We start from the raw sequence: 71512 nt of genomic DNA on the forward strand, positions 1-71512 counted from the left end.
AATGTTTCAGTATTTCATGTTATTTTAAAATATCTAGATGTTTCATAACTTTTATTATTTAACCCAGCAATGCTCCAAAGCTTTTAAGTTACCAAAGACTTTGGAAAATTAAGAAAAGGCAGGAGGAGGAGCAGACAGGCCTGGCAGGCAGCTTGTCCCCAGAGCTGCAGCTCCCAGGCCTCCTGCACTTTGGATTTAAAGCTGACACTTCTCTCCTTTACCAGGGGAGGGCGGCACTCCTCCCTCTTTGCAGCTTCTGCAGCTTGTGCAACTCCGGTCTTCTGGGAGAGTTTGGAGCATTTCAGAGACTTATTTTTATAAGATTTTCTTTAATGATATTATCTGGAGGCTTAGAAAGACATGACTAAAAGTGAGATTCTTGAGGCTGCAGTTGGGGGGTTGAGTAGCCTTGAGGATCCCCATCCCCCAGGGACCAAACAGGTTTCGGAAGAAAGGGGTCCTGGCGAGTGGGTGAGAGCAGAGCAAGCAGTCTAATAAAATAAAAGTGTAATGGGTTTACCTGTCACATCAAGGGTCACCTATGGCTCTGTCCCTTCATAGATGATGTTCTTAGTGGGGGGACAACTGGAGTGTTGGGCCCCATCAGTCAAGGCCATTGTGTGGTTAGGTTCTGGTCCAGGGGACCTCCAGCCCTTTAGACAGTCCCCCTTCCAGTGACCAGACTTGTGACAGGGGGCATGGCCCTTGAGGTGACATATGGCTTAAAGCTGAGCTGCTTGTTGCTATAGGATTGCTTTCTTGCTCTTTCTCTGCCCTGTTTCAGTTGTTAAAAACTGGAAGTTATTTCTACCAGTTGGTCAGCGGGAGCCTGGGGTCCTAAGGCTAGTTTATATAATTTTCTTTTGATATCTGGGGCTGTCTGCTGGATAAAATGCATCCCCAAAGTGCTCAGCTCTCATAACAGACGCAAAGGGCTCCTCTAACAGGCTTTCTACTTACTACACCCTTAGGGAGAACATGCTAAGGTTTGGGTGGTAATGAGTCAGCTTCTGATAGTAGCAGGACTGCTAAGTAAGTGTCTCACTCCAGGTGCCTGTGGTTTTGAAGTAAAGAAAGGGTTAAACCCAGGTGGCTGCTCTGTGGAGGGAGGTGGTGAGCTCAGAAGAAGGCAGATCAGGGATTTCTGGAGGCTCTAGGGGCCTGGATGTGGAGGCACAAAGGATGTGGCAGGAGGAGCGGAGTTCAGAATAGTGGTGGAGCTCCAGAAAAGGGCTGAACATAGGGAACCTCAGGCCATTTCCGTAGGCGGCATTATTAGCTGTGTCCTCAGTTCACAGCTAACGATTTAACTACATTTATAAATTTGTTTCCCATTTGCATCACACTTTGTGTTACATTATTTTAAATCTCATCATGCTTCCCGAAAATGAAGACTGTGACATTTAGGTGATAGGTTTTACAAAAGGAATTGATTTAAGTGGTTATGAAAAAAATAACACCTTAAGGTGGGATTTTTTTCATTTTTGTTCTTTGACTTTAAGTAATTTTATAGTATTTATTGGAGCTGGATATTTAATAAAAATGTTAATCAGTACTTTTTTCACCTCTTTCATAAGTTCAACTATTTCATTTACTTAATAATTTCAAATTTAAATTAAAAAATAATTTAATTAATCAAAGTAAAACCATTACTGGTTTAGAAAATGATTAAAACACTTTTAGCTCATTGATTGATGGCCTAAGTGCTTAAATTCTGTTCTGAGGTACCAGCATATTTGTTCTCTAAATGTCTTTCTTGCATGTGCTAATTTAATACTCTTTGTAGGGAAAGCTATGTACGAAATCTTTGTTAAAAAATATTTTCCAGCCTGGCCGGGCGTGGCTCAGCGGTTGAGCATCGACCTAGGATCCAGGTGATCGGGGTTCGATTCCCGGTCAGGGCACATGCCTAGGTTGTGGGCTCGATCAATGACTCTCTCATCATTGATGTCTCTCTCTCTCTCTCTCTCTCTCCTTTCCTTTCTCTGAAATCAATAAAGATATATTTAAAAAAAAAAAAAAAAAAGAGTCCCAGCTTTAAAAAAAATATTTTCCAACCCTAGCCAGTTTGGCTCAGTGGTTAGAGTGTCAACTCTTGGACTGAGGGGTCCTGCGTTCGATTCTGGCCAGGGGCAAGTGCCCTGGTTGCAGGCTCGATCCCCTGCCCAGGTCTGGGTGCCTTGTGGGACGCAAGCAATTGCTGTGTCTCTCTCACAACAATGTCTCTCTCTCTCTCTCTGTGTCTCCTTTTCACTCTCTGAAAAGCAATGGAAAAAATACATATTCCAAATATACAGCTTTATTTTGTTCATTTTTCTTTCCTATAAATTAGATATTAGTTACTATTCTATCACATTGTTCTGCAGGCAGTTGACTGGTGGAGTTTAGCTGTCCTGACGGATGAACTGCTAACCGGAGCATCCCCTTTCCCTGCCGATGGGGAGAATTCCCAAGCTGAGATACTGGGCAAGACTTAGCAAAATAAAGTGAGTGTGTTGTTGCCTCAAAGGAACTGATCACATTTCTGTAATTCAGCTGATGGAAAAAAATAATTTTAAAAAATAGGGATAGACAAAATTAGGTTTCTGTGGTTAATTTCCATTGATAATCATGTAGAAAGTAGATATGGAACCTTTATATTTTATGTGTCCAGACAGACCTTAAGTTTCATAGGGAGAGTGTCATAATTTTTGTGTGTTCCAAAGCACTTGGCATTGGGCCCAAACCGCTGTACATATGGAATGTGGGGTGAAGGGCAGTTTAGAATGCGGGGCGAAGAGCGGTTTAGAATGTGGGGTGAAAAGCCGTTTAGAATTTGGGGCGCAGAGCTGTTTAGAGTTCGAGGCGCAGAGCCGGTGGGCACAGAGGTGTGCACAGAGCCGGTGGGCGCAGCGACTGGACGCAGCCTCGGGATGGATGTGACCGTCTCAGAGCTCATGGAGCTCTTCCTGCAGAGCCCGCTGGTGACCTGGGTGAGTGCCCCTGGCTCCCAGCCCCAGTGTTGGTGCCCGGGCTCCTCTCCCACCCCCCTCGGGTCACTGCAGACCTGACCCACCGGGGTGGGGGCTGCGGGTGGCAGGCAGTCCGGGGACTCAGGGGTCTTAGCAGGTGTTCCCAGCTGGGGTCCGGACAGTGGCCTGGGGTCCGGAGGTGTTTCCAACTCTGGAGCCAGTGCTCCCTGTGCTGGACCCCTCAGTGCCCCAGCCCTGGCCTGTGGGTACACCTGTCCCTACCGGGGTGCTGGGCTGCCAGTCCAGGAGTGGACAGGGTCGATGTGGTCGCCGTGGCCCCTGTGGATTGACCACTCAGGAATAGGACTCACTCTCCCCAAATATCCTGGTGTAGTTAGTTTTTGAACCCAAGACCAGCCCTTGAATGGCCGTGATGGGTGGGATTGGGGGTCTCAGAGTGGGAATGTGTACAGTCTGGGGTGGGCACAGTGACTTCCAATAGATCAGAGACATGAGAAATTTGTTGAAAAGCTCCCTTTACTTTTGTTTTTCCCCTTCTGGGTGCTGGAGAAAAGTGGGGGGAAGGTGTTCCTCCTGCTGCCTCCTGTCTGTTGCCTGGAGAAGGAAGTGAGGGGCCCTGGGGAAAGGGGGCCTTGCGCCTACGGAAGCATGGGTGGGCGTTGGGGACCCCTTCAGCCCGCAGGCCTGTGGTTGTCTGCAGAGCTTTAGGATGTGCTCAGGGTGACTTGTGCTGCCTTCTCCCCAACCCCTCCTCGCAGGTTCAAACTTTGGACCCATTCCGAAGCGGCAACTGCGACAACTTGAGTTTCTACATGAAACTGGTGGATGGCATCTTTCTGAACCAGGTCATGCTACAAATGTAAGTTGTCTACGAAAGTGTTGCCTTAAGGGTGTAGAAATGGGACCTGCGGTTGCTATGGGAGGGTCTTTCCCCTGGCCCAGGGGCGTCTCAGTCCGAGTGCCTTTGCTGCCACTCCTTGGGGCGAGAAGAGCTCCAGGACAGCGGGCTGGCAGCTTGTTTGGTGACGGGAATTTGGAATTGAAGGACTGTCAAGCACTTGGTGCAGGTGGAGCAATTAACTTCCAGCTCGGGTACTGAATGTGGTTTAAGCAATGAAATTAAAACAAAAACCTTTTTGGGATCCAGGAAGAGTAACAGACAGTGTCTGGTTACAGAGGAGTCGGTGGGTCAGGAGCATCTGTGAGTGACTAAGGTCTCGCTCTCGGTTAGGAGCCTGTGTTTCTGGGCCCTTTCGCTTCCTCTCCCATTGTCAGTTGCCCCATAGCAAGTGCAGTTGGTTAAGTCTCTTCTGAACTGGATGTGAAGTAGCTGTTAGGAGAGGCCCAGGGAGTCAGAATGCAGTGGGGCCGATTTGGCGCATGCATCTTGAAGGCTCTGGTGGAAGGTTCCCCTGTTAGCGTGTATGTGCGACCACATCCTTGCTGTGGCTGACCTCTGCAGAGCCTGATGGACAGCCAGCCGCACCAGGTGCTGGCTCCCACTGCGCTGTTTGACGCAGAAACTGCAGGGGATATATTGGACTTAGTGTCAGTATGATCCTTAGGCACTTGAAGGGAAAGGGAGCATCCTAACGTTCTCAGTGGATCACCCCTTATGCTCACCTACTCCCCACAGCTTAGTTATCTTTCTTGAGCATAAACCCTTCAGCCAATGAGAATCCGCTTCAGAGACACTTCCGTTCTAATGGTTTTTCCCAAGAGCACTACCAGTCTTATCAATCTTACCAATCCTGTGTTTGATTAGGTTCTAAACGATGAGTTTTCCTGGGGTTGTCCCCTGGATAGTCCAGTTCTGGCTACTCTCCCCCCCCCCCCCCCCATTCTGTTAGACCCTGAAAATTACTGGATTCCATTGGTGCAGTGATGAGTGAAACTTCAACCTGCCCTTACCCAAGCCCAGGACTGTTTAATTAAAGAACGCTAGCAGTGTCCCCAGACTTTCCATTCAGCTTTTACACCCAGGCAGAGGCACAACAAAGGCCGGGCAGAGTTTCTTTCTTCCCTGACTTTGGAATTCCTGAAGCTTTTACCACTTGCCTGTAAATCAGGAAAGCCTCCTGGCCGTTCCTTTGAGAAATGCCAGTTCATTGCCAGTTCACACTTGGCCTGAGGCTAAATTCAGTGAAGGGCCTCTCGCACAGTAAATGTTGGGGTTCTTTTGCAGTGTTGTTGCAGTTAGCTGCTGCCTTCAGAACTGATGGGGGAAGCAGAGGTGGTCAGAGCCAGGCCCTACCCTGGGTGAGTGTAGTGTCTTTTAGGTGCAGCCAGCATCCCGGTGTGTGCTGAGGCCCTTTGGCTCCTGGCACAGTTGGGGTGGTCCCGTCTGACCTAAAGGAAAGCTGAGGTGACAGTAACAACGAAACAGAAAAGCCCTGCATGTTCTCTAAGTTCTGCTATGTTAAGAAGCACATGTGTCACTTTATGAAATTTCTCAGCACCATTATCACAGGGCTGGAGACGGATGGAACCGTGAACACAGCCCTCATTTGAATTAGACATCCTTGCCTGTGTCCTGGGACAGTCACGTGGGGGGATGGCTTTGTCATGAAAAGCAGGAGATGTGGCAGCTAAATGGTCCTATTGAGCACTTTCTCTTGAGATAGGAAACCTTCTTTTCAAACTGAGAATTTTGAGAAATATCCTGCACATATACAGATGAGTGGAATTATAAGTCACTTGATTCAGATTTCTAGTCTCATCACAACCAGACCAGACTTTTGCCTGAGAATGGAAAGTAAAAGGCACTTTTGGGGCTTCCCACATGAACTACTTGTGTCTCTACTGTTAGCATTTCTCGTAGGCTGCTCTGGGCACCATGTAGTGCCACAGACTGCTGATGCCAGTTCTTCCAGGTGACTTGTGTCCCTGGGATATAAAATCACAGGCAGGACCTGCCCGAGACCCATGCTGGTGACAGAGGAGAGGACTCATGTGAAGTGGAACATTAATGATTTTTACTGATGTAAATCAGAAAATGTTCCTTTTTCCCCCTTTTCTTTCTTGATCATACATTTGGTGTGCTCAGTTTTTAATCCTCTTAATCCTGAAGTATTTTGGGGGGTAGGTTAATGATTTTTACAAGGTGTGACTTTTGGGGTCTGCACTGGTGGTGGTTTGTGGGTGCTGTTAACAGTGGGAATGGCAGTGACTTTGATTAAGGGCCTGAGGAGGGTGAGGGCCTTGTTGTGGGGCGGGAGTGATGGGACTCGTCCAAGTCCAGGGCTCAGCAGTGGCAGAATTAGGTTTACTGGAGCCACACTCGTTACAGCCTCACACCCACCTAGACTTGGAGAAGACTATCCGCCGCCGGGCAGGGAGGTGCGGCAAAGCTGGGAGATGCCATTTCCATTCTCCTGTTTCTTCCCCCAGTGATCCCAGGCCTGGAAAGAGGCCCATCCACCAGAACGTCAACAACAATGCGAACCTTCGGATTGAGAACTTGAGCATCCTGGTCAGAAATATCAAGACCTTCTACAAGGTGAGGGCAGCTCTCAGTTCCCCAGGAGTTCTGTGCCCCTGGCAGTGTTGTCACTCACATGATTTCCCCACAGAAAGCCAGGAGGACATGGTGTTCATGGCCAGACACCTACTTGTTGACACTTCAGGTGTTTTTTTCACTTGCATCTTTTTTTTCTTCCCATTGTGAGAAGGGTCAGGTGTTGGATTGCTTTACTTTGTCCAGTGAATTCTCATTGAGCAATGTGCAGAGCATTGGTGTCTGATGCTGACAAAGCCCCAGAGATGAGCCCCAGGCCTCCACTGTGACCCCAAGCACCAGTTGCATGGGGAGTGGCTGGGATGGGCTCCCGGATGGGCACCCTGACATGGTTCTTGTCCACTGCTCGGCAAGTCTTTGTACAGCAGCAATTCAAGGGGTTGAAGGAGATATGGGAGCACAGAAGGGTTATGTTGGGTTTGGGACTGTAATTGATGAGCCCTGAGCTTGCACACAGGAGCTCTGGAGTTCACCGTGTGGAGTGTCCACTTGTCCAGTGCTCACCATACCTCATTAGCAGATAGTCAGTGGGTAGGAGGGCCTGATGGGGAAGGGCCTTGGGAAGGCTGGGTGAAATCTTTGATGTTTATGGTCTTTATATGGCCAACTGAAGCAATATCGACCTAAACTGCCCCACAGGGCCCTGGTTTTCTTGGCACTGAAATCTTTTCACCCATATGAGTTTTTTAAGATCTTAGGTGAAGCCCAGTGACTCTGGTTGATGTGGAGGTTGGGAGACCCTAGTGCCTTCTGCTCAGCCCTGTCCTCTCTCTTCAGGGCATCTCTATGGGTTCTTAGGACCCCAGGAAACATTGTTCAGGAACCACTGAGTACTCGACAACAAGTCCCAGGTTCATGCCGGGGTTTCACTGAGATCTTGGGCCAGACTCTGCCTGAGACTTGTTCTTAGCGCTCAGCTGTGTTCATTCCATGGCCTGTTGGCAGCACAGCACCGTGATTCCCTGGGCAGCCTCTGGGGGGCTTACAACCGGCCCCATCCTTTTAGTTAGAAATGCCAGCTGCACTGAGGAGGCACTGGGGGTCGAGGTGGGTCCTGGGAGAGCTGGGACTGTGGGGCTGAAGTGGCTTCATTTCTTTGGCCAAGGGGAGCCACACTCAGGGCCGGGCATGTTATAGGCTGCTGGGTTTCAGCTAGTGCTGCCCTTGTGAGGGCCACGGGCAGGAGCAGCTGGGCAAAGGGGGAGGTATTGCCACTCAACTTGGGCCTGGGCATGGAAGGCGCCTGATTCCTGGCTGCAGGCACCATTCATGGTGAGTGAGTGCTTTTGATGCTCTGTGCTAAGGGCCAGGAGACGCAAACTGTGCTGACAGGGCCAGAGACAAGACTCCTAACTCCAGCTGCACGGGGGCAGTTGAGGAAGGCTTCTTGGAGGAAATGACACCTGAGTGGAGTTATGGTGGGCAACTGAGTTTGCAGGTTTGGAGGCTTATGGGAAGGAGACGAGGGGAAAGGGTGTTGAGGTGGAGGCAGTCCTGTAGGCACAGACAGTTTTGCCCCCCGTCTGCCAGTCAGCATTTGCCACAGTGGCTTGGATGAGGGCTGTTTACCAAGTTTCAGATGAATCAAAGCCAGGGAGATGTCAACGTGGGACTCCCGACAGGTAGGCTTCTGCCTCAGGTGTAGCTGGGAGGTAATAACCTCTCCCTTAGGGCAGCAGTGAAGGCCTCAGACGGAGTGAGGTTTCTGAGGCTCCCATGAGCATCACAGAGCAGCCAGGCTCTGGTGCAGGCTGTCTGGCCATGCACATGCCGTCTTCTGGTCTCACTGGTCACATAAGGTGCATGCCCGATGGTGATCAGCAGTGCTGATGGTCAGGTCTGGGCTGGCCAAGGCGGCCTCACACAGCTGGGACCGTGTCAAATTGCAGGTTGCTTGGGGAACTGTATAGAGCTCCAGAGCACGGGGACTGTCACAGGAGAGAAAAGACGGACAGTGCACCCTCATGGCCCAGAAAGAAGTGCAGGTAAAAGGAAGGACCCTGCCTCCTCGCTCGGACTCTGCACTGTTAGCTCTTTGAGGGCAGGGCTGGTGTGTGTGGCTGCCTGGCAGCAGCAGCCCCGCAGCCCAGAGTCAGTGTTTGCGAAGCACTTGCTAAAGGCCGCAGGGCGCCCCTGCCCCTTGGTCCTGCTCCCATGGGAAAGCCGCAGGACACTTGCCTCTTGGGCTGACACAGGTAGATGTGGGCAGGGTTGTGCTTTGTGTTTTTTCCTTCCAATTTATTTTAAAATGGTAAAGTTCTGGTCATATAAGTAATATGTGCTTTTTATAAACAGCTTGGAAAACAAATAACAAGAAAAAAGAACCACCCACATCCCACCACGGAAAGACAACCGGGATGGGCGATTTTAGGGTTTCCTCCCAGTGCTTGCATGAATGGCTTGTTTCACGACATCCTGTGGGTGTCGTGCCTTATGTACAATTGCGTATCCTGACTTCTTTCCCTCCCACCTGCCCTTAGAGCATAAACATAATTGGTGATTATTATAAAGTGACATTCAAGAAAGTTTTCCCAAAGAAACCTTGCCCAGCACCCCCTTGTTGTGAGGCTTTGGATGAAGTGAGACAGATGTCATTCCTACTCTGACCAGAGAGGGCCAGAGGTCACCCCCAAGTAGACTGGGACTCGCTCTTGTCCATGGCTTTTCATTCGGACATGTCAAGGTCATAGAACCCAGCCCTGGGTCTTGTTTGCCGAGTGGCAGTTCTGCCACCCTGGCTGTCCTTTCCCGAGGCATCATGGGGCAGGGACAGTTGGGAAGGCCAGGGCCTCTCTTGAGCAGCGTGGGCTTGTTCCACAAGCAGCTCAGGTTTTGCCTCTGAAAACCTGAGGGGACTCTGTCCTTGACCTTTTTCAGAGGACAGAGGTGGGTAGGAGCAGATGGCCAGGTTCAGTGTGACAGCTGTGTCTCAGCCAGGGTCTCAGGCCTCCTCCCCACCTGCTGCTTGGACTCTTCTGAGTTGGGGCCAGGGATCTGTATTTTCAGAAGTTCCCCAGCTGTTTGAGTTTTGCCATCCTTCCTACCACACTGGGAATCAGTGGGCTAGGGTGGTGGTTCTCGAAGGGGGGTTTCCAGGCCAGCAGTAGCAGCATCACCTGGGAACTTGTTAGAAACACATCTGACAGTCTGCGTTTCTAACAAGCCCCTCCCAAGGCCTGCCGGGAGGTCCCGCCATCTGTCTTAACAAGCCCTGCAAGGGATGACGCTGCCCCACCACATGGAGCCACAGGTTACAGACGACCCCTGGTGGTGCCTGGAAGAGACACTCAGCCAAATCTCCTGGGGCACAGAGAGCTCAGTCCCCACCAGGTGACTCCTCTCCACCACATACAGGGGACACAGGTCTCGTCTGCCCTGGAACAGGAAGGCTCGTCCTGGCAGCCCTCTGAGGATGAGCCACAGTGATGAGGTGGCCAGAGGGGTCACTGAGGGAGCTGGCAGGAAGGGGCAGAGGAAGCCAGAGTTGGGCAGACCTTGGGGAGAAGGACCCCTTCATTCAGTCCATGCATTTTACAAAAGAAGGCCTGGGGGTCGGGGTCACCAGCAACAGGACAGGCACCCCCAAATGGTGAGAGGCCTGGAGGAAAGATGAGCCTGGAGCTGCCTGCTGGTCAGCTTTGCTCTCAGTGCCACACAGCGCTTGTTTGACTCGCTCAACAGCCAAGCACTTTTTCATCTGAGTCTCCTTTTTAGATTAAATTTTGAAGTTCTACAGTGGCTCATTTTTTACATCAGAGTCTAGAGTCTTTACAAGAAACACAGGCTCTTTTGATAGCAGAGCCAGTGGGAAAATAAGGCAGCATAGCAGAAATCCTACTGCAGGAAACAGCAGGCACATGTATTCTCTGGGGGTTGTGCATTGTGCCCATGGCCCCTACCTGCCTGGCACCTGCAGGCTGGCCCTTTCTCTTAACAGTTTCGGCCTGATTGTCAAGGGAAGTTGTTGGGTTTCTCCGGCTTCATGGTGGTGGGAGACACTTCAGGCAGAGGCCTGGGTAACCCCGTGTTTGTTGATGGAGATGTCCATCTTTATTTCAAGTCCACATAGGGATTCGACACTGAACTCAGGACCCTTAGAAGGAGATAGGGACCTACCTGCAGGACTGACTCTGAAATGGGGAATTTGCCGAGTTTCTTCGAGCTCCTCCTCTCACAGATCGTGCCCAGGGACAGGTGCATTCCTCCTCTGGGCCTCTGAGTTCTCATCTGTCACAAAGAGGATGGCCCTGGGGCCCGATGTCCCCCAGTCCCACGATGGCCAGAGAAGACCAGGATTTAGGGCTATGATCACCTGGAGGAAGTTTTGCTCTATGAGTTCCTTGAACTTGTCTCTTCTGGCTTCTGGTCTCTCATGGTGGTAAGAAGGTTCAGCACATCCAAAATATTGTTCTTCATTTCAGAAAAAACAGCAGGAGAAATAGTCTGGGGTTGTTTTATCTTCTGTAATCTCTTTTTCCCTTCGTTGCTTTGAAAAAATAAAAATAAAACAGCCCCAGTGTTTATAATGAACACCCGTGTATCTGTTTTTCAAAGGAATATGAACATATGTGAATATTTTTCCTCAAGGACTGATGGCCACCAGGTCCCCTCGACACAGGTATGGGGCCACATGACAGCCACTAGCCACGTGTGGTCGTCCAGATCCTCTGATGCCGCCAGTGTGACTGAGGAATTTTTAATTTACATTTAAAAAGTGATGCTCGATTCGGTTAATGGAAAACTTTTCTGTGTGTCTGGAAGAACTTGGGTATGCGAAGCTACTTTTTCAGATCAAGTGTCTCCAGGGAAAAGTAGCATCCACGTCGAGATGAGCTGCGAGTATAAACTGCGCCCTGGATTCCAAAGACTCGGGGTGAAGAAAGAGTGTGAGGCATTCACGGCTTCCTGTCGATTAGGTGGTGACATGATAATACTTTGGGTATGCTGGCTTCATTAAAGAATATTAGAATATTTTCACCTGTTTCATTTTACTTTTTTTTTTTAATATATCTTTGTTGATTTCAGAGACAAGAAAGGAGAGGGAGAGAGAGATAGAAACATCAATGATGAGAGTCGTTGATCGAGCCCACAACCCGGGCATGTGCCCTGACCGGGAATCGAACCCCGATCGCCTGGATCCCAGGTCGACGCTCAAGAGCTGAGCCACGCCTGGCTGGGCTCATTTTGCTTTCTGAGGGTAGCTGCTGGAGCATTAGAAATTAATGTGTGTCGTCTCCCACTATATGTCTATTGCCCTCGACACTCACACCGCTGAGCCTGCTTTTGCTGGAGATGTGCTTGGTGGCCCTTTAGGGGGACACTTAATCGCTCTGGAGTGATTCTGGCCACAGGACTGGGTCTTAGGAGACCCATGGGGTTTTGAAAGGAGCAAATAAAACAAAAGCATCATCTGTTCATAAAACAAGCTTTTTTAACAATTTACTTTCAGTTTTACCTTGTGCATTGTAAACATACTCCTTAATCGCACAAGTGGCACGTATTTCTTGGGGAAAACTAGCAGGTACTGGTTAGAGGAAGTTAAACATACATGGGTTTTCCAGCAGTGTTTCCAGCCGCCTTTTGCGTAGATAATCGTTCGCATGAAGGTGCCCCTGCGCCCGACTGCAGAGACCGTCAGGGGCTCGCCCACGCTGTGCCTTCCTTAGAAACCCGCATGCTTCCTCGAGGACTTGAGCAGGGGGCTGCTCCACACGCGTGGACAACGGCAGAGAGAAAGCAGCCGAGACCAGACGGGGCTCTGGGTGGTCAAGCATCGGTAACACGTGGACCTTCTGGAAGCTGCGCTGAGCGCTTGAGTTGTGTATGAAGGCAAGAGGGGGGCAGAGCCTCCAGGACTCAGGGCTCATGTGGCAGGAGTCCTTCCTCGTGCTGACTGAGCAGCTGGAAAGTGGATTTTGCTCGTGGTGCGTGTTTTGCCCTGGGTGGGACTGTGGAACACTTTCATGAGCCATTCACTTGAGAGACAGTTTTCTCATGTTGAATTTTCCCAAGGCCTGAAGGAGGGCTGAGGCTGTTACACACCTCAGACTTCTGTCCAAGCCAGGTATTCACCAGTGAGACATGTTTAGGAAAACACCAGCCTCTCGGATGTGGCGACATGCGACCCCAGACAATAAAGTTAAACTGCCTCCAACACCAAGTGGAGAGGGGCCCGTTGTGTTGGGGTGAGGTGCACCTCATGGTAGCATCCCTCCCCCCAAGTTCTGGTGCAGACAGGAGCCACAGAAAGACAGTAAGAGGGGAGATAGAGTCCATGCACAAGCTGTTTGGAGGCTCTGGCACCCCCGGCCTGCGTGTCCCAGGCCGCCATTCTCATCGGATGATCCAGAGAGAGTTCTGGGCTGCTCCACGGGGCCGGCTGTGTAATCGGCCCTTTCTTCACCAGTGCTCGCTGGCAGGATGCTGAATGCAGAGATGCAGTGAGCTATGCAATAGGGAAACCTTTTTAAATGGCTTAAGAAGAGCTTTTTGGTGAAGAATTTCTATAGTGACCACTTTCGTAAGGCCAAGAATACTCTGGAACCTCCCCCCTTACTCGTCTCCTATAAAATTAGATTTTTATCTTCTGCTTTGTAAAAACCAAGGCCCATCTGGACAGCAAAGACAAACTGCCCTGGAGGCGCTCTGAGAACGCAGTGGTGGGTCTGGGTGCGAGCCCGCACACTCCAAGGAGGGCTTGTCAGAGACGCCCAGGCATGGGCATGGCTGACGGCTGGTGCCTGGCCCCGCTGTCAAAGGCCCTTGGTGTGAGGGCCAGAAGGCAGCTCGTTTCCCACACCACCCTTCTGATGGGTGCAGATTAGCTGTGACCTATCCCTGTCCCAGGGAAGTCGCTGCTGTACAGGATGGAAGTATCCGCATCTGTAGCGTGTACCAGAGACCTGCTGGGCGCCAGCATCCTGGGTCATCAGGCTATGGAGACCCAGCAGCATCTCTCTCATTTTCACTCTGTATTTTCAGTTGCACAAGCAAACCAAACCATAAAAATAAAGACATCTTTTAAACAGATGCTCACCCCTGCCCCTGCCACCCTGACGTGTAAAGTGTCTTCTCTCCCCAAGGTCTCTGTGCAGAAGCAGACATGAGGCTTGCCTGGTTACGATCGAGGCAGACGTGAATTAGCTTTGACGTTTCACATTTGTTTGTATCCGAAGTAGACCTTCCTCTTCTATAGTGTGTTAAAGTCGCCGTGTAGTGGCTGCAGGCTCACCCGGTCATCTTAGTCCTTTATTTTTGTTTCCTGTTCTCATTGGTACCTTTTCCTCTTTGTTTCTGTAGGATGTTCTCAGGCAGGTGATCCTCATGAGATTGCCCGATGTCGTGGTGATCGGCAAGGACCCGCTGTCTGGTGAGTGAACGCTGTGAACAAATAGCTATGTACAGAATTCTCATTTGGTTTAAATAATATACAGCCCCACACATGGAAAACAGACGGCATGTGTACACCCAAGTAGAAAGCACTGTGTAGAGAAAGGATTTTTTTTTGTAGCTTATCTGATTTTTTCTCCCCCTACAGCAGACTACTGTCTCACCGGTGAGATTTTATGAAAAGATGAGCCTAATTAAATATGTTGCCCTTTGGATTTAGGCAGAAGCATGGAGGAAGTCAAGAAGGTGCTGGTCCTGCTCCTGGGCTGTGCTGTCCAGGTAGGGCTTGCACAGGGGTGGAGGGGGCCTGCCCTCAGCCACCTGTGTTTGGGTTTGTGGGGATAAATCTCCTCCTTAGTGAGGTAGGAGTGAAGTTGCCTACAGCCCAACGTGACACATCCCTGGATTCCTGAGAGAAGGGACCACTCAATAGTTAGCAGCCGATGCTAGTGCCAAGGCACCTTTGGCAAGAAGCAGGTGGGGATTCCTCAGCCTAGGGTGCCATTAGCAAACTGTCCCCTGTATAGGGACACCTAGAGCAAAGGTGAGAAACTACATACAGCCTGGGGACAGAATCTGACCCACCCATTGTTTTTGAAAGTGAGCTTTCAAGGGAACAGAACCCCAGTAGTTCCTTGTGTGTCACTTCTGGTTGCTCTCACACCACAATGGCAGAGCCGAGACCAAATGGCCTGCAGACTCCTAAAATTTTTTTACCACCCAGCACTTCAAGGATGTAGTTTGCCACCCCTTGCCTTAAACCAAGTTTTCTTTTTTATTTTATTTTATTTGTTATGGTTTTTTTTTATTTTTATTGATTTCAGGGGGAGGGAGGGAGAGATAGAAACATTGATGAGAGAGAAACATTGAATGGCTGCCTTCTGCATGCCTCCTACTGGAGATCGAGCCCCAAACCCAGGCATGTGCAACCTGGTCATGTGCCCTGACTGGGATTTGAACCCCAGGCCTCCCGGTGCCTGGGATGATGCTCGACCCTGAGCAACAGCAGCCCAGCAAACCCGGTGTTCTTGATCTTTACTTGTTTCAGAGTCGCCTGGAGAGGTTGTTTCATGTGCAGATTTCTGTGTTTCACCCCCAGTGTTTTCAAACTAAAGGTCTTTTTATAAACAAGCACCCCAGGTGATTCAGATGTAGATGTTCAGAGCAAGTTCTAGAGGAACCCCAGTCTTGGGCGATAGGGAGGACATGTTCTTGGAGGAATATAAAAGAGGAAGCCAGGGACTGGGTGTGCCGTTGGTTTGGAAACTCTGAGCTGCACTGGGCCCAGGTTGTCTCACTGGCAAAATGCTCCCATTGACACGGGTTACCCTCCACAGCGTGAGACGAGAGAGGAGTATATAAACCGGATCCAGGAGCTGGACAGTGAGACCCAGGCCAGGATCGTGGCCCATATTCAGGAGGTAGGTGTGTCCCTGGCTTCGTGGGGCTCAGCCGTGGACCCCACTCCTGTGTAGCCAGGAGGCAGGCTCTCTCCACCAGGGAAAAGTTTAAAGACTATGTCACCCATTTGTGATTTTACTAGGTTTAGGTTTCAGACACCACAGAAATGTCGATCCTGTTTGGAAAGGTAGTGTTCTGTAGGGCCTCCAACCCCAGAAGCGCCAAGCTGTCCTTTGCTAGTTCAAAAACGCCACTTGAGGGACCAGAGGGGAGAAACATAGCCTTTATTACTTACATCTGGGCCAGGGTAGGCTAGGGGCTTGCTTATCCATCAGAGGAGAGAGGGAGAGGGAGGGAGTCATGCTGGGGATGGCCTGTGTGCAGACCAAGGACAAACAGCCTGGTGAGGCTTGTTAGCCTTCAAGGACATGGGCAACCATTGGGTCTGTGCAGCTGGGCTCTGCATGGCCCCTGGCCAGGCAGACACCTTGCCCCTGACTGGGAGTGGTCTGGGCTGTGTCCTTGCTTGACCCTACAGGCTGTCATCAGCAAGCTAAAATAAAATGGGAGTAAGAATTTAAAACGTTCTTTAAAACCTCCTCAGTCAGGTCTTCTGCCTTCTGTTCTTGACTAATATGGACTCAGACTACTTTTAAGTACTGTCAAGTGATTCGGGCTCCAAATTTGATTTAGAGGTCCTGAAAATATATCTGGCAAATGTCACCCTGCTTCAGATGGTTGATCTTCATGGAGAAAGATGCTCTGTGTCAGTGACGCGGCAGAGAAACAGGCTGCCACCACCTGGGAGGTTAGGAACCACCAGGTCCCAGAAGGGCTGTCACCATAGACTCTTCTCCTGGGCTGGGGTGAGAAGGGCTCTGCACTGAGGACGGCCCCTCGGCATTGACCTTGGCAGAGGTGGTAACAGAGAAGTGGTTTCCCTGGAAACTGGGCCTGTGGGGCAAGCCCCTACCTGAAAATGGGTTTCCCTGATACACCCACACCCTCCCTTCCAGAAGCAGCCTTGTATGTTTAAGTATCTTAGGAGATGAGGTTCAGCCTTCAGTCTGATTGGACAGGTGAGATAAAGGCATGAAAAAGACAGGAGCAGGAGCACATAGGAGCAGGTGTGTGACTGGCAGGGGCAGCTGAACACAGCTCCCTATGCCGGTGCCGGGGACAGGCTGGGCTGATGGATCCACAGCCGCCAGGAACCAGGGGTGCTGGGTTCTGGGTTCTGAGTCAGCACTGGAGCAGAGATGGATGCAGCTTGCTGTAGTCTAGGGGAAAGTCAGCATTGTGGTAAATACACTTAGCCATTCATGTGGGCAAGTGGCCACCTGTCAGCCTAAGAACCATTCTGCCTTTTGATTTCCCTGGTGTGTCCACATGTTTTGAAAATGTATGTACCTGGGGACTAGGTCTGCCACTCGCTGTCTTTTCTGCTCAGCCAGCAGGATATTTGTAATAAAAGGGGGTTGCAATGCAACCCAAAGATTCCTGAGTGATGATGAAATTCAGGGCTGCCTTTGGGAAGTAGGTGCTCTTGGCCCCTCGCAGCTGCTCCCTGCCCAGCCGCTGCAGCACCTTCCCATGTGTGCCCTTCAGAATTAGTTGGGTGCTTCTTAAACATTCAGGTGCCCAGGCCCCGCAAGAGACCTACAGAGTCAGAATCGGGGGAGGAGCAACATATACCTTTAATTAAAGCTGCTCGTGTGATGGATGTGTGGCTGGGGTTGCATCCCAAGATCCCCTTTACAGACATGAAAGGCCTTTCCCAGGCACTGGTGTGGAGCAGGCCTAGAGCCCAGCTCCTGAGTCCCAGATCCTAGCCTTTGGGGTGCCCTGTATCATGGGCCTCTGTTCCTACCCAGCAGAAAGGGAAAACTAGGTGCTTCTAATGGCCTGTGGGGCTGAGATACAGGCTTATCTGAAAATTATCTTAGATTATGAAATGTTTGCCCCCAAAATAACATGAGATTGTTATTACTCAATATTCTGACATAAGCATTTTAATATTGTGCCATGTTCGCCTTAGATTTTATTTTAAGAAATAAGATTCTATTCCTCTCTCGCCCTCGCACTTGCGAGGCTGACCTTCTCTGTGTGATGAATGGATGGTGCTCCATTCAGAACATCTAAGGACTATTGAGGAAACTACTGCATTGTAAGGAGCTTTCTGGTGTTAAGTCAGTGTCCTCTTTGAGCTGGTGATGAAGGCAGAAGTGGTTTGTGTTAGTAAAGAGCTCGGCTGCAGAGAGTGGGGCTGCACTTGCTCAGGAGGCCCCTGCCGGCCACAGGAAACTTGTAGATGAGGGTTATTAATGTCAGTGACATGGGTTAGCTGTGGGAGTGTCCGCCTAGGCCCCAAGGCAAGGCCTTGGGAGGTGAGTGCTCTTGGTCCCACACAGCTGCTCCCTGCCTGGCCTCTGCAGCACAGTCCCATGTGTGCCCTCAGGTGACCCACATCCAGGATAACATGCTGGATCTGCACATCTTGGAGGTTCCAGACGTGTCCCGGGAGGAGCTGGAAGCCTCCTTGAGGAACATGCTGTCTCACCTGAGGAGGCTCGTAGATGAGCGAGATGAATACAGGGAGGTGTGTTTGCAGGGGGCCCAGCAGCCTGGTGGGACAGGTGGGGAGGGGGCTGGGCCTAGGGTCCTCGTTATGGGCCACTCTCCTCATCCCAACTCTCTCTCTCAATCCCACACACCACTCTGATCCCTGGCAGAGGTGTTGCGGGGGCAGGATGTGGGGACTCTCCCTACAGTGCACAGTTACTTCTGAATCACCTGCATCAGGGTAGAAGTTGAACTTGAGGACCCTGTTCCATTCATGCCCCTGTCTCACTAAACATGTCATCACTTTTTACAAACTTACATCACTGTTCTCCTGCCCCTCTTCTGTTCTTGCAGTGTTGGCTGCCATCTTCTCTTTTACTTTCTTCTGTCTTTTGGTCATTTTTCACCAAGTTCTAGGGCAGGCACTGTGCTGGGCACAAGAGCCCACACTGAGACCCCCTCTCTGCCCTGCTGCAGATAATCGTGGACCTGACTCAGGGGCGGGACCACCTCCGAGCACAGCAGCTGCCCTGCCCCCTCCAGGCCTCCAGTGCTGAGTCCGCACCCGGCCCAACCAGTGTCCTGCCCAGCGAGGATGGGCAGCACCTGGTCCTGGAGCTAGTGGACACCAAGTCCAGGCTGTGCCACGTCAGCCAGGAGCTGTGAGTCCTCCAGTGCCCGGCCTGTCTGCTCTTGTGTGTGTGTCACCAACACGTTTCTAGCACATGTGGTTCACTTCCCTGTGGTACAGTGGACAGGAGCACTCTGACTCAAGCCTTGGAGTCATTGGGCTCTGCTCTGAGCTTGGTCCCTGTTTGACCCTGGACTAGTATACTCCCACCGAGGGCCTCACAGGAGGGATTCTGCTGGGACTTTAGGGCTCCTCCCAGTCCAGATATTACAAGCTAAGAGGCCTCTGTTCACCCTCAGGCCCAATGTGGGGCTCGAGTGGTCACACACTGGTGTGTGTGTTCTTGGCTGGAGGGAGGATGTGTCTCACCCTGTCTGTTGAGACAGTTCCCCCTTTCCTGCAGCTGGTGATGTCACCTGGCCTGTCATCTCAGGAGCTGCCTGCCTTCACCTCCCTGCCTGCGTGTGGGCCTCACTGCCTGCCTGGCTGTGGGGTGGATCAGTGGCTCAGTGGCTCCTGGGGTCTCCTATCCTGTCCCTTACCCTCCAAGGAAAACTCAGTGTCTGGTGGGTGTAGTCTGAGAGCAGGCATTGAAAACTTAAGAATAGGAAATCCCAAAATGGCAGCAGACTGAGTGGAAGCTACACTGACACTCTCCCGGGACCAAACTGGAATGACAACTAAACTATAGAAAAAGCAACCTGAATAATCAACTGCAACTGAAGATGAGCTAAAGAGCACCCTCATAACCAAGGAGGAAAATGGGAGACCACATGGAGACTGGTAGGAAGTGCAGAGGCTTGAGCAGGCTGGCTGGGCTCCCACAGGCAGCAGCTGCTGGTCTGGAGGGTTATATCAGCTGTGGGTGGTTCCACTGAGAACTGTGGGGCCTAAACCCCAGGCTGTGCTCCCCAACCCAGAGCACCGGACCTGAGAAAGGTGCCCACATAACATCTGGCTGTGAAAAGCAGCAGGGTTTCTGTCTGCCAGGAAGAGATGGCTGGAAATGCAGGCATCCTCTTAAAGGGCCAACAAAAAGTTTTGAGTGCAGCCACTCACCTTGGGCTCCAGAAGAGGGAGAGCAGAGTGGACTGAAGCTGTTGAGGAAAATCCAGGGATGCCGCCTCTGGCCATAGAGCTGGAGGACAGCCATCTGGACTCCTGTGCCAAGTCATTCCCCCATACTACAGAGGACATCTTTCTCAGGCAGACATTTACTACCCAGCCAGCTTTTGTCTGGGGGGGAAGCAATTGCCCCACCCTTTGGAAAACCTCTCACCCCACTCTGTGGTCTACAGCCTGAGGCTCATTAAGAGACTAAGAATAATAATCAGCCTGCAGGCAGAGGTGGACCTCTGGATGCTTTAAGTCTTTGCCTGATCTGCTTCTAGACCCAGGGTTTGGAAAAACAGATCTTGGTGCACATCCTGTTCCTTTCTCAAATGCACTCAGCACCAGCAGAGAGAGCCACAAGTTATGGGTCACTTATGGCTCCAAACAGGGTACCCAAGGCCTATCACAAACAATGTCTGACATAGGCCTGCCCCAGAAACCCTCCCAAAAGACTGAGAGTCCTAGGAGATTTACCTAATACAGAGAAACAAACCCAAGCAGCCAGCCAAAATGGGGAGACAAACAAACAAACCCCAAATGAAAAAACAAGAGAATTCTCCAGAAGAAGATCTAAATGAAATGGAGATAAGCAATCTTATCAGGTACAGAGTTCAAAATAATGATTGTATGGATGCTCGACAGCATGAGAAAAGATATGGAAACCATGAAGGAAATGGAAAATGGAGAAAAGGGAATAGTGGTTCACTGCTGGTGGGAATGTAGACTGGTACAACCACTCTGGAAAGCAGTCTGGCAATTCCTCAAAAAATAAATAATAGAGCTACCATAAGACCCAGGAATTCCTCTCCTGGGTATATATTCAAAAAACTCCAAAACATTTATTCACAAAGATATATGCACCCCTATGTTCAGTGCAGCATTATTCATGGTGCCCAAGACATGGAAACAACCAAAGTGTCCTGTGATAGAGGACTGGATAAAGAAGATATGGGACATGTACACAATGGAATACTACTCAGCCATAAGAAAAGACGAAATACTGCCATTCGAAATAACATGGATAGACCTTGAGAATATTATGCTAAGTGAAATCAGTCATAAAAAGCTAAGAACCATATGATTTCACTCATATGTGAGATATAAAACTAGAACTTGTGGACACAAACAACAGTGTAGTGGTTGCCATAGGAAAGGGAGTGGGGAGGTGGGGGTAAAGAGGGTCTTAATATATGGTGATGGGAGAAGATAGGACTATGGGTATTGGGTACAGAGAGCAATATACAGATCTTGTAACATAGAAACACACACCTGAAACCGATATGTTCATATTAACCATTGTCACCCCAATAACTTTAATAAAGTGTTTAAAAAATTAAGAATGACATAGCACAAATAAAGAATACATTGGGCCCTAGCCAGTTTGGCTCAGTGGTAGGAGTGTCGGCCTGAGGACTGAAGGGTCCTGCGTTCCATTCCAGCCAAAGTCATGTATTTTGGTTGCAGTCTCGATCCCTGGCCCTGGTCAGGTCATGTGCGGGAGGCAACCAATCTATGTGTGTCTCACAACAATGTTTCTCTCTCTCTCTCTCTTTCTTTCTCTCCCCCTGGCCCCACTTTCTCTGAAAAACATTGGAAAATTATCCTCAGTTGAGGATGAAAAGAAGAAGAAGACATTAGGAGGGATAAACATATTAGAGGAAGATGAGGATCATATCAGCCAATTAGAACACAGGGTAGAAAAAAAGCACTCAGAAATCCAAAAATAAAAAATAAAGGACAGTTTAAGGGAACTGGGGGACAACATGAAATGTAACAATATTTGCATCATAGGAGTCCCAGAAGGTGAAGAAAGTGATCAAGGGATAGAGAACCCGTTTGAAGAAAGAATGGCAGAAAACTCCCTTAATTTGGTCAAGGAAAAATCACACAAGTTCAGGAGGCACAGAGAGTCCCAAGCAAGAAAAATCCAAAGAGGCCGATGCCCAGACACATCATAATTAAAATGCCAAAAATTCAAGTCAAAGAATCTTAAAGGCAGCAAGAGAAAAGCAAGCTGTCACCTACAAAGGAGCTCTCATAGGCTGTCAACTGATTTCTCATCAGACACTCTACAGGCCAGAAGGGAATGGCATGAAGTATTCAAGGTAATGAAAAGCAAGGATCTAAAACCAAGACTACTCTATCCAGCAAGGCTGTCATTCAAGATAGATGGTGAAATAAAGAGCTTTCCAGACAAAAAAAGCTAAAGGAGTTTATCACCACCAAACAAGCATTGCAAGAAGTGTTAAAGGGACTGCTGTAATCAGAGTAGAATGCAAGGTAGAGCGGAATTCAGCTGTGTATGTTGTGGTTTCTTTGAGAAGCGTGTGGAGTTCAGAAAACAGGCAAGGTATTCCCAGTAGGCTAGAGGAGGGAGGCTGCTTTGACAGGAACTAGAAGGGACCATGGAGACAGGTCAGAGGGGGGAGGAGGAGGACTTGGCTCCACAGCTGGAGGAGACCCCCCAGAGCTGCCCCAATGTCTGTCCCAACTACCATTCTCCCCTTTCTCAGCTGTCCAGCCCCACCCCCTGCCCATCCCCATCCCCCTCAGCTCTGCAAAGAGAAGCCATGCACAGAAGGCTTTGCAGTCTTCTGAGGTGTCTGTTCCTATTGGGTGTCTTCCCTCCACAGGCAGGAAGAAAAACTGAAACACAGGGAGGCACTGGAGCAGCTGGAGAAGCTTCTGAACAGTGAGCAGAAGGCTCTTCAGCAGGAGCAGAGGAGGAAGACCACCCTTGCCAATGAGAAGCAGAGGCTATGGGGAGAGCTGGACAGGTAACCGCCCCACCCCACGCAGCGGCGTCTGCCAGGGTTTCATTCAGAACAACTCACTCAGCACCCGCTGAGCAAAACTCGAGAGAGTCCTCTGGTGATGGTGCATTTTTACCAACCCTGTCATGTTAACTGCTGGATGGTAAGAAGGTAAAAGGGGACCCCAGCTGGTGGCTGGGATGGCAGGACTAGGGACACCTGGGATGGTGCCCTGTCTGGGCTTGGACAGCCTCACCTCCCACACTGGTGATGGTGATGATGGCATTGGGCCCGGGCACCTTCAGCCTCTAACTCCAGCGATCGGTCCCCTGAGGGAAGGAGGGAGAGTCCGTCCTCATTCACAAATTCCCTGTGTGTGAATCACCTACTGGCTGAAATGTCCTTGTAACCCCCAGACCAGCACCTGCGGCCTTTTGTGGGCATGCGCAGAGTGCGGGACACCAGCGTCGCCTGATGTGCACATTTGCAGCTGAGGTCGACGAGGCCTTTGATTCCTGCCTTGTGCAGCTCACACTGCAAACAAGTGTCCTTCTTGTGGCCCAGTTAGTGCCATGATTTTCTCGTTTTGTGCTTTTTGGTGGCAATTTTGCTATTGGAAATGGCCCCCAAATGGAGTGCTGAGTGCTGCCTAGTGCTCCCATGTGCAGGGCTTCCCTAGGCCTCATGGAGGACACGAGTGGTAGATAAGGCTCCTGCAGGCAGGAGTCCCGGTGTTGTTGCTGTGAGTACATTACACAACATCTTTATGTCTTGGTCAGTTGACAAAAGTGTGGCCTGAGGCGCACAGGAAAGTTGGCAACAGGTTCAGTGGACACTGATTCCATGTTCACAGTGACAATAGAGCATTATACCGGGGATCACGGGAGTGAATGAGCTCTTTCACAGGTGAGGAAACAGCTCAGAGAGAGTAACTCTCTTGTTCAAGGTCAGTGCTCCTAGTTAGTGGCTCAGTCAGGACTTGAGTCCAGGTCTTGTCTCAACCCAGAGGTATGACCATAGGAAGCATTCCTCTCCACAGCCTTGTTTTAGCATGTCCTTGGGGGCTGCAAACTCAGGTGCCTCTGGTGGCCAGGCAGGTCCAGGATGTGGGGAAGGAATGTCAGTGACAGACCACAACTTCGTGGAGAGCACACACCGTCTGAAGGCATCAGCTGGGAGGTGGGCACGGGGCTGCCAGGTCATCTTTTGTTGATGCTTTTTTCTTCTGAGAAGCTAGACATCTGAACGTTGATATAAAACTTAAAATTTTTTAATGTTGATAAACTAATTAATTTTTTAAAAAACAACTGTGTGGGCCAAACTGGACACATCTATGTTCAAACAGGCCATGAGCCTCTGATAATTGGAGGTTTCTGGTATAAATATCCCCCAGGAAACCCAGTCAGGTAATTTATGATGATAATTTCAGTGGATTTACATAATATCTGGAATCTCATATTTTATTTATCTCAGGAGTTGAAATTAGAAAGGGGCTTGGAATTGGGGAGAAGAGCTGGGAATAGGCATAGAGTTTTAGAGCAAAATTGTTCTGGTTCAATGTTTTTAAAAAGTGTTTTAATAGAAGAATACTTTTTTCCAAGTAAGCAGGGGTACCAGTGCCTTAAGTATGAAAGATTTTAACAGTGATGCTCTGTTAAAGTGGTGTCTGAGCCTGCCTGTCCTGTCCCCCCAGCCCACAGTGGGGTACCAAGGGGAGCCTCATAGGACCCCAATAGCCACAGTTTGAAAACTGCTGATTTTGTTCAACCTTTCACTTACACTTGAGAAAAACTAAGGCCCAGAGAGGATGCAGTTTTGATTAAGGTTGCACAGGTGGGACAGAGCCTGGGAGTGCTCCTCAGACCTTGACGCTGTGTCTCTCCATCCCCAGGGTCAATATCCTGCACCAGCAGCTAAAGTGGGAGCATAGGGAGCTGCAAGCCCACAACAAGGAGCTGGAAACCTCACTGGACAGCTTGCAACTGGAGTTGAAGCACTGGCAGGCCCAGTACTATGAGCTGAAGGCGGAGCACGAGGAACTGCAAGCCCACACCAACAAGCTGGAAACCTCGCTGGACAGCTCAAAGCTGGAGGTAAACCGCTGGCAGGCCCAGTCTGCAGGGCAGAAGAGGGAGCAGGAGGAGCTGCGCACCCACAACAAGGAGCTGCAAGCCTCCCTGGACAGCTCAGAGCTGGAGGTGCACCGCTGGCAGGCCCGGTACCACGAGCTGAAGGAGGAGCACTGGAGCATGGAAACCTCACTGACCAAGCTGCACAAACAATGCGAGGTGAGGCCCGGGGCTGGTGGGCCTCGGGACGCCGGGCTGAGTTCCCTGGGCTGACAGCCTTGGTCTCGGCCGGGTGGGAATGGGCCATCACTGGGGTCTGTGCTCAGAGACTGTGTGTGAATGTCACACAGAGGCCGAGGGGAAGCCAGGAGTATTTGAAGGGACGAACTCCATGGCTGGCAGGGATGTGTTAGGAAACACCTTTCATCTGACCTTGGCTCTTTGCAGGGTCGGGCAGTGCATGGAAGCAGCCCAGTACCGTTTCATGTCTGTCTTCCAGCTGAGCACTTTGCTCTGTGCTCACCTGGCTCCTCTCACTCAGTTCTCACAATGATCTTGTGAGCTGGGGCTCCTGTCTCATCTCTCTTAACTGGTGGGTTGGAACTCAGTCTGAAGCCAGAGCTTTTTACTCTCTTGTTACACCAACCACGATGATATTCCAGAGCGGGAGGTGCCAGCCTCACCCCAAGTTCAGATCCAGACTCCCCTCCCCTGCTTGTTTTTGTATGTCTGTGAACCAAAACAGCTTTTACAGTTTTAATGGTTGGGGAATCAAAAGAAGAAGAATATTTGGTGTGAAGTGAAAATGGTATAAAATTTAAATGTCTGTGTCCACAAGTAAAGTTTTTTTGTTTTTGTTTTTTATCACAGCCACAACCATGCATGTGCATTTTATCTCTGGCTACTTTCCTGCTGTAATAATGGAGTTGAATAGTTGAAACAGAGACCACCATCCTGCCAGAAAGCCTAAAATATTTACTATCTCGCTCTTTACAGAAGAACTGTGCCAACCTCATCTAGAGCAGGGATGTCCAATCGGAATATAATGCAGGCTGCCACACATAATACAGAATTTTCTAGTAGCTACATTAAGAAAGTAAAAGGAAACAGGTGGGATTAATTTTAATGATATATTTTATTTAGCCTTTATATCTAAAATATCACATGTATCCCTAGAAAACTTATTAATGAGATTTTTTTCTTTAGTTTTTTTATTGATTATTTTGAGAGAAAGGGGGAGGGAGAGAGAGAAACATCAATGAAGAGAGAGTCATTGATTGGCTGCCTCCTGCATGCCCTCTCCTGGAAAGTGAGCCTGTAACCATGTGCCCTGACCCGGAATGGAACAGGTGACCTCCTGGTTCATGGGTCAACGCTCAACCAGTGGACCACACCAGCTGGGCAGCTTATTAATGAGATATTTAACATTTTTTCTTAAAATTGTTATTAAGTCCTCAGAATCTTGTATATTTTGTCTAACGGCACGTCTCAACTCAGACCGGCTGCGTTTTCAGAGCTCGGCCTCCACGCTCGTGGCCAGCGGCTGCCTGATTGGACGGTGCAGTGACAGAAGGCTTGGCCGTCCCCAGATCACTGACCATATTAGTCATTCTGACTGGCGTAGAAAATACCGAAATGGCCATCTTTGTGCACGTGGCTCTCTTCCTCTTTGGAAGTAGATTCCCAGCATGAGTCATGGGGAGCATGGTCTTTGAGACATTGTCGATCTGTGTTTTAGATGCTGTTTGATCTCAGGGGGGACTTGGAGAAAGAAAATCACTACCTCTCGGTCCAGATCCAGATGATGGACCAGGAGAACCTGAGGCTTCTGGAGCAGAAGTTGGATAACCAGGATCAGTACCATGAGGAGCAGCAGTACATGTAAGGGGTGTGGGCGGGCTGGGACCTGTCCACAGAGGGGTCCTGGTTTCCAGCTCCAGCCTAGACCCTGACTTTCAGGGCAGAAAACCCCCGGAACACATCGCGTCCCAAGGGTGAGGGGACAGACCATCCTACCACGGCATCCTCCTCTCATTTTCCCTGGGATGGTCCTAGGTATCTGCAAGTGGGGTGATTGGCCTTTGCTTTTCAAAGACACTGCCCTCTGCCAGACGCTTCGTGATCTGCTTTTGGAATGAAGTTCACTTTAAAAAATAGGACAGCAGCAAAGAGAGGCCCCCAGGGAAGGAATTCAGGTCGAAGGCTGAGCCCTTCCTATGTCCGCTTTTTCTTCATGGGCTGGGCAATGGGTTGTGGTGCGCTGTGACTGTCCTCCCTCTGCCAATATCTACAGGGTCCTGGGTTTGCCGGAGGCCCTACAAGGTGCACAGGACCAATTACCTGGTCGCCAGGAACCAGAATGGGAGATGGGATGTGAGTAGAGCTACATACACACCTGACATGTGTTGAGGGGCTCCATGGGGGCGTAGAAGGAAGTGTGGTGGTGGGAGTTGGGTGCTGCTGCTGACATGGATGGGGGGAGGCTAGCCAGTGGGGGGCACTCGTGAGGGAACCTGGTACCCAAGGGGATGATCTGGCGACGGTTTTGCATTAGAGGGTATCTGCAGGAGGCCAGGGCTTCCTGAGCCCTCGCTGAGCAGACTGTTCCCCAGCCCTGGGAGGGCTGCGGTGTCTGCCCTCCATGAGTTTGTGCAGCTGGCAGGGGGGCAGGGGGCAGGCCGTCAAACCCAGACAGGAAAACGCTCTAGCATAAGGCCAAGCAGCATGGCGGTGGGAGCAGAATAACACAGACGAGAATAGCAGATGTGGAGCCAAGGGCGCTGGGAGCTGAGCAGGGTCGATGGTCAGGGGCCCTGTGGTTTGCGAGCTACCACCTTTCAAGGGTGCTCACCCACAGCGAACTCCTGGGAACGCCTTTGGTTTAGGCAGGACTGTGGCAGCTTCATGACCGGAGCAGCCTGAGCAGCTGCCTTGGTCCAGAGGACTCATTTTCAGGCGAGGAAACCAGGGGTCTGAGCTGCCAAGGCCACACCAGCTGCAAGAGGCAGGAGTAGGACAGGAGCCAGCAGCCCCCTGGGATGCATTGTATGGATGTCACCACGTGCTCCACTTGGGGACAGGGTGGAACAAAAGCAGGCCATCTGCCTCAGGAAGGCCAGACGCCCTCTCCCCATGAGCAGGGTGCCCTCTTTTGTCCTTTCTGTGTTTTTGAAAATGTGAACTGATTTCCAGCATTTAGATATTAAGAGATTTTGCTTCACACCCTGGGTTTCTGGATCCTTTGGGAAAATGACCAGAAGTTCCGCCTCCTCGGGAGCAGCACTCCTTTGCAGGGGCTGAGTTCAGTCCCACGCAGCACCGAGCGCTCAACCAGGGCAGCCCAGCCACTCTGCCTGGTCCTTCCAGGCCCGCTTTGCTCCTCTCCTCCTCTGTCTGGCCCCCGAGAGGCTCTGGGTTTGCTTCCGTGGGAGTGTTATCAGAAACCAACATTGGAATGGGTCGAGGTCAGAGGTCTGACTTTGCTAAGCTGACTTTTGTAACCTTGATGCCCATCTAACTGATTGAGGGCAGACCTCTCCCCACCACGGAAGGTCTTGTAAGTCTGCACCTACAGGCGCCAGCTTAGTCCTGTATCTGACCCCGAGTGCCCAACATCCTGAATTGACTTGGCCTGAGAGTCCTTGGGGCTTGTGAGCTTGAGTTTCAGGTGGTTTGGGTCTTGCTCTCCTGAGATGATGTACAGCCTGGACCTAGGTGCTCCAGGTCTCCTCCAGGTGTCATGGTTTCTGGACCACGTCTGATGCTTCCATTCACACATCCCCACCTCTGCGACCGTGATGGTCATGCGCACCATGATGCCTGAGCCCCAGAAAACTACCGGCCCTTCTGGGCCAGGTCCCAGGCTGGGCTGATGGGTCAATTCATGTGTTTTATTTTAAAAGCCAGATTGTTTTTCTCTTTCTCTTCTGTTTACAGAGACAAAATAAATGACTTAGAGAGACAAAAAGAAAAACTGGAAGAGAAATTCATGGCTCAGCACCAGTTCTCTGAACTGTCTCTAAAGCAGTGAGTTGACTTAAGCTCCAGTGACTTAAACAGAAGAGAGGGCTTGCTCTCTCACGAGGAGGGGACGCTGTAGCGACCTGGAGCAGTGGCCAGTGGGTGGGCCAGTGTCTTCCACTGTACGGCAGGTCATCTGTGCTCAGGTTCCTCCCAGCATGGACAGGATTTAGAGTTTCTTTCAGTCCCGCCCTCCATACTCATGGCTATCCCATGGGGGATGGCAAATGCCAGCTGGTCATGAGCCTGTGTAAGGGGGCAGACGGTTTGTGGTTTTAGAGCCATTAAATCAGGAGTGTCAGGATTTGCCCCAAGATTTCAGGCTGTAGAAAACCATGTTTCTGTTTTGGGAAGGAAGCTTGGGTCAGACACCTGGACCAGCGCCCCTGGGCCAGTTATTTTCACACACAAGAACCTCCTGGTCTTACCTAAATTCCTCTGGATTCACGGGACCCCAGGGGTTTCCACAAACACTTCCTTTCTCCAGGGAGCAGTAGCCCCAGTAGTGGGCTGGCTCAGTCCCCATCCAGCAGGGCTTCCCCTGGTCCCGGGCCTGAGCCCCAGGAGCTGCCTTTCAGATGGTCTTGCCCCAGCCCAGCCTTGAAGTCAGATACCCATGAGTCCTGCAAGGCCTCTCTGTGGAAGTCACAGAACCACAGAACTTCAGAGCCTCCGCCTGACCCCTCTGTTGACAGGAATTGAGGCACCGATGAGGAAATAGAGTGATTTGTGTGAGCACAGTGCTGTTTTGTGGCAGAGCCAGGATTCGAACCCAGATGGGGTTCTTCTGTTAGGTTAGAGGGCCTCCATTTCCAGTCAGCTGCAATGTATTACCCTTAAATTGACTTTTTATTTATTTAATTTATTTTTAATCTTCACCTGAAGATATTTTTTTCATTGATTTTTAGAGAGAGAAGGGAGGAAAGAAGGGAAGAGGAAGGGGAGGAGAGAGGGAGACATCGATTGGTTGCCTGCTGCATGCGCCTCGACCAGGGATGGATATTGAACCTGCAACCGAGGTACAGCCCTTGACTGGGAATCGAACCTGCAACCCTTTGGTGCTTGGGAAATACTCTAACCACTGAACAACACTGGCCAGAGCTCACTGTTTATATATTATTTTTAATTTTTTAAAAAATGTCTTTATTGATTTCAGAGAGAAGAAGGGATGGGGGAAAGAGAGACAGAGAATCAATGATGAGAGTCATTGATCAGCTGCCTCCTGCAGGCCCTCCCACTGGGGATCGAGCCCATAATCCAGGCTTCTGGCCTGACTGGGGATTTGAACTACGATCTCCTGTATCATAGGTTGATGCTCAACCGCTGAGCCACACCAGCTGGGCAAGGGGCACTGTTTTTAATTGAAACGGTCCAGTCTGTCCTGCCTCTTCCCCCACCCAGATTCCTCAGTGCCGGGAATGGGCAGAGTATCCCAGCCTATTTCACTTATTATTAACCGTGGCAGCAAACGAGAAGGTCCCTGGCTCTTCCTGAAAGTGGCATTTTGCTGGGGACTTGGAGCAAACATGGGTTAGATTAGCGCAGAACCAGGTCCTGTACTCGGCACAGGCAGCCAAGAGCTGGGGGCTGTGTTTGAGGTTCTGTCTCCCGAGAGGCTAGCGTGGGTTTCTGCCACGATGAACGCTTCTCCCCATCCTGGGTCTGTGCTCATTAACGGCAAATTAGGTTCCACCTCTGAGCCCCAGATACGATCATTGTGGTGATGGCAAAGAGGGCCCTCATTCTGAACCCCTAATTAACAGCCAACTTCCCAGGCGGGCGATGGAAATCCCAGCTCGCCGTAGCGCATCCAGTGAACCACTGTGGGGGCGGTGAGGGTTGGCTGTGTCCTAAAAATCTACTTCTAACTAGGAAAAGCCGCTGGGTTAAAGTCAAAGCCCTATTCAAATTCACCAAACCAAAGAAAGAGGGTTCCAGAGAAGGACCAAAGTCCCCCCCAGACAGTGCTGTGTGTCCGCAGGAGCCCCTCGAGGCCACCCCATCGTGCTCACACTGGGCAGAAGAGCAAGACCCCCCCAGCGGGCCTGCGAGAAAAGGTAGGAGGGGCTGACCCGGCTGCAGGTGAAGTGAAGGGGGGGTGCCAGGCCTCCCTCCTGGGCAGGGTAGAACCAACGGGACGGCGTGCTGGGTGTGCACACGTGTGCGTAGGAGCCTGAAGGGGGTGTGCTCCATGCAGGCACATCTGGCTCCTTAGGTATGTTAACAACCAAGTAGGAAACACAAACCCACCACAGTGTTGTGGCAGTTCGGTCCCAGAGCAAGGTAGTCACTTTAGCATGAGAAGCCTCATGCACGGTGTGCACTGTGGTAGGGACGTGAGTACCCAGAGCTGGTGCCCACAAGTTACCGCAGAGACAGGCTCCATAGTGTGTGTTTTTGGGTTTCCTCGTGTCTGCCAGGCCTAGAATAAGCGTTTCTGAAGGGAGATCCCGGTGCATTTAACACATAATGGACATACGCAAGGTCTTCAGCAAGGCTGTGTGTGGCTCTGATCTTGTCATCACAATGAAGAGCAGGTCCAGTTTTCTTCTCCCACCTGATCTGGCCTCGTGTCCTGCCACTGTGGGGTGTGGGCACCTCGTCTTTGAGGGTGGTTGTCCAGAGTCTGCCAGAGGTTCTGAAAAGGGTTTCTAGTCACATGTGCTGTGTGTATTTCACCATACCTAAGAGGGTTATAAGCTGCGCAGTTATGTGCATATGAGAAGAAAATAAGTTGGTTGTGGCAGTGACCCTTTTGTCAGAACTGCCACCTCGCTGACAGTGACTGTGGTACATACTCAAAGCTGTGTCCTGATTTCAGACAGGTTAAGGTTTCAGGGAGAAAATGTACATCTTACAATCAATTAAACAAAGCCGCTGCCTTAAACATGGTTCAATTTTCAAATTTACTTTTAAATATCACTTTATAGATTATTTACCTATAAGCCTGTTGTCAAACATGCACCCTCAAAAATTTAAACTTTATGAAGGACACTAGGACTTTCTGAAGACCAGGCCCATGCCCAAGACTCATGTGCTCTCATGGTCTGATGTTAGGGCCAGTGACAAGCCACCTCCTGAGTGTGACGTGTGCACAGGCCTTGCCAGGTGACATTCACCACTTCAAGTCCTGGTGTGTCACTCGAAATGTAAAAGTGAACTGTGCACCCTGTACACGTTGTTTGGGGACTGATGCTTGAGTTCTCAGTCTTTACAGGAGGTGAACTGGGTAAAAACCTCACCGCACATAGATGACAAGGAAGCTTACTAGCATTAGTTTTACCTAGAGCGGTTCTGTGGCCTCAGGTTTTCATGCTGGCTACTTAAACTTTTTGACATTTATCGCCTCAACTTGTGTATTGTCTAAGGTGAGCTAGTGAACTAAAGCAGCCTAGTTGAGCTAGCAAAACTTTCAGAGAAAAAAATGCTTGACTGAGCCAAACTGTTGTTTGGATCCATGAGTGAGCAGGTTGGTGGTAAACATTAGTAACGGCAGCCATGGAATGGGTGTTTTTTCTGGGCTCAGCACCCCTTTAGCTCGTTTATGCGCTGTATCTATTATCCAGTCCTAACTGCCCTGTGAGGCAGGCACGCTTACTGTCCCCTTCTTGACAAGGTTAAGCACTTGCCCAGAGAATATGTGCTGGAGCCGGGGTCCGAACATGGGTCTGACAGATTATGGCCTGAACTCTTAACCACTGTGGGCAGTGCCTGCAGCTAAAGCTGCTTTGGTCCCTGAAGATGCTGAACAGACCTGGGCACCAGCATTGAAGTCTGTCCCTTATCCTGTGGTGTGAGCTGTGGCCACCACGGGTGCTGTAGAGAAAGAAACAAGAGGTTCCACCATGGACTTTAATCCTAAATCAGAAATGGGATAAATCAGTTATGTGAATGTATAGGGCATGTTCAGAAAGCTAGTCCAACTGTCTGCTCTGATAAGACTCTAATTTAAAGGTCATAAAGTATAGGTTTGGGTTAGAGGATGCATAGGGATCTAAACAAGAATAATTCTTGATGCAGAGAGTGTTTTGGTCTCAAAAATAAGTATTTTCATTATTTTCAAACTCCTCCTGCCACAAGAGGCTGTCTTAGATGTACAAGAATTCTTAGAGAAAGGTTCAGGTGGACTCTCTCATTGCAGCAGGCCAGAGACACACCACAGAGTGTTCCAAGGTCTGTACCAGGAGCAGGAGCCAGTTGTGTGTGAGCTGAATTGTCAGGGAGCCTGTCACTAACCGATGAGAAGGAAAAGCTGGGTCCTACATTTATATGCTTTCTTATTCAGTAATTCAGCACATTGGGACTGGAAATAGCCTAACGGGTCGGCTCCTTGGGGAACATGGAGTTCTCCTCGCTGCTCAGTGAAGCACAGGCTCCGGGATGCTGGTGAACTAACCAAACTGAGCCCGAGCAGCAGTGGCCGCGGGCCCTGGCTCTGGCTCTGCCCTGGGTGGTGTTTCCATCTCTCCTGGGCTGGATGGGACTCGGATTTCCCTGCACATTTAGCTAATGTAGCAGCATTTGTTGTTATTTCATTTATTTGCTCTTTTGTATTTTTTTCCTCCCTCTCTCGGGTTATCCAGAGAATGACAATGTAGGAACGCAGAGCAAAAAGAGTCTCTTTCTGAGAGGCAAACGCAAGGACAAAGACAAGCCTCCAGAGGCCCGCCGGACTTTCTCTAAACGTTTCTGGTTCTGGTCGGCTTCTGTCCTACCAGCCTCCTCTAAGTAGCCTCTCCCTTCCTCAGACACTGGAGATTTCCAACCCTTTCCCTTTACCAGTGTCTCCTCCAAGTCCCCTCCTTCATTTTGAAACGAGAAAAAAAGGTACTTACAGGTCAGATGACCCATCGTGGACCCCTCCTCCTGGCCCCAATTCCCAGCCAAGCTGAAAGCAGCCAGTGTGGACTCCGATTTCAAGGATGAGCTGTCACCCTCTGGACCGTGCTCCAGCGCAGCATGGTGCCAGGGGAGCCTCGGGACCTCACCCACAGGTCCTTGGGAAGGATGTCCGTTCTCAGTCAGTCCCCTGGCCAGGCGCTGACCCTCTCTCCCACCTGCAGGCTTGTATGTCCTGCCCGGCCGTGTGCAGTGCAGAACTGATCAGTTGTCACTGTGCTTCCTAAAATGTTCAGCCTCCATCCTGAGATTTTTTTAAGATTTATTTTTGGGCAGCTAAATTCAAAACTGCTGCCGTTTTCCCCGCTTTCCTTGTCAGAGCACAGAACCATTGGCTTTTCCGGATAAGTCCCTTTTTAGGCAGATGTGTTCTGTGGTTTGAGGATTTATTGCTCCACTCAAGCATTTTGAATAATTGGATCGATGTTGCCAAGCCAGCGTTCAGCCTGGAGTGATACTGTATGGCCCTGTTGAGGTCCCCTGACATCTTGGATGCAGGTGTTAGAGCTGCAGTGGACAGATGGAGCATCAGCACGTGGTCACCGTCAGGGCCGGGACACGGTCCACAGGGGCCACTAGCTCCTGCAGTGTTTCCTGTCGTCACCATCCTTGTGCCATCTCGCGATTTCTGGCATGTCTGTATCACCTCTGTGATTACTCACATATTTTCCCTGCAATCGATTCTTCGCTGCCACTTAAACTTATTTTATGACTTACACCATGTTGAAGTCAGTCGAGCGGCACTGACGTGGTCTCATGCACCTGCTCTGACTCCTGGGCTGCTGCGTCCTGTCCTCCGTCCACCTGTCTGTCCGCCTGTCTCCCGGCAGCTGTGGGAAGTGCGCGGTTTCTCTGCCATCGCTGCCTCTGCCCATCTCCGCCTCTCCTCTGCTCCTCGTGTCACCTTCACCCAGTGGACGCCTGTCTGACTCACTCCACCAGACTTGCCTTGCTTCCCACCAAGGTTATCTTTCAAAATCCAAACTTTCCCCTGATTTCAAGTTGTGAGACTTGGGTGCTTGAGACTTCCCAGTGAGTCCAGACACTGAGTGGCTGAGGGGCGGGGCCAGGTCCCTGGGAGAGGGTGGGGAGGGGCAGGAATCTGACCTTGGCGTGGCTCTGGGTCCACAGCCCATGGGCTGAGTGGAACAGGGCACTGTGCAGACAGCGCTGTCCTGATGCTCCCAGGAACTCCACCTGCAGAAACTTATGACTTGTACTTGGAGAGCCCGTCCCCTTTCCTGATATTGGGTAGTGAAGATCTTTTTGTTTATCCCTCAATGTTTTTTTTAAAATAGGGTTTTATATAACTTTGAGGAGAGTATGTGTTCACAGTAGGAAATTCAGAGACGGCAGAAAAGCACAACTACAAGGTAAATGTCATTTTTGCAGGCGGTGTCACCATGCAGGGATGGAGACATCGGTGTCACCATGCACAGATGGAGACACCTCAGACAAGTTACTGGGTGGCAACAAACTCCTCTCTCAGATCGTAACGGATGCCTATTGGCAGGGTGCACATTCTGGGCCTTGAGGGCCTTGACCATGGTCCTGAGCAGACACCTACCTGTCAAGGTCCTTTTAAACCAGGGATTCGAGTGACACACAGGTACACAGCAGGTGTGCCCAATGGTTAATGTGTTGGATTTTAACAATGTTTTGTTGAGCCTCTTGAGTTTGTCCTTTATTTTCTCCCAGCTGCTCGGGGCTCACAGTGGGATCTATCCTTGGAGCCGAGGCCGGCCTCCCGGGGACCCCAGCACAGGCCTGCAGCCTGAGCCTCCTGTGCAGACCACAGCCCACGAGGCGCAGCCCAGCTGTTCTCCCTGCGGTCCGTGTGCCCAGCTGCCTCTGCTGTCAGGACTCGGGGTGACAGCCCCGCCTTGGCATGGGATCTTGCGACCCCATTTCTCACTGTCTTTCTCTGCCCCAGGCCCCCGGGACCTAATACCGAAGCCAGTGGCCCTGCACAGAGGCAGCCTTCACCGCACGGAGGCCTTGGCTCCCCCACCATGAAGCCCCGGCCATCAGAGCTGGGCTCCCAGGCCTGCTCATCCTCAGCCATGACTACTACCCCTTCCAGCTCCACCCCCATCTCCTGGGACCAGGCCACACCCCAGGTGAGTCACAGGTCCCTCCAGAACCAAGATGCATGAGCATCTGGGGCCCAAGGTCATTCCTGGAGACCCCAGCTCCCAGAGGCAGGAGGGGTCTCTCAGACTGAAGGGTGGTCAGCAGATGGGCTAAGCTGTGGACAGGTTTGGTGTCACACAGACACAGGTCCTGACCTCAGCTCTGCCTGCAGCTGTGTGACTTTGCACAGATAACATCACCATCTGGAGGCCCAGTCTTCAGCCCCTAGTGGGAAAGCCCAGAACCCACCTCCGCCGTGCAGGAATTGGTGGCACCAAGGAGCTCCAGAACGGAGGTGAGCCAGAGTTTGGGCTAAACTCAGGCAGCACTGGAGGTTTATTCTCCAGGGAAGAGACCTAGCAGCATCTCTGAACTGGAGGTCGGTTGATAGAGTGGAGGGCAGGTGTCCTAAACTGAAAAATGGGGGGACTCAGGGAAGGGTTTACAACTTGAACGTCTCCCAGGATGCCGTAGCCATGCGCGTTCACACCTGTAGGTGTGATAGTCAAATGCTCCTCAAGTCACCTGAGTAGGTGGAGAAATTCCCAGCAGAACAGTCTGGTCACATCTTGCCAGGTGAAGCCCATGAAGGTTCAGGGACCCCAGATACCTGAGGAGGACCTGCAACACCAGAGAGAAACTAGTGTGAGAGGCAACAGAGTCATGGTCAGAGACAAAAGCTTTAAGATGCCTGGAGCAGGACACTGTGCAGAGCAGCGCTGTCCTGATGCTCCCAGGAACTCCACCTGTGGTAACTTTTAACTTGGACTTGGAGAGCCCATCCCCTTTCCTACCACGAGGCAGTGAAGGTCTTTTTGTTTTTTCCCCAATTTTTTAAAAATTAGGATTTTATTTAACTTTGATGAGGGTATGTTCATGGTAGAAAATTCAGAAATGACAGAAAAGCACAGACTACTAGGTATTTTATTATTAGAGTGAGAAAAGTTGCATCCATGAAACAAGCAGGATGTTATTAAACAGAACAGTCAGGGGGAAAAGCACTTGGAAACTTAAAATATGCAAACAGAAAGGGAAAAATAAAGCTTAAAACTGAAAGAGACACTCTGCTTATAACTTAGAGATGAAAATATCTGCAGACAGCAGGAAGAGCTGAAAATGATTGCCCCTGGGGTGTTAGAAACTGATGAGAACATGAAGGGATATTAGTTTTCATAATGCTATCACCCACTGGACTCTTGGAAGTATGGCCTGCAGAACCCTGGTTTGACAAGCCAAGAAAAGATAGGGCCCCTGCCCCCAAGGCAAGCCTAGGTTAGCTCCAGGACCTGGTCCCTGCTGTTTACAAATCAGAAGCACCCCTGGGAGAAGAAGAGTTGGGTGAGCACAGGCAACCAGGCAGTCCTCCTGCGCTCCTGACCAGACACTGAGAATGGCAGTCCCTTACTGGTGGGTGTCAAGGAAACTGTGCCATGTATGGCTGGGCAGCCATGCTCAGGTGTCCACTGTCAGCAGTCAGTAGTCTGCCCCAGTCTCCCAGGCTCTGTGGTTCAGAAACCCTGCCTGGCTGGAGCAGGAGCTGGGAGCACCACCTCCCCTCAGACCTGCAGCGGCTTGTGGGACTCCAGGCCTGGCCCTCCAGGCTCACCCAGGGGCTGTCTCCACCGGGATCCCACCCTGAGCCAGAGCCCACACTTGTTCATATGCCTGCAGAGCCTGTCCGAGGGCCTGTCACACTGCAAACAAAGCGCTGCCCACTGTGATTCCCTGGCAGCATGGTTCTCATGCTCAGGGGGATGCAGAACTGTCTGCAAAATGGGGGAGACCCCGGTGTCATTTTGGAGGAAATCTGGGGCTGCTGTCAGCACAGGGCAGTGTAGTCCTTCCCAGGGAAAGCGCAGTGCCTGGTGGCCTATGGGTTCCGTCTGTTTCTGGTTAGGAGCTGCTGGTGCAGGGCTCCCTCTCTAGGGACCCAGCATCCTCCCTCAGGTGGTGGATTCTTTCCTTCTGCTTCCTCCAGCCACCTGAAGAGAACAAGGCCCCAGGAGAGCTTTGCTTTCACAGCCTCTGCTTTAGGTGCAGCCCCCCTCCCTGTTGGTGGGGCTCCCAGGGTACTAAGTATCAGCTCCTTCTGCTGCTTTATCCTCAGGCCAGACACTGCTTCCATTTGCTGTCCCAGTCATTGCACAGGCAGGGAGCCAGGCTGTCCCAGCAGGAGCAGTGGGGGGAGGGAGAGTACAGACGAGAGCACAGGCAGGTCCTAAGGGTCCACACGTCTCCCTCTTCCAGGCGCTGGACACAGCCACCACTCAGGTGCTGGGCAGGAGTCAGAGGTGGCCTCTGACAAAGGACCGCAGTTTCCCCATGGGTGGTCCAGGTCCCCTGACTCAGCCTTATTTTCACCATAGGCTAGAATTCAGATGGCAGCTCTGTGAGTGGTCCCTGGAGCTCAAGTTCACCAGCCACAGGCAGCACAGTGAGTAGTTGGTGCATGTGCCCTTCAGCCTGGGTTCTCAGACCTGTTTTCATCGATAGGACTTGTCCTTCAAGCTGTTCTCTGTGGAAGTCCACACACAAAATAGGTGCAAAATATGCTGAAGTGGGAATGGAGGACCCACAGTTCCTCAACACTCCTTCCCTGCCCTCCTAGGTGCCTAAGCGTGCAGCTTCTGCTTACATACCTCAAGTGATGGGGAAGTCACTACCTACCAAGTGCCCTACTTCTGGAGGCTCTGGCTGTCCTTGCTTGAAGGAAGGTCTCATGACCCATGCAGAGAGCACTGGTTGCAGGAAGGTCTCGCTGTCCTCACCTGGAGTTTAGTTGCCCAGAGCAGCTCCAAGTTGTAAATTTGATCTCAGAAATTGTTAGAAACACTTGCCATCTGATTTCGGCATGTTGTCAATTTCTGCAGAAGGGAAAAGGTGAATTACACCAGCCTTCTCAAAAATTAAAGGTTGCTTTGGGGTTTTGTAACTTCTGAAAAACAAATTTCTAGAAGGGTGGGAAGCTATCTTTTTAATTAAAACAAAAACTCAGAGTTCACACTGGACTCAGCTTCTGGAGTGATCAACAGTAAGCGTAGGAGCGAGCGTCATCTCCTGCCCTCTCCATTGCCTGCAGCGGTGAATGGTGCTGGCACTGATCACTCAGACATAGACACTTACAGCTTCCGGCAAGGGCAGGCTCTGGTGAAACTGCTGGACACCACGGAGCCCTCCCTCCTGGCCCTGGGTGGAGGGTAACAGGACGGAGGAGTCGCCTCCCCTCTCGTGAGCTTCCCGAGCAGCCAGGTTCATGCTTCATCAGCTGAGGAAAGGAGAAGGCAGCAGAGGGCTTTGCAGCAAGGGCTCGGACAAACAGGCATTTTCGGATCCCGTTGATTTGTATCGCGGTTGCCTTTCAGTGACACGTCCTTTTCAAAGAGAAAGGTGGATTTTTTAGTTGAAACTTTCCCTTCTCAAAGAGGGGACTTGCTCTGCTTCTATGCGCTTCAGGAAAACCAAGTATTTGGGGCTCAGCCCCACGCGCCGTTGCTAACAGGTGTTTTCCAGAGGCCTGCTGTTTGCGGGGCCCGCCGGCATTTGGGACCTGGGTGCCCTGTGGACCCGGTCAATCCAGAGCAGACTGCTTGGTGGGCCGGGAAGCAGAGCATCTCCTGGTGAGTCCCCGGTTCTCAGTGCAGCTCAGCTCTGCACAAGATGTGAGCAGGGACGATGAAGCGTGTCCCTGTCCCCCAGCTGTCCGTGTGCAGCAGGACAGACACTGATGATACCTGGGGCAGGCCCCTGATTGTGCATGTGCTGGAGAAGTGGGCCAGGAGGGGAGGTCTGCAGGCCTGGAAGGGACAGCCTGCCCCTGGCAGGGGTGGTGCCCCCTCCCTGCAGCTGGTGCTCACCCTCTGACCCGAGGGAGCAGAGGGTGAGCCTGGTTCCCCCAAATCGTCACTGTGAAGGTTGATTTCTTTCCCCTCTCGGGCAGATGTAAACGTGGGACAGAGAGGAGCTGAAGAGCAGCGAACCAAGAAGAGTGCAGACTTCTTTCCTCCTGAGGGCCCCGTCCCCGCCCCCATGGACCACGGAGGGGAAGTGGGCTGCGCACGGCACAGGCTACATTGTCCACACGTGGACGCATGACCTGCCATGTCCTGGCCCCTGCCCTCACCAGGCGGCACTGCCCTGGTCTAGGCAGGGTGTCTCCACCTGTGTTCCAGAAAGCTCCATGTGGTAATAATGGTGGGCTCCCCCCAACCCCCAATCCCAGAGCAGACCTTTTGTCTCTACTGGAGTTTTGTGTGAGATTTTCTGTATTAACAAAACTGTTTGAGGCCACAGCCCTAGACCTCACACACATAGACAGAAGTTGTTGTTCCTGAGAGCCCACTGTGCATGGTACCCAGCACTCAGGTGAGGCTGGACTCCTCCTGGGAGAGTCGAGAGCAACTCGAAGTCTGTCCTTCCTGAGGCCATTTGCCAGAACTTGGGCAGGGTCATTAGTTGTTTTCGGATTGGATGGTTTAGTGTGGGCTGTACTTGGCATCAGCCCTGTAGGTTAAGTGTTGTCATTTCCTTTCAGTGCCTGGCCAGGTAGCCTAGAGAGCAGCTGGAATTGGACCAGTGACAGCTCCCCTCCTAGCCTGAGGGTAAGTCCTGCTGTGCACTTTTCTGTGGATGTGGATCTTTGATTCTGGGCATGTATTATTTGTATAATTTAAACAATACAATTAAATTCATATAATTTAAACAATACAGTGTAATGTAAACAATACAAAGAAAGATGCATTTGCATTCATAGGGCTATATCACGCAGCTTCAAGCTCAGGTCTGGAGGTTTTAATGGATTTAGGTTCAAATTCCTTCTCCACTGACCAGCTCTGGGGACCTGGATGAGCCACCCATCTTCTGAGTCTGAGTCACTTCAGCTTTGGGATGGGGACAGTGCCAGTAGTTCTGGTCCACAGTGGGCAGAAGACATGGTGGGTAACTTTGATTCCTTCGCAATGTTTAAAGTTTGTTTATTGGTGCAGAATGTGGTCTGTCTGCACTGTCCCAGGCTAAGGAGTGTGGTGCTTATGGCTGTTGATAATTTAAGCTGTAGCAGAAGCTTTCCACTTTTATCTCAAGTTATTTTGTTTTTAAATGTCATGGAAAATTCTAGAGAATTCCAGAATGTCCTGGACACCCACAGTGCCAGCGTGGGAGAAGTGTGCTCTGGGTTCCTAGGCAGGGCTCTCTCTGTGCTCAGGGAGCCAGAGGCGGCACAGAGCCCACTGGAGGCCGGCAAGCGAGATTAGGAGACTGAAGTGTGTTCCTCTGTGTCCCCTCCCCTGACCAGGTTCCTCCGATGAGCTCCACCGCAGATCCAAGAGCTTCAGCAGTGAAGACCTGACTCGCAGCAGGGACACAGCCACCCTGCCCCGGGATGCCAGCACCCCAGGACGCACTGCCCTCAGCTGCCATGAGTACCGCCACCCCGGAACTTACCTCTCCTCCAGCAGGGCATCCAGAAGAGGGGTGCGGCCCAGCCCCAGGCCTGGGTGCAGCCCTGTACCTCCCTGAGCAGAGCAGTGAGATGCTCAGCCTGGAGGAGTTCCTGGAGGAGAGTGACCAGGGCTCCCCCACCGCTTTGAGAGGCCTGGGAGCACTCTCCTCCCTCACTCCCTCAGATGGACCAGGACCAGAGGTAGGCACCTTAACAACAAAGTCACAGAGAGGGATGGGACTGGGGGTGGTGCAGCCTGGCTCAGATGGGGAGCAGAACCACTAGCCAGAAAATCACAGCGTGCTGTCAGCCAGCCCAGACCAGGAGACTGTTTCCTCCCCTGTGAAGTGAGCGGCAGAACTGTGTTGCCAACATGGGGGTGGGAGGGTGTGCGCCCACCCCTGGAGCTCCCCTGAAGATGTGGTCAGCACCCACTTGAGAGTTAGCATCTCCCACTAGGTGTGCGGCAGAGCGTGAACACCTACCTATTCTGAACCTTCACCAGCAGGGTTTGGCAATTTTTTTCTGTAAAGGGCCAGATAGTAAATATTATAATAATTTAAAACTGTAAAAACTGTTCTTAGCTCACAGGCCATACAAAAACAAGGCGCAAGCCGGAGGTGGCCGCAGCTCGAGCGCCCTGAGGCCTGTGCTGCAGCTCTGCCCCCGGCCGTCAGCTGTGGGGACACCCTCCCGGCTCAGGGCAGCTTCCTGCAGCCGCAGGGGCACCTCACACAGCTCTGGCCAGGAGCTGTGGGGTCACCGCTTCTGGGTCACCCCATGGATGAAATGCGTGCCTTACAGTCTCATTCCCTTAAACACACACAGTGGGACTTTCTCTGGCCACACTGTGAGTTCTGTGGCCTGCGTGAGTAGAGCCCAGTGACACAGCGAATTCAAAGTATCTGTTCAGTCGGTATTTCTGGAGCGTGTCCTGTGTGTAGGCAGCCCGGGGGATGCCTGCTCTCAAAACAACAGAGTAAACCGGCTCGTCAGCAAGTTTTATCATAGACTCGCCCTGTGCCTGGTCCTGCATCGGCCTGAAAGGAAATATGTATCCTGGTCTCTGCTCTCCATTTGTTTCTGTCTACAAAGCACTCTGTGCCCGGAGCTGCAGAAAAACCAAAGCCCTGCCCTCAGGAAGGTCACGGTCTGAAGCCGTGGCTCCCACACGCAGGCCTGAGCCACACTCCCCTGGGCTGCCTGGACCCAGGCCGGCCTGCAGTTTCTGAGTCAGGAGCGCTGAGGGGGCTCCCTGAGAATCTGCATTCCTGCCAAGTGCCCAGATGATGGCTTGTCCTTTTCAGCCTAAATGAGACCAAAGCATCCTCCCTGCAGGAGCTGGTTGTGGAAGCGGATGCTCCTCTCCTGAGAGCCGCCCCCACCTCCCTCCATCTCCCCACTGTGCTCACCCCACTAACCTGTCGCCCCCCCTTTCTGAACAGGCCTGAAGACGTGGAAGTCACAATGGTGCCCGTGCCAGGCCTCCACTCCGTGAGTGTTGATGCTGGGAGGGGTGTGAGAAGATGGGCCCTCTGGGTGGTCAGAGAGGGCAGACTCATGAAGCTGGGTGTCAAAGGTTTAGAAATGTGCAGAGAGGGGCTGGGTGGTGGGAAGGTGGCTGAAGAGTCAGACAGCTGTGGGTTCCAGTCCTCAATCTGTCCCTTTCTCAATGTGGGACCTGCTTGACCTTTGTGACCACCATTGCCTTACCTATTACAGGTTGTCCTAGTACAGCCTTGCAAGGGTGCTTTGAGAACTGAATTAGGTTTTGGGGGAGGGAAGGGGGTTGTTTTGTTCTCTTGCTATTACACCTGTGGTTTCTAGCATAGTGCCTGGCACATGGGAAGCAGCTGGTACATGGTACCTGTTGATATTATTAACCACAGGTCTCACTGTACAAAAACCCTGGATATGTGACTCCCAACCTGGACGCAAAACAGCAGACTGTGTCTCTGTCAAGTTGAGTGTCCAGATGTCTTCCTGGGCCAGAGTTGCTGGCAGGTGCAGGCTGTTCCAGGCTGCTGAGCCGTCCCACAGACGGACGCTCCCTGACATGGGTCCAGTGGGCCAGGGTCTGACTCCATCCTTGGTGAACCCCAACTCCTCTTCTGCATGCACTCACTGGCTTTCCTCTTCTCATGGTGTCCATCTGCCTCAGGAGACACCTCTACCAGGCTCCTCCAGGCTCTGCTTGGTGGGAATGAGGAACAGATGGAAACCATTGCTGTGCTCAGGCCTCCAGCCCTGACTGTCCCATCCAGTGGAAGCGCCTGTGGAAAGTCCTCTCCCTCTCTGGGTCTGTTTCCTTGCTGGTGAAGTTAGGGGGCTGCCTGGTTTTTCTCCCTGATCCATGTATGGCCCTGGCCCCACCATCCTGACCATGGGCAGTGTTTGTGTTGGGGGAACGCTAGGCTGTGGAAAGGCCAAGCAGGAGCTGGAAACTTCAGGCCTGGCCATGTAGCCTGCCCAGGGGTGTCCTGGGTGGGTGAGGCTCTTCCAGGACCCTCTTGGCCTTTCTCCAGACTCTTAGTTCTTCCTCTCTTCTCTGTAGGACACTCTCAGCTGCCAGAATGACCTGCTATGTTACCTCTTCAGAAAGGCTGATGTCCTGACCCTCAGGCCAGCCAGGGCCACCTTCCAGGAGAGAAGAGACCGGGATGCCCACCAGCTCTGTGGCCCCACCATCAAGATGGCTATTAGCACCTCTGAGGAGAAGCTGCTGGAGCCGGGGCAGTGTGGGAAGCCCAACTTCAGACCTACTGAGGCAGAGGCCCCACCCAGCACCCCCTGAGGCAGGCCCAGCCTGCCAGAGCCTGTCGCTGGGCAGACCCCAGCAGGCCATGATTTCCCCAGCCTCCCACATGCCTGTCAGCCAGAGCCTCAGTCATCCTGCTTCTGCCCAGTGGGCCAGAGACCTGCAAACAAGAGTCCCCTCAGAATCCAGGGATTCTGAAGCCTCAGGGGGCAGAGAAACAGGGAGCCACACCCACAAAGCACCACAACTCCAGCTCCCAAAGCCTGGTCTGGGAAAAGACCCCTCTTGTGGGAGAGGCTGCTGGCTCCTGTCAGGGCCTGGGTCCCTGAAGCTGACCACTGGACATGAGGTGCTTCTCGCTGGCTCCCCCAAAGGAGGAGAGGCCGGCTCCCCTGCAGCAGCCACCACGGCCCCAGCCATTGCCACTGGCGGTGGTGGCAGCAACTCCCAGCTCCAGGACTTTACCTACTACAGCTGGCATGATGGGTCCAGGACAGGGCCATGGAGGGGCGCCCTGCCAAGACCCTGGGCAGGCCTCCCCACTTGGCTTCCCATGCCAGTGGGTCCCTGAGGACTTCAGTCATGGGAACAAGTCAAAGAGCACGAGGCCGGTGACCTCAGAGCAGACGGTGCGGGACTGTATGGAGTACGGCTGTGTATGACGCCTTCCTGGACCAGCAGCTCCTGAGCCTTGAAACCACCCATGCACCTTCTGACAACGGCCTTCTCTCTGACTGCCCATGGTGTTGGGAAAGGGCTTCCATCAGGAGTCTCACCTGTGAAACGTTTTGGGGGGACACCCTATAGTTATGTTCCATTGAGAGTCATTCTTTGCCACGGGGAGCCTCACCTGCTCCCGTGTGTATTTGGCCAGGTTCCTGACACACTGATTCCTGTTTACTAAAGGTGCTCTTCCTGAACGTACTAAACCTGGTGGTTTTGGTTTTATAAAGATTTTTTCCTTTTGAGTTCATATGCTGAGAAAGAAATGGGCATGTTAACATGGTCAATTTCAGGGGTGCTTTGGGGTGTGTATTAAATAGCCACTGATTCTGGACACAAGGATGGGACTGTAATAAAATGAGATGGAGTGGAACTGAGTCCTAGTTGTCCTCACTGCTCGTCCCTGGCAGCATTAATGGGTGTCGGGCTTTCTGGGCACTCAGGGCTCCCTGCGTCAGCCCCCAGTCTCCTGGACATGAGTCTTTTGCCACGAGGTCAGAAAATGTGAAAGTGAGGTATCCTGCTCACCATGCAGTAGCTTTTTTCTGGATCTGTGTTTAAGTTCCTGTAAGTCTAATACCATTTTGATGTGGGATTTATATCACAACAGGAGCTCAGCTTAAAGTCATCCTTTGGATTTTTCCAAGGCCGCTCCACTAGGAAGAGCTAGATCTGGAGGTTAGATCTTGGAGGCCTCTCAGAATAGATGCTCAAAGGTGAGGGTGGCAGGAAGGCATGTAAATATCCTCACCGGGCCCAATCTTCTAATGGTTTTCTGTCCAGCTGCTGCCTCCATGTCCCTTCCTTCCTCACCAAACCTCTTCTATAAAAATGTCCCCTCATGCCTCCTCTCCCGTCTTTCCCAGGTTCTGCAGTCTGTCCCAGGCAACTACTCCTTGGGCGCTGCCACCTGCAATGCTTTGAGCCAAACTGAGCAGCGGCACCTGGAGGCTGCGTCCTGTGCAGGCTTTTGCAGGATCTGACTCCTTGGACTCTCAGCCTATGTCTCATGGTTCTGTCCCCTCTGGGACAGTTCTCCAGTACTCACACTTGCCAGTCCCTCAGTCATTCACTCCTTCCTCCCACAAACATTCATTGAAGGCTCCTGTGTGCTCACTCCTAGGTTCTACCTCCCAGGCACCTTCTTCCATGCCCCCTTCAGGGCTGACCCCACCCTGGTCCCCTAGCACTGACCACTCCTGAGCTTCAGGCCTGAAGAGAGTGCCTGTTAGACCCTGCTGACTGGACTTCAGGCTCCCTTGACTCTCCCTGGCTCTTCTGGGCTCCCTACTGAATCCAAGGACACCAGCCATGAATCACAGAAGCCTGTGGTATAGGCTTGACCCCTCCTCTCTCCACATCCCACATTTTATAGGTCAGCTGAACCTGAGAATGGGTCTGGAATCTGCCTGCCCCCATCTTAGCTAACTGTTCTCATCCTGGGTCACACACACACCCCTGACCCTAGGATTGTCAACTGGTCTGCCTCCCTCACACAACTTCTCAGCCCCATGGCACCTCTCAGGCATTCACCCCAAGTGACCTTCCTTTTTGAATATTTCCTCCCTCAGTCTCCACACTAGCTGCACCCATCCCTTTGCAGTCTAGGGTCTCTATGTGGCTCAGCTCAGGGTGCGCCCAGTCCTCTATCACCCCTTTCTCCAGCCCCAGACAAGCTCATACACAACCTCAGCTTTATTACAATCTTCCCAGAGGTTCCAAACACCTCTAGCTCCAGCCTTTCCTCAGAACCTCCAGATCTGTTTCCAGCTTGGATGTCCCAAAGACACCTCCAACTCAAAATGCTCAACACTCAGTTCACCATCCTCCCCCCACCCAAGCTGCTATGTCCCTCATCTCATCACATCTGGCCCCTTACATCCAGACCATGTTTGGCACCCCTCTCTCTCCCTGGTGTCCTAGCCATTACTCCATCAGCTGGTTCCAACTCTGACATCTCGCTCACATACCCAGCCAGCCCCAGAAGATGGTCCCCCCTGGGCAGTACCATCAGATCCTGTTGCTGAGGGGCTCCCAAATCCTGCCTCGGCTGAACCCCAGGGCCCCACCTTCTCTGTGTTTGCCTCGGAGATGTGTGATCTTGTGGGTGGGAAAATCCAAGTGACAGCTGGATATTCATGCCCAGAGCTCAGGGCTGATATCTGCCTGGACAGAGATTTGGGATCACCCCTGGGACAAGAGGGGCTCACCCTGGAGAGAACAGCAAAGTAAGAAAATTAGAAAAGGTAGGAGAAACCTTGGGAAACTTCCAACCAAATGTTTACCAACCAGCCAGGGGAAGAGGAAGGATATATTTACATGTATGGATACATATATAGACACATACATACATGTGTACATGTACATGCACAGCCAATTGATTCTTAGAAAGTTCTCATTGATTTTTGCCAGACATGTGTATTTATAGCCAGCTTAAGCTTGCCCTCAACTGATGGGTAAGTGTAGTTCCAACCTGAATGTTAGATGATGTTTTCTTTTGTGTCATCAAGTAAAACAGGCTGAAGATGTTTGTAAGAAAGTCATTCATTTGTTAATGATGTGAGTGAATGCCAGAGGAAGTTCCTCAATTTCTTGTAATGTATTTGCATTGTAATGACTACAGACATTGTTTTAACAACAGAAATTCAATTTACATACCATAATATTCACCCAAGACACACTTTTAAGTTTAATCTTTATTATTAACATTTTCTGCATCACTGTCTTAAGTTTTGAGATGGACACTGATGGGAACAACCAAGCCCCTTTTTGGTACATCTGCCAGTTTCCACGGTGTAAGTATGTTCACCACAGCCCATTTCAAGCTGCCAACATGGTGCCACTCATATTATGAGGCTAGCATTATCCTAATTCCAAAACCAGATGAAGACACTACAAAGAAACAAAATTATAGGCCAATATCCCTGATCAATATAGATGCTAAAATCCTCAACAAAATATTAGCAAACCAGATATAGCAATACATTAAAAAAGATCATACATACAACATGATAGAGTGGGATTTACTCTGGGGATGCAAGTTGGTACAATATCTGCAAATCAATGAATGTAACACACCATATAAATGAAATGAAGGAAAAAAACCACATGATCATATTAATAGATGCAGAAAAATCACTTCATAAATCCAGCTCCCATGTATGATAAAATCTCTCAGCAAACTGGGAACATACCTCAACATAATAAAGGCCACATATGGCAAACAGCCAGCATGACACTCAGTGGGCAAAAACTACAAGTATTTTTCTTAAGATCCAGAACAAGACAGAGGTGTCTGCTTTCACCAACATATTCAACAAAGTGCTGGAAGTTCTAGCCACAGAAATCAAACCAGAAGAGGAAATGACAGGCATCCAAATTGGAAAGGAAGACATAAAATTGTCATATGCAGGTGACATGCTATTGTATATAGAGAACCCTAAAGATTGCATCCAAAGCCTGGATGGTGTGGCTCAGTGGTTGAGCACTGGCCTAGGATCCAGGAGATCGCAGTTTGATTCTTGGTGAGGGCACATGCCCAGGCTGTGGGCTAGATCTGCAGCAGGGAGCATGCAGGAGGCAGCCGGTCAATGACTCAACTCCTGTTCAAATTTTTATCTCTGTTTAGACATCATTGCACTGGGAACTCCCCCTGGATGACAGGCTTGGTTATGGGCTGTCACGGACCTTTGTGGCACACATTCTACCATATTGGAATTTTATTTGTTTCTGTCTGTCTGTCTCTTGACCCTGGCTGCACATTAGCTTTACCAGGGCAGCTTTAAAAATACTGATGCTGCCAGGCCCCCTCCACCTTCACCCCGAGATTCAGAGTTACCTAACCAGGTGTGGAGCCTGAGCTCTGGTAGTTTTGTTTTTGTTTGTTACCAGAGAATACATATATTGATTTTAGAGACAGAGGAAGGGAGAAAGAGAGAAACACCAATTTGTTGTCTCTCATGTGCCCCAACCAGGAAGAGAACCTGCAACCTAGGTATGTGCCCTGACCTGGAATTGAACCTGCACCTTTTTGGTGTGCGGGAAGATGCTCACACCAACTGAGCCACCCAGCCAGGGCATGGGCTCCAGCAGTTTTCAGAGATCCCCAGGTGATTCTAATGTGCAACCAGGGATAAGAACACACCCCCGGGCCCAGGGGTCCAGCCTGTTCTGAACCCCTAACTGGGCACCGAAATGCCCAGGTATTTAATGAGTGTGTTGAATAAATAGGTGCAGCAGTTTCTAGAAGGGATGAAGGATGCAAACCAAACATACATGGGGTAGCAAGTTAGAGCTTCTGAAAGGTTCTAGAGAACAATCACTAGCCAGGCCCTAAAAGCGTACCGATCACTAGGGTCACTTAAAGAAATGTTCAAACTGAAGTACCAAGGCAAATAGAGACTCATAGATAGAGAAGAGGCACACAGCTGGGGGGAGAGGGGTTGAACAAAATAGAAAAGAATAAGGGGGAGCTCATGGCCATGGACAGCTGTGTGCTGACTGTAGGGGGGGGTGGAGGTGGAAAAGGACAGAGGGGTTAAAGGTGATGGGAAAAAGTGTTCATAGCTTTGTTTTCTTTAGGGTCCTCGTAAGAGTTACACATATAGACTTCTGTCACTCCTGTGTGGCTGCCCCTATTTGGAAGCCTTTTCCTCCAAGAATTCAGAACCTGACTAGCCTGGGAAGAATATTTGTCCCTCTGGGATTTCTCAAACATTTATTTGTCTAAGTAAAAAAGTTAAATGAGGGGACTCTTCATGCTGGCCAACCAGGCTTTCTCACCTTAGCTCGGTTTCGGGTCTTCAGAGGGACTTTCAGAGGTCAAGAAATGCTCAGGCCTCCTTCACCATAAACTAAACTGATAAAAAGAAAGAGAGTAGAAAGAAAAGAAAATTCAAAAATAAGGTTACACCATTTGTGGAACAAGTTTTTTTGAATTTTATGAGTTTATTTGAGCCAAACTGATGACATTTCCTGGGGAGCAAGATCTCAAATGCTCCTCTGTGGTGTATTTTATCTTATTTTTAATTATTACTGACACTATAGCAGATGTTCCACATCTGCTCCCCCTTGATATATTTAATTTTTTCTTTTTAATATGTTTTGATTAATTTTTAGAGACAGGGGAATGAGCGGGGGGGAGAGAGAGAGAGAGAAGTACCCTGACTGGGATCAAACCTGAAACAGGGGAATGTGCCCAGAACAGGGATTGAACTGGTGACCTTTTGGTGCATGGGACACCACTCTACCAACTGAGCCACACCAGCCAGGCCCCTTGGTATACTTTAAATGTTAATATCTAAGAAGTAAACTATTCAACCTGCACATGCAACGCATACACATTTAGTTTACAGTAATTATACTATTTCCAAGGCAATGAAAAAAACTATCAGAGGATTTGTTAAAAATGTTGGGCTAGAGTTCATGACACATATGGCCCAGTAATGAGATAACAAGTATTGACTTAAGTTGGACAGTGATATCATCTTTGTTCAAACCTGCCAACACTTCTCTGTAACTATTGGTATAGCCTGCTGGCACTGAAGCCCTTGTTGACACTGAGGACTCAGGCAGGTGGCCCTACTGTTGTTGCTCTTCCTAGGCCCTGGGCATGTAGGTTGCACCCAGCTTATAGAAGTACCACTTCCTGAATGTTTAATGTCAGTTCCTCACTGTGGTCAAGTGAGTGGATCAGCCCAAGAGTCTGGGCTGAACTGGCACACTTAATTAACATATGGTTTTGGAAAGAGAGCCAGTTTGGTCTTTTGTCTCCAATGAATAATAATAATAATAGTAATCAAAAGGCAGCTACAGAAGAAGGACAAGTAAATGTTGATAGAGTCAATAGGCCTGGGGAGGAGGCTGTGGAGGACTTGGAAAGTTAGTTTTTTAATTCAAAAGTTAATTTTTAATTCAAAAATTAGTTTTTTTGAATACGTCTTTTGTCTTTTAAAATATGTCTTTATTGATTTCAGAGGGAGGAAGGGAGAGGGAGAGAGAGTGGAAAAGCAACAGTGATGAGAGAGAGCTATTGATCAGGCGCCTCCTGCACGCCCCTTACTGGGGATCGAGCCCGCAACCTGGGCATGTGCCCTGACCTGGAACCGAGCCATCACCCCCTGGTTCATGGGCTGCAGCTCAGCCACAGAGCCATGGCGGCTATCAGTGCATGCATTCTTACAGAAGTTACTGATGAGGGCTCTTTCCATAAGTGCAGAGCCATCAGGAACGTAAGAGGGGTTTGGAAACTAACTTTCTGAGAGGAGCATGCTGGTCCCAGTTTGGTCCAACCCTGAACTATGTTTTTGCTCATGCAGCCATAGCCTGCGATTTGATAGTAAGTTGGGAGTTTCCAAATAGGGCAGGGTAGCCATTAACTTTGTTTCCATAATTGACTAATAGAGGTTATCCTCTTCCCTGAAATTTTATTTGCAGATATTAGGGGAGGCTTCTGTTTTTCCATTCCCAGGCATGGAAGTGGCAGAGAGAGAGACAAAAAAAATGAGTAAGAAAGGATAGTAAGGTGAAATCTTGGCAGTTGGCAGTTGGAACCAGTTGGCAGTTGGTACCAGTGAGGCTTCAATTGGGGTGGATGGAGCCTAAAGGTTGGGGACTTGGGTGTAAGACATAGGAATAGAAAACAGACATAAGGGAGGGGGAAGGAGAGCAACCAGTTCACCTAAAATTTAGGGAAGAGATGTCGGCTGAATGACCCTGGGAAAAAGGACTCATGGAACGGTCTGAGGCTTGTTTAAAGTGACACTTCATTCAGTTTATCAGATGGGTCAGCAGGATGGCCACGTGGGAAGGCAGGGGTACCAAGAGGGCTTAGGGTTTGGGGCCAGTGTCCCCGACACTCCTCCTTTGTTTCTTACTCCAACCCTCTAAGATGCCCTGCTAAATGTGTTTATATCTATTAATAAGAGGTTTACAATCATTTTGATACAGTCTAGGCTTTCCACAGGAGCCAAGGACCTTTGTTAAAATGTTAGGTTCAGTAGTTCTCCAGTGATTTTCTTCCTCCTACAGAATATAATCTGAAGTCCTTTCGAAGGCCTGCAGGGTGCTTCAGGACCCCATGGTACCCTGCTTCCTCTTCTGACCTCATCTCCTGCCTTTCTGCCCTCACTCACTTTTCCAGACATCAATTGGTCTGTGTTTCCAGAATAAAACTCAGAATCTTTACACCAGCATCTACTTTGGGGTCAGACAGATCTAGGCTTGAGTCCCAAGTTAAAGCACTTTCCCACTTCGTGGCCTCAGACCATGGGACTTTCTAAGCCTCTGTGTTTTCTATCTGCCTGGACTCACTGAAGGCAGAAGTATTTTACCCATACAGTGCCTGGCACATAGGAGAAACTTACTGTTGAAAGACAGAAAATATATTAAAGATCCACATCAAAAAATTAAAAAAAAAAAAATCCTGATAGAAGGTCCTTACCTCCCACATTATCTGGAATCAAATCCTGGCTCCACCCCTGAACAACCATGTGACCTGAGAAGCATTACTTTACTTCTGTGTCTCAATTTCTTCTGTAAAGTCTGTAAATGAGGATTGTTTTGGATGGTTAAATAAATATCTGACTTGAAACAAGATTGAGGGCATAGTAAGTGCTTGCCAAATGTTAACATCATTATCATCATCTTCATCAAATCAAGATAGTGGTACCCCACTTGGGCTTCTCAATTTTGAGTGAGAAAATTTTGCTTTTAAGCTTTACTGTTGGGAAGGATAGAAAAACTGGAAACTCCTCTTGTGGTAGGGAGAAACAGAAATGAGAAATGCAAATTGGTGAATTCCTGAACTTCTGAACTGGGAGGGATGAGTTTGGTTCTGATTTTACCTATGAGGAAGTGGAGGGTAAGGTGTCTTTGAGCCTCATTTTAGAGTCTGTTCACTGAGAGTAGGACCAGGGCTCCAGATGTTTGTATGGTCAAGGTGCAGGTGAAGACTAACAGTTTTTGTAAGGTAAAGAGGAGGAGCATTTAGTTAGAAAAATGGTCAACAGTGTGTAAATAAGTTTGGTGAGCAACACATCAAAGAACTCAGCTGTCAGACCCAAAGAAACTGAGTTGCTAATGAAACCGGCTTGCTTGCATCAACAAATGCCTGCTGCACTTTGCACACAACCAGAAAGCTCCAGGAAGTCCACAGTCATGTAGGGGTGGTGAACGTTTTATGTGCCAAAGGCCATTTGGATATTTATAACATCATTCTTGCACCATACAAAATCATCAACTTAAAAATTAGCTATGGTAAAAGCTCCTAGATTTATTGAATTTCAAGTACCACCTGTGGGTGACTTGGCAGGGCCAGAACAAATGATTTCTCAGGGCCAGACATTTCCCACCCTTGTAATGAATGGAAACCTGAGTCTATCACACATCTACTGCTGAGGTGAAGAACAGCAGTGGTCTGGGCATGGGGAGTGGGGAGGGCAGGGGGCAGGCATTGTAAAACATGTTTGTTTGTTTGTTTTTCTCTTTAAAATTTTTATTATTTCAGAGAGGAAGGGAAAGGGAGAGAGGGAGAGAAACATCAATGATGAGAGTCATTGATTGGCTGCCTCCTGCACTCCCCGTAGGAGGGATGGAGCCTGTAACCCAGACATGTGCCCTGACTAAGAATCCAACTTCCATCTCCTGGAACCTAGGTCAATGCTCACCCACTGAGCCACGCCCATAAGCCAATCAAATGCTTTTCTGTGAGGTGGGCACATAACGAGAATCCTGTGTGATTGGTCTCTGGTAGCCAGGTGACCACAGAATGTGTTCTAGTTGACTGGTGCCAGCCAGGAGAATGCTCTTCAGTTGGGAAGTGGCTGCGAAGGAGGAGGAGCTCTGGCCGTGTTCTCTTCCTGAAGTGGTTCTAGTTCTCAGCACTGGTCTGTTCCCTGCCATTTGAAATTAGTTTGGTTGGTCGCCATCCTCACATACTAGTCAAGTAAAGGAAGGCAGTAGCAGCAAAGCAGAGGGTGTGTGGCTGGGCTCTGAGCCCCTGTGGGGCCCTGTGCCTGGCAGCCAGGCCATCAGGGAGCTAGTTTGTGCCTGCTTGAAGGGTGCCAGCTGTCGTTGTTGGGGAGGGACTGCTGAAAGCAGGGAAGGCGGGTGACAGGTAAAGGTGGTGACAGAAGCAACGAATGAAGGCACACAATGGGAAATGAGCTGAACTGTTGCTTGAAGCCCAATGCCAGCCCCAAGCTGGGCCGAAGCTCAGGGCCAGTAGAACCAGACTATGAGTCTGAAGTTTATGAGGTGACAGCTAGAAACACGGTGACAGTAGCAGCAGCACCCACTTTCCTGAAGCCCAAGTTGGACGTTGGAGGAAGTGAGCAACATCTACAGGAAATCATTGACCTGCAGCTGCTCAAAAGTAAGGAGGTGGTGGGTGCCATCTACTCTCAGGTGTACCTCTGGATTTTGTCGTCCCTTGGGTCCCTTGGGAGGGATCTATGGCCTCAGGCTCCTTCTTGTCTGGAGTTGACTTTTTCAGGCCTGGAAACCAGGGACCAAGGCTGGCTATGCCTGGAACCCCACCCCTTATTCTTTCCCCCTCGAGTCTAGCCAGCTTCTTTCTGTACTACCTGAATGCTCAGGCCTTTCCCTTATTTTCATTTTTCAACCCTACCTGAGACACTCCAGTCCTCAGCCTTTTCTGTTTATAACACAAGTTAGTTTTTTGTGAGATTTTAAGAAAACTTTTAGGTATATTTTCTTCCTTTCTCAATGAAAACTTTAATACTTCACCATTGGAGTACCCATTTTATTTATCTATTCTTAACTTTCCAGATGGTACCTGAGTGAAAGAACCAGATATAAGCTTGGTGGAACTCTTGCTCCCACCTGTTTAATGCAGTTGATACTCAGGACAGATCAGGAGCAAACAACTTAGAATCTGTTCTTTACATTCAAAATAGAGACTGACATGGGAGAGTCTATATGGTATTAAGTGAGCTGTTTTCAGTTTTCTGGATAAAAGCTGCCTTATTCCTTCCAACTGTAATATGAACAGAGAAGGAAAGAACATTGTGGAAAATAAAACATAAATTAAGTGAACAATGTGAAATGTTACTTCCAGCACTGCACTTCATATTTTTTGTTTGTTTTTTACCCAAAGGAGAACCCATGGAGTTCTGATTACTTGAAAATTTCCACTTTTACACAAAAGTGTTTTTAGTCTTTAGTGACTTAACAGATGTCCCTTTTACATTGCCGCTCCTAAAGAGAAGTGGTGTGGTTCATGAGATTGTTTGTTGGTCAACCTTTTCAAAAAAGAAACAAGCAAATTTAGACTTTGATGTGTAATATAAAATTTTGTACATTAAGATGCCAGATCCTGCACAAGAATATTTATATCCATGGCTACCTCACCCCCCCCCCCCCACCTGCCAAAAGAATCCTGTTCAACTTTAAGACTGCTGAGGTGAAAGTTCTAAAGACCAAATGGGGGGGAGGCAAAGAAGAGGGAGCAGAGAGGAAATGGTTGATTTAAAATAATTCTGGGTAACAATGTGGCTCATGAACACTGTGTTCTTTGAAGTAGAAAACATTCTGTCATAAAGATATTAAAACTGTATTTGTGCATTTGTTTCATTTAAATGCCAGATTAGCTCTGCCTTTGTGGCTCAGTTGGTTGAGCACCAGCCCATGCTCTGAGAGGTTGCAGATTCAATTCCTGATCAGGGCACATGCCTGGGTTTCAGGCTCCATCCCCAGTAGGGGGTGTGCAGGAGACAGTTGATCCATAGTTCTTTCTAAAAAAATCAATAAACAATTTTTTGAAAAAAATAAATGCCATATTATTTCATTATTTCATAGATAAAATGTCTTAAGGCTCTTATTCTATTTAAACTTTAGTTAAGCTATTCATTTTATTAAGATTTATAATATGATTTTTTATATTAAGATTTATAAGATGGTGGGTGTGGCTTTGTAACTGGGAAGTGCTCTTTTTCACAACATTTAATTATTGTGAAAGAGTGTTGTGAATTCATTAACTATAGCTTTAAACAAAAAGCGAATAAAAATTTGGAAGAACGTGTGCTGTGCTAGGTGCTGTATGGTAAGCTTTAGAATAAATGGAAAGTGTTAGGAGATAATAGTGCTGGAGACCAATGTAGGACCTTCATGAAATTATTTTGAGATTTACAACTCCCTTTCATGGATATATCATGTGGGCCTTTTAACTACAAATGACGCCCGTGTTAACTCTCCCTATATTGCTGCTGAAGAGGCCGGGGCCGGGCTGAGAAATGTGAAGGGCGGTGTAGCACAGCCACGGAGTAGAAGGGGCTGACTTGCAGGTGACACACACGCCAAATGCAGCTGTTGTGGTGCTTACACAACTTTAGAATGCGGCTCGTATCTTATAATCTCCCCATGAAGTGGGCCTGTCTTAACCGACTCCAGTTTTGATTATTTCCATCCAAAATGATTGTACACGACTCAGAAGCAATGCGTACCTCTCAGCCCTATGCTTATAAGCCCATTATAATGAATGAGAATAAAAGCAGAAGTCAGGAAACAGTGTGAATTTCTAGGTAAACAAGTTGATGTATTTTAATGAGTTTGTTCTGATGATTCTCATTTAAAGCCAAGAATGCCCTGGACAGAGGAGCTTCAGGAGACCTGGGTGTGGAAGCAGGTGAGGCCACGTGGACAAGCCCAGGGCTGGGATAAAAAGTGTGCAGTCAGAACAGCTAATAAACAGACTTTACGAGTACAGAATTTACCTTCTTAAGTTCAACATGATAGTTACACTTTCATTTCAATTTGTTTTTCATATTTAGGAGGCATTTGATAAAGTAATACAAGAAGCCTCAATTTCAGCATTTGCCTATTAAGTTTCCATAGAAACAAGGTCATAACACTGAAATATTAAGTACAAGCACATTGAAAGTTTGCTTTTAATGTCTTTATTTCTCACCATTTTATATCAGTTTCCCTGGAAACTGAGAAATACCTACTTAGATGTAAAACATGTCTGCTTTTCTACAATGGAGAACTGAATTATTTGGTTACATAAAATCATGTGAGTGTTGCTCTGCTTTGTTCCAACGTGATGTCTTCAAGGCATTTCAAAGAAGCTATTCCTAATAACCTAGTACAGATTTCAGACCAAGTTAAATGAATGTTTGTACTAGCTTCTCTTTATCTATCACTATATCTAATATAACTGACGTAGTATCAGTCACTCAGTAAAGACACTACAGTCCTGTTACCCTATTTTATTACTGCTCATCAATGTTTCATACAGCCTTTTATGTTATGATTGTATGAACTTTCCTAATTTGCTGGCTATAGGTGTTCTCTCAAGTGTCCCTTTCTTTCCCCTTCCCCTGAGGAGTGAGTGGAGAGGAACTGGCAGTATTGTGTAGAAAAATCTCTGAGCAACAGATCTTTCCTCTTTCCAGCAGCTATTTAAACAGTCCTTTTTGGTGACAACATTAATAATCATTTGATGGAAAAGATTTAGAAAATACTGAAAATTCATTCACTTATGCTCAGAATATCCAGTGCTTTTAGTAATATCTTGGTGTTCATTCTTTATGAATTTTTTGTATGCATATAAACAAAATATTATGCTTATTTTACAAAATTGAGGTCACTGTCATGTGCTGCTTTGTAAAGTTTTGTTATAGAGAAGCGATGGCCTACATCTCCTGGGACTGTGCGTGACCTCTAGAGGGCGCTCCGGGGTGTGTTTCCAGCAGGTGCGGGAGGCTCTCCCAGGACTCTCACAGCTGCTCAGTGACCCCTCAAGTGGCTGCAGTGCCATCCATCACCCGCCCTTTTAGGTTGACCCTCTTTTCAGGGAGACCATTCCCATTCCCATTATAACGCTGTATTCTAAGGACACAGATAAAAATGGGTGCATTGTACTTTTCTGGTAACTTTTTTATAACCTAATTAGGATGTGATTTTGTAGTTAAAGTATTTTAACATTAAATTTTCTTATCCCTAATTAAAGTTACCATTGTTTTTTTGTTTTTTTTTTTAAGGGACATTACAACTCCTCTTCTAAATTTTTATGGTTCTTGTGTCATTAACTTGGAATTACTACTCTTAAGATTTGAAAGTAATGCTGATCTTACACGAGAAATCAAAATATAGAATTAGATGAAAGCTTGGAAAATTGAGAGAAACTTAACTGCTTTGGGTTCACTGAAACAGATGTTCATTGGGCATCATTCCAGGTGCAGAACAAATAGTGACACACAAGATAAAACTCTACCCTCATCCTGGCCAATGTGGCTCTGTGGTTAGTGCACCGTTTGGTGCACTAAAGGGTCCAGGGTTTGTTTCCCATTCAAGGGCACGTACCTGGGTTGTGGGTTCGATTCCCACATGGGTCTGGGCATGTGCGGGAAGCAACCATTCAATGTGTCTCTCTCACATGGATGTTTCTCTCTTCCCTCCCTGTCTTCCCTCCTCCCTCCCTCCTTCCACTCTCTCCAAAACTCAATGGAAACATATCCTTGGGTCAGGATTAACAAAATAAAACAACACAACCCCCCAAACCCTCCCCTCCCTCAGGCCCTGACATTCTAGAGGAGCTGGGGGCAGACAGCACGTGAACACTCACAAAAGGCAGGGTGGCTGCAGACAGCTGCTCTCCTGCGTGACACTGAGCAGTCCTGGGCACGAGAGGGAGCACGGGAGAAGGGGGGACAGGCTCCCTGCAGAGCACCTCAGGTGGGAGCACACTGAGTGCAGGAAAGAGCAGAGACACCGGGGTGGCTGCTGCAGAGTGAAAGGGACGCCTGGAGGAATGTGATGGGTGAAGACCATGTGTGCCTCCTGGGCCTCGACAAAAATATGAATTTCAGCCTGTTATAATGGGCAACCACTGGAGGATTATATACAAGGAAATGAGGTGAATAGAGAGAGAGAAAGGGAGAGGGAGAGAAATAGAAGCTACTGTGTGATGGTGTGAGACTAGGGTGGGAGCAGGGAGGCCACAGAGAGGCTGGTGCAGTAGCTCAGGGGAGAGCCAGCAGTGGCCTGAACAAAACACCCAATAAGGGCATAAAACAGGCTGCCTTAAAGGAACTAAGTTAATCTGAAACTACTAACAAAAATATGAATGGACAAGTCACCAAAAAAAGAAATGAGAATTACCTTTAAGCAGGTCTTTACACGTAAGAAAAATGTAAATATAAATATACTGTGTTTTTTCAGCTATTGGGAGAAGATCCGTACCCTTGACACTTGATTTTTTGGTAAGGTTGAGAATAAAGGGTTATCTTTATGTCATGCTGGAAGGCACAATTGTTTGACCCTGTGAAGGGAATGATGACAGAACCTCACAACAATGCAGATGCATCAATAAAGAGATCCTGCTCCTAGGAGTTTATCCCAAAGACATGGTCCACAAATATAAAACCAGGTATTCACAAAGTGTTTGTTGCATTATTTTCAAAAGAAAAATAATGGAAATAGCTCACATCCAATGAATGACTGGTAAAATAAACTGTTACATCCACACAGTATAGAACTATGGAACTATAAAATCAGATAAGTCTTTATGACTATGGGCTGATCTCCAGGATAAGTTACATTTTTAAAAAAAGAGAGAGGATGTGCAGTAATCCACTTGACAGAAGCAGGGGAAGTATGTATTTGCTTATTTTTAAAAAACCCAACCCACTGGGAGTACTCTTTCCTGATTGTGTGACTCTTCTTTCTTTCCCTTTAGTGTTTAGCCAAAACATATGTAGTTAAGATGACATTTAGAAATTTGTAATGAGTGCACAATTCAGACACTTTCCAATAAAATATTGAATGTTCACATTGTGCTTTTGAGTTAATTTATAAAAGCTTTGTTTTGCCATTTTTGTGCTTTAGACACAGAATATGGATTGCGCTTGCATTTTCTTTGATCCTCACAAATGTTTTTAGTTGGGTCGTATAGAAACTGTATCTTTTTTACACATGAGAAGACAGGTTCTCAGCGGTGTAAACGGAATTGTCCAAAACTTGAAAAATGAAACCTGATAGAGCAGAAATGTAAAATCCCGACACGTGACACACAGGAAAATAATTTATAGAGTGACCCATCATGTGATCTGCTTTCAGGACACTACCTTTGCTTCACCCTCTTTTTTTTTTTTTAGTGTAATAAAATAATTAAACTTAGGGTTAAAATAGCAACATTACAGAAATGGAAGTAAATTGCAACTCAGAAATGTTCTTAAAAGTCCAAGACACTGAGCAAAATGCTCTTTAGAAATATATAAAGGAAGGTGTTCTTCATTCCGTGAAATATCACATCTCAGTCGCAGTCCTTAAAGCATGGATTGGGAGTTTAAAAAGGCAAGACTGAGCCGGGTTAGAGGCAGCTACTGGAGTGGTTGGGAAGCCAGAGTTGGGATGGTCAGAGGCCGGGAGAGCAGAGTGGAGGCTGGAGCAGCTGCAGCCTGGGGGCTGCAGGAGGGAGCTGTGTCCGTCTGCTGAGGCAGAGGCCAGCGCAAGGCCGTCAGGTAGGATTAACTGGCTGGGGCAGAAAATGTGGACTTGGATAAAAAAATCAGTGTATATGGTTATCTTCAGATTCTGAATTTGCGTTATGGGTCATGAAACTAATACAATGTATGGTCAGTACCATGAATAGTATGGGAAGGACTGAGCAGTTCAGTAAAGGCAGGGACCTTAAAGAGGGGCCCAGCTGTTGCCCCAGGAAGTGCTGACATTTCTCTTCAATGGGAATATATTAGAATCGATGTTGAAATCAGTGGCTTTCTGAAATACGCTGCTTAAATCCATTCTATAAAAGTGATGGTGCAATATTTGTCCTTAGCAAAGAGTGCCAGTTACAGATAAGATTGCTGTAGGCTTTAAACAAAAAATATTTCCTGAAAGCCTCATGTGAACTGAAAATACTAGGACACTAGTGGGTGGGAAACATACGCTGTATACAAGTGACAGGCAACTCACCAAAGGGGGAAAGCACTGAGAGCTGTGGTCGAAACTGTGTGAGCAAAGGTTCACAAATGCAGGCACTGTGAGGTTCCTGATTCATGTCACTAGGAAGATTTTCCATTATCCAAAGCTGGAGTAGAAGCTGAAACTGGTATGACAGGTTGTATTTTACACTAATATGCCTGCACCTTAGTTAGAAAGCAAGTTAGTATTATGTATTGAGCCAGAAAAAATGATTTAACCTTTTGGTTTAGTCATCTGATTTTCAAGGTTTTTTTTGTTAACACTCACCCGAAGATATTTTTTTCCATTGATTTTTTTTTAGAGAGAGTGGAAGGGAGGGGGCGGGAGAGAGAGAATGAAACATAGATGTGAGAGGGACATATTGATATGTTGCTTCTCAAACATGTCAGAGAACGGATCAGATCAAACCTGCAACCCAGGCATGTGCCCTTGGCTGGAATTGAACCCAAGACCCCTGAGTCCCTGGGCCACCACTCTACTCACTGAGCCAAACTCGCTAGGGCCAGGCCTACTTCTTTTTGGATTCTAATACTTACTTTTCCTGCACTTCCCATTGAAGAATTTTAATGAAACTTTTTCATGCCATAGGCAGTGATACATAATATGGCTGCAATGGCAAGGATTCTGCTAGATCTCTTTTAGATTCAAACGCAATATATTGGCTTTATTTTCAATAGGGAATAGTCTTGAGTCCTTTCATTAGTCTGAACTTAGAAGGCAGCTGTCACTTTTCGTACAACTAAATTAATTCCATTTTCAAAATAGCTTACATGGTTTCGCTTTTCAAATATGTGGGGAAAAACCTTTAAAATAAGTTTATGTGACTTTTACATAAAAATGTTGACTAGAGTAATTTCTTCACAAGCAGTTTAATAAACTTGAAATTCAGTGCAGGGATTTCCTTGGAGAGCAAAGCAGTTGGTTTGGTGTGTACATTTCTAATGCTGGTGATTCTGTTCAAATGAATCATTCAGATTCCTGCGAACCAGGAAGCCACACATTAGGGTTGTGCAGGAATCTAACTATTACTTGGAGGGAAAAAAAAAGGATTCTAGGTAGGTAAATTTGTGAAGTGCTGGTAGATATTATTCATTACTTGACTGATTAATTTTTAACATCAGCGAGCATTTAGGTCCTATAAGAACCAGAGATAGAGCATATTTAGATTTTACCAAAAATCCCTCTTTTAAAAAATATATCTTTATTGATTTTATAGAAAGGAAGGGACAGGGAGAGAGAGAGATAGAAACATCAATGATGAGAGTCATTGATCGGCTGCCTCCTGCACCCTCCCAACTGGGGATCGAGCCCCCAACCCTGGCATGAGCCCTGACAGGGAATCAAACCTCGATCTCCTGGATCCTAGGTTGATGCTCAACTGCTGAGTGACGCCCAGACAGGCAAATTCCCTTTGAAAAATAGAAGCATTATTGTGTGGTTTGGAAAATAGCGCCTTAGCCATTAATCTAGCAGGATCTTGCTCCACTTCCTTACAAGATGGGGTAAGCAGTTTGAGATGGACATTACTGAGGAGAATCATCGGGTTATTTTTTTAATGACAGCTTTATTATTCCACATGGTGCGTGCTTTGTTTTATGAAAATATAAGTGCCTGTTTTGTATTTCTGCCTAAATAGAAGATTATCCCACCCGGGTGTAAGGTGGGCTGCAGGCAGACCACCCTCTACATTGGTATAGCAACATTTTTTACACATAGCCCTATGCTTAGCTCCAGAAAGCCTTCTATTTGAGGCCCCAAACTAATCCCGTGGCATGGAAGGAAGAAGTGAAACTTAGCTTTCGAAATACAGGGCAAGAGTTAAAAACCACTTCTTTGAAAGAATTAAAAATCACTATCCTGGAAGTGTGCTGTGGATTAGAAGTGAGGTTCCATGCTGACATTTAAATGTGCCATGTTGAATAGCCCCAAAGTAACCACAGCTCTCCAAATAAGCTTGTTTGTTGAATATACTTAGAATCGGCCTAAATCAGCAATTTTCAGCTGGTGTCTGCAAGAACTTTTAAAACTTGCAACACCTGACTATTTAGACGGGGCACTGACCTCTTTTCCCTTATATGGCTAAATTCAAAACATGACAACAGCCAGCTCATAGAGAGGGGAGACAGGGAAGGGAAAGCTACCCCATGCCCCCCCTCTGCAGTCATGAGGGATGTGCGCCTGCGATGCCCAGCCCACGTAACAGGAGGAGCGTGGGAAACAAAGATCAGCCCAGACCCTCGTGGAGCTTTTACTCTTCTGGCCTTTGTGAGAGCAGGATGACTTGTGTGCTGCAGGCGTGTTCGCTCAGGTGACCACACTCATTTCAAATTCAAACTTAAAGAGGACACTTTTCAATGGAGCAGAAACCCTCTTATATTTTTATCAAGGTATTTTAGTTGATTACCAATAAGTGGTTCGGGATGCAGCCAGGGATGCTGGTGCATCTAGGGGTTAGTGCCTGGCCAGAAACTGGTTCTCAGAGCTGCCAACTGTGAGGTCCTGGTGACTCAAGTGAGGTGGGTAGAAATCAATGTAGGATTAAAAACCACTACTGGTGTGAGGGCCAGATATGCAAGAGGCAAACTTTTCTATTAGGTAAGTCCCTCCCCTGCTCTGATGGGCTTTGCTGTTTTCTTCTGTACTTGGATGTTCTTTCATTTGCATCTAATAGAGAATATCTGTTTGGTCAGAAAGTAAAACCTAGTTTTTAGATTTTACTTTATGGAACTCATCTTTCCAGGTAACTTAAATTATAAATTTTGTTGGATATTATAGACAATTGAATAAAACTTTGTATCATTTTGTACGTTAGTAATCAATCTGTCGTAATCAGCAACTTTTATTTTTCTGTGACATTTGTATCAGAACTGATCAGTTATTTTTTTTCTATTCTTAGAGCAAGAGAAGAGGAAGACAGATGATGTACTTCATGTAAGTGAACAGTTGAAAAGTTAAGAAATTAATTGTTTGATTTAAACATCCTCTGCCATGATTCCTAAAAAATAAAATGGACTTCTTTTTGTTGATTTTCTAAATGTCTTCTGTTTTTCTAATGTTCAAACATACATATTCAGGAATGTCTTTGGCTTGGTAATGCCCTTTTTTGTTTGAAGTTTTTTGACATTTTAGGTTAAATTTCTTTTTTATAAAAAAAAAATGGTTTTATCGATTTTAGTGAGAGAGGAAGGAAGGAGAGATAGAAACATAAAAACTGTGATGAGAGAGAAACATCAACATCAACATCGATTGGCTGCCTCCCACCCGCACCCTGCTTGGATCAAGCCACAGCCCCAGCATGTGCCCCGACTGGGAATCGAACTGCTCACCTCCTGTGCCTGGGTCGATGCTCAACTACTGAGCCACACTGGCCAGGCTGGGCTAGATTTCAATAACATGATCTGCCTTATTGTATTTTGCCCTAATTTTTAATCTTATTTTTTAGCAAAAGTAACAAAAGTATACTAGCTAACATAATGTTTAGCACGGTCTACTGACTTCCTGTCCTAGCAGGTGGAAGCTTAGCTTTCTCACTTCACTGCACCCCTATTTCCCCCCCTCTGCTCCCTCACATGTGTCACAATTTCATTGACTCAGAATGAATGTTACATTATCATGACTGTGCAAATATTGTTCCCTGCCGAGCCATGTAGTTCTGTGGCTGCGCCTCTCCCTTGCATGCCCTTTATTCTCTTTCTCACATTTTCCTGACATCTGGTGCTCCCCCACTTCCCCAGGATAATTCAGTCCCTCTTTGTAGCCAACATGACCTCACAGAACCAGATGCAGTAAGTAGGCTGTTCTTCCTGGTTCAAAAAAGTTTTAAGACATTTCTACTGTTTGCTCATTTGCAGTGTTGCTCTTCAGTCGGTTGGCATCGTCTGGTGTGTTGCATATTACCAATATTGCTCATGTTCACCCCAGACCTTGCATCCTGGAAGCTTTTAGTACCTTCTCTGTCTCTGGGATTCTGAAATCTTATGATGCAGTTTGGCTTGTACCTTTTTATTTTATTATGATCATTAAGTCTGCAGATCTTCTCTCCTCTCAGCGAATTGCTTTTGTTTCTTTCTTATTTTTTCCACTTATCCTTTTGTCTAGTGATCCTTATTACTCAGAAGTTGGACTCCTAGGCCAGTGTTCCTGTGTGGATCTCGAAGTCTTTCCCCTTCTGTTTTTTATTTTGTCTGTTTCTACTTCCTGCAGATTTTCTTGATTTATGCTCCAGCCTTCCTATGGAATTCTTTGTTTTGTCTGTGTTGTTTTTAATTTAGAGAGTTCTTTTATATCCTGTCATTCTTCTTTTAATAGCATTTGGTTCTTTCACTTTTCGTCTTTCTAAAGTTGACTAAGGATTATATATTTTTTAGGTTCCTATTTGCTTCTGAGTTTTATCACTGCCATTAATTGCATTCTTCCTGTTTTGATCTCTCTTTCTAGGTGGCTCTCCTTAAGTGTGCAGTGGTCCCTGGCTGTCCCTTAGGTCTACTTGGAAGCACAGGAGTGAGCAGGACTTGTGTTTACTGACAGGCATCACTGCAAGGGTTTGGGGGCCGAGCCTCTGGATTCTGAACCTGCCTTGAGTGCTCTCAGATAAACCAGCTCTCTCGTTCCTGCCCCAGTCACTCTTTGTAGACATCACGGTTGTGCTTCCTGTGTTCTGCCACATCAGTTACCACTCCTCTGTCCAGTTTTCAGCTTTCAAATATTAAAAATCATCTGCTGTTTATACTATACTGTGAATGCCTTTTTTTATGTATTTAAATTTCTTTTTAACCCTCACCCTAGGATATTTTTTTCCATTGCTTTTCAGAGAGAGTGAAAGGGAGAGAGAAGAGAGACAAACATTGATGTGAGAGGGACACATTGATTGGTTGCCTCTGCTCGTGCCCAACCCTGACGGGGGCCAGGGGTGAAGCCTGCAACCAAGGTCCATGCCCTCAACCTGAATCAAACCTGCGACCCTTCAGCCCGTGGGCAGACGGTCTATCCACTGGGCTAAAGTGGCCAAGGCTATGTCTTTAATTTTAAATGAGATATTTCTAAAAGGAAGAAGAGAGGAAATGGATTTGTGGTCAGGCCTCCACATTTAACACACACTTAGAACCTATATCTAAAGTATAAATCAAAGTTGAAAGTTTTAATTCCACATAAGAAATAATATTAATTCAGAGAATATTTTTGGTTATACCTGTAACTAGCGTACTACACTTTTTTACTAAAGCCTTGATTAAAAATTCTATTAAAACCATACACCCTGCCATTGCATCCCATTAATGTGCAACAGAGATGGAGCAGTTTTTGTTAATGCATGAAGTGTTAGAAAATTTTAAGTTAATTAAAGTTCATTAATTCTTAATATCCAAAACTTGTCTTGTGAAAAAGTAGAGAGAAAAAAGTAAACTTCAGCTTTATTTCTTATAAGGTTAGGATGAGGCAGTGAGCACAGTGGGTGGGGGCAGAATTTGTACAGGCCCTTCACCTCTGATTGTAAAGCCTGTGATGCGACCTGTTAGGCTTCTAGTGTGATTGTTCTTCTAGTCTTTGCCAAAGAATCTTAAGCCCACTAAGTATGCCCTTTCTTCTCTTGTGCAGACTGAGAGCAGGGAAAACAACAAGCATGGGCTGGAAATATCAGGGAGCCCCCTGTCTGGCAAGTAAGCAGACAGCTGTCCACGCATGGCTGAGCAGTGCATCAAGGCCTTTTTGAGAACTTGAAGAAGCCAAGGCAGTGCCATCTGTGTTCCCCTCCCATCTGCTCACCCTGTGGGGCCATAAGGGAAACAACAAGGCGGCGCAGCTGACCCCCGACTCCCGGTGCCGCCCCGCAGCTCCCAGCACAGCCCCCCAGATGCCGGCGTCAACGGGAGGCCCCTGGAGCCTCCAAAGACCCCCCAGGCACGGAGCCCAAGCTCTCTGCCACCCCAGCTCCTTGCCAGCCTCGGGCTCCTCTGCTCCGGGGAGGAGCTCAGTGCGAGTCGCGAGCCCACGAGGAAGCTGCCGCCTGCTACACACCCGACGGGAGCCTCCGGAGGAGGAGCTGGGGCTGAGCGGGAGCGCAGTTGCGTTGCGAGGAGCCCTGCGGGTTCTGGAGGCCACTGGCACTCGCCACACAGGTGCCCACACGCAGGCTGAGCCCCGGGGGAGAATCTGCTCCCGGAGTTTCGCTTCCAGAAGCTAAACGCTGTGTTCAGACTGCGACAGAGGAGAAGAGTGTTGGTGATCTTTTGTCCGAGTTGAGAGATAAGTTGCAAGAGTTAAGGAAGAACAGAGAGAATATGGAGAAACTTCTGGAGAAAGGACAGAGGTCCTCAGAGACCTAGAGGAGCTGCTGGAAAGAGGTGTGAAGAGCCCGAGGCCTGCTCGGGACGGGAGCGATGTCGAATGAACACCCTGTTTCTGGAAGACCAGTGATGAGACCAAGCTGGTCCCCCGTGACCCCACCGTGTGCCATGTGTCTGTAAGTACCCCGTCTGGAATGCGCACCCCGAGTGCTCTGACGGGCCTGATGCTGATGCTGGAACTTCCTTCCATGACCCTCCCTGGCCTATGAACATGCCGCAGGGAAGCAGACGCAGAGGCGCCCGAGTGGCTCCTGGCAGGGGCCGGGCTCTCCCAGAGGCCGTCTCCACAGCCTCTAAACACACTCCCCCCTCCGGGGCCCACTAATTAACCTTATTTCCAGCTGCAAAGATGCTCTGATCCCTTTGAAAGCCTTTGGTTCCAGCGCAGTGTTCTGGGGGACGGAGGGAGAGTCTGGGCCTCGGCCGGGAATCTGAGGACACCCCACCGGCCCCCCAGTCCAGCCACAGGGGCACCGTCTTGTTGGCTTCATGTGAACACTGTGATTGATGATCAGAGTGTCCCCTGCAGCCAGAGAGATCACACAGGCTCTCATATGGAGGCTAGTTGGTCACCTGACAACGTACATTGCTTTTCCCTCCCCCCAAAGAAAGCTTCACTGGAACCTGCAGATAAAATGCACTGCTTCTTACCTGTCACTGCAGCCAGTGAGGACACATGGAGGTGATGCTGGGAGCTGGCAGGGGTGGGCGTGTGACCCTCAGACCAGTGTCACTCCTGTGCTTTTTTTCTGTCGGTGCAGCATAAAGGTTTAGGTATAGTGAAAACATTTCTAGCTTGAAAGAAATTTTACTTTTCAAAATACTGATTGATGCTTTTAAAAAATATGCCATCTAGAATTTTTGGTTAATAAAGAATAAGTGGCTTTGCAGTAAAATGTCTGAAAGAAGGAAAATAGTGTTTTAGATTATGTGTGGATATTTCTGATTATTGGCTACTGGCAATTTTAAGTGCTCGGTACTTAAAGGGCATCAAGCAGATGTTCCATTTGCCCCATCTTTTGTGTATTTGTGGGGGACACCGGTGAGAAAGAATGACAGCTCGATGAAAACTACTTGATATGAATAAGAGATGGACAACGTATCTGAATGTTTCAAAAACATACAACAAAACTGAGCATATTAAAACTGTTGGTTTCTGTGATGTGAAAAAATGCTATTACTTTCAACTTCCTACAGTGACTGGGATTAGATATTGGCTTTATTTAAGGAAGCGAATTGTCCTAAAGTAGTGTAGGCTATTTCAGTTTTGATAATTGCTATATTGTTGTGCTCTCTACAAATCAAGGGACACTTCACAAATAAATGGATACGTCCAAGCTGGGTTAAAGGTAGTTTATTTTCTAGAGGTTCTCAAAAAGGGTATTGTCACCTCTCCAGTAGCACTGCAGATGAATTCGAATGTGTATCTGTAGGAAGACTGACCTTTCACTGTAATTAATTTTACATAATGTGTCAAACACTTGTTGAACTCCGAGCATGCCCCAGGTTCTGGCTCAGCAGGGGGAGGTAGGAGAGGAGCGAGTCCTGCCTTCCCTAGAGAAGCCCCCTGTTTATGGGGGGGCCCTGGTAGCAACTGATACCTTGTAGCAGGTGGGAGCTCAGACCTGCGAATGTGCAGAAAGGGAGCAGCTGGGTAGTGTGGCTGCTGGCAAAGTATCCTGGAGGGATATTGGGGTGGGGCAGGGTCAGCTTGCTGGGCAACAAGAAAGAAAGGGCACAGTGGGCAGAGAGAGGAGCAGGAGGGGGCATGGCAGTGATGAGTGTCACATAACTTAGAAAATAAAATTAATATTTAGAAATGAGTGGAAAGGGTTCTCTGAGGTTCTCGCTTGAGTAATGTAATGACCTCATTTAAGCATGAAGTGAGTTAAATGGTTAAAGTTGTTGTTTTGTGTTTTTTGGATATGAGAGACTCTTTCCAACACTCTTCTATTCTCCAGATGAGAATGCTGAGGCCCAGGGAGACCTCGAGCCCCCAGCCTGTTCGCAAAAGGGCAGCCCTGGCTCACACACAGCTTTGCCTCGAATGCATTTGTTTTGTCACACTGTCTCAAACTTTACAAATGTTTATTATTGGCTTTCGTTTACTGCAATAAAATGCTCTTCCTACATTTTATTGTAGTAAATCAATAACAGAAATAGAAAATCTTTGCTACTTTTTATTGCTAAGAAAATAAAACACTGAAATCTTTTTTTTAAAAAAATATGTTTTTATTGATTTCAGAGAGAGGAAGGGAGACGGAGAGAGACAGGATCATCAGTGATGTGCGAGTCATTGATCAGCTGCCTCCTGCATGCCCTTTACTGGGGATCCAGCTCGCAACCAGGGCATGTGCCCTGAGTAGGAATCAGACCCTGATCTCCTGGATTATAGTTCGATGCTCAACAGCTGAGCTAGACTGGCTGGCTAAGCACGGAAATGTTAAACTTTTAACATTATTATAAAGGTGCTTTATAATAGGTTTTTGCAGGGTTTGATTATAGGTATTATATTAAGGGCAGCATTGTGTCCCATTCCTCAAATCTCATCGCTGGAAGTTAGAGTGTCTAATAGATTTACCATAAAACTGCAAAAGACATTGCACTCAAGTAGCTCATGGATCATGAGAAAAATTATAATGCTTAAGTGATTCACATTTTAAATAAGAAAAAACCACATTTTTACAGGTTTAACTCACTGTGACATTTTCTTCTATTTTCCCCCCTTCCTGTATCCCCAGGAGCCTTACTACACAGTAGCTCATACTCAACAATATTTCTAGTGACAGAATAGCCAACCAGCCTAATCTCAGAACCACAGCCCAATGGTGAGGACAGCTAGGCTGCCACGGGCTGAGTGACAGACCCCTCATGCTAAAAGCACCCTAGCCACATGTAATTCCAGCCATTTGATGGTCCTTTTCAGTGATCAGATTAAGAAACTTGTGTCAATTATGTATTAATTTCAAGGACCTAATTATGAATTTTTAAATTTCAGTTTTAACCTTTGAGTGGCTGAAAGAGGGAAAGCCAGTTAGCAAATAAGAAATCTCCAAAAAAAGTATTTATCTCTATTTGCTGAATTTCTGGTTGTTGAATTAAGATTGTTGAATATAATGAAAATAAGAAGTGCTTTTATGCATGTTTCTGCAAAAAAAAAGCCTTTATCAGCCACCAGACTAAAACAATGCATACTAACTTGGAGGTTACTCTTGGAAGAAGTGGCATTGTGTCCCTTACTGCCATTAGAGTGTGTCTGCATTTAAATTTAATTGGATTTTGTCAGAATTTTCCTCACTGCACATTTTTTTCTGCACTATTTCTAGGAAATTAGCTTCTCCTTATCGCCAAAAGGGGCGGGGAATGCATCACTCCAGTCTTAAGGAATAACTTTTCAAGCTCTCTCTCCCTTCCTTCCTCTAAAAATCAATAGAAGATCAGGTCCTTGGGTGAAGATTTAAAAAACACACAAAACCCTCCAGCAGGTTTACAATAATAATGTAACTTTATTCTCACTTATAACAATAGTTGAGACCAAACTGTGCTTCAGCAAAAACTGGGCCTCATCACTCTCTAAGGTTTTGGCACCTATTGAGTGATCACAGAACGTTTTATTCAGCCAAGACACTAAATCCATAAATTAAAAAAAAAAAAAAAGTCAAATTTGGCTGCATTGTGTAGATTCTTTTTAATTCAAAAGAGTCTGATGTTGCAGTGTATAATTCAAAACACTTTTAAAGATTAACCTTGCTCAGACAAGTAGGATTCTTTTGGGTTTTTTTCAAATTAGTCTAATTTTTGAAGCACAGTAAGTTTTAACTGGTTCTCATTAAGTTTTGGAAATGATAATTCAGTAATACACTACTGATGACAAAGTTTTACTGAGAAAATCAATACTGTTTTCTGAATCAGGCCACTGAGTATATTGGTCCTGGGTTTTTTCAGAGGGACTCTGGTGCAGGCCAATGTCAGATTCTGCCTGTGACTGGCACTAGGTGACCTGTTTGGAGCTTGTAGTTCCCCCTGTGGCCCCAGGTGCATCCAGAGAGGACCAAGCTATGCACCAAGGTCTGCTTTTAGCAGCACTGGGTCTGGCGGCAGGTCAGCAAAAGTCTCAAAGCACCCCGAGAGCCACCTCTGTTTTCAGACTCCCTCTTAGGCGTAGTCACTGAAAGAGCCTCTGGCTGGAGTCCTCAGCAGGCTGTAAGCTCCACAGGGTCAGGTGCGAGGGATTCCAGCAGGTGGAACTGTTACTTCCCCCAGTCTGGTGCTGCTTGCAGGGGAGTGCTTTAGAAAGGTGGCTTCTGCAGCATGGGGGAATGACTCAGCACAGGGATCCTGGTGGCTGACGCTTCAGCCCTGTCCCCATAGCCACCAGCCGCAGACTCTCCTCAAGGGCTCTGCCTTCCGTCCACCAGAGCCCAGGCTAATTGGCAGCAAATAAAATTTTGTGTGTTGGCCTTTGAAGAGTGTGCCTGCATCTCTAGCAATCTTTCCCTGGTAGGCAGAGACCCCACTGCTTTTCACAGCCAGATGTGGACCTAATCTATCGAGTGCCCCTTACTCACAACCTTCAGTGGGTCTCACTCTTCTCTGCCCAAGTCTGTTTCCTCATGCTGAGGTCTTGGCACCCAGACTCTGCCTTTGCCCAGCACAGGTGTGCCCCTTGCATGAGAGAGCCTGTCCTGGTCGCTGCCTCTTCGCCTTGGCTAATCCTCACTCCTGTGTCCAAAGTGCCCCTCCCTCCTCCTGCTGGTGGGAAAATCCTGCCCCCCTTCGGTCAGCTCTGCTGGGTGCCAGGTCTGCACCCCTCTCTCCCTCCTGCTCCCTTCAGCTCTGGAGGGAAAGC

General features: G+C 48.5%; 1 pseudogene; it reads left to right on the forward strand.

The window, feature by feature from the left end:
• Positions 1-2912: 2912 nt before the first annotated feature.
• On the forward strand, positions 2913-44316 carry LOC107532701 (protein Daple-like; annotated as a pseudogene).
• The last annotated feature ends 27196 nt before the right edge of the window (positions 44317-71512 follow it).

Source organism: Miniopterus natalensis, chromosome 13 (assembly GCF_054644295.1).
Source record: "Miniopterus natalensis isolate mMinNat1 chromosome 13, mMinNat1.hap1, whole genome shotgun sequence".
Taxonomy (NCBI): Eukaryota; Metazoa; Chordata; class Mammalia; order Chiroptera; family Miniopteridae; genus Miniopterus; species Miniopterus natalensis.